The 72,089-nt window shown below is 38.7% G+C and overlaps 5 protein-coding genes, 1 long non-coding RNA gene and 1 pseudogene across 10 annotated transcripts in view; 5 read left to right on the top strand and 2 right to left on the bottom strand.

The window, feature by feature from the left end:
- Nucleotides 1-1,328, top strand: part of LOC116208298 (protein unc-45 homolog A) — a 3,995-nt gene extending 2,667 nt beyond the window's left edge. For all 3 annotated transcript variants that reach the window (XM_031541658.1, XM_031541659.1, XM_031541661.1), the window contains exon 4: nucleotides 336-1,328. In XM_031541658.1, coding sequence (XP_031397518.1) covers nucleotides 336-836 — 501 coding nt within the window. In that variant the 3' untranslated portion in view covers nucleotides 837-1,328. The remainder of the gene's footprint in view (nucleotides 1-335) is intronic.
- Nucleotides 1,329-1,752: 424 nt separating this feature from the next.
- Nucleotides 1,753-3,597, bottom strand: LOC116208294 (ankyrin repeat-containing protein BDA1-like). Its single transcript, XM_031541654.1, has 2 exons — nucleotides 2,759-3,597; nucleotides 1,753-2,630 (listed from the first exon to the last, which is right to left on the bottom strand). The coding sequence occupies exons 1-2, from the start codon at nucleotides 3,329-3,331 to the stop codon at nucleotides 1,848-1,850; spliced, it is 1,356 nt and encodes a 451-aa protein (XP_031397514.1). The 5' UTR covers nucleotides 3,332-3,597; the 3' UTR covers nucleotides 1,753-1,847.
- A 24,669-nt stretch (nucleotides 3,598-28,266) lies between these two features.
- Nucleotides 28,267-28,410, top strand: LOC116209731 (annotated as a pseudogene).
- Nucleotides 28,411-37,976: 9,566 nt separating this feature from the next.
- LOC116208295 (ankyrin repeat-containing protein BDA1-like) lies at nucleotides 37,977-39,684 on the top strand. Its single transcript, XM_031541655.1, has 2 exons — nucleotides 37,977-38,630; nucleotides 38,766-39,684. Exons 1-2 carry the CDS (start codon nucleotides 38,058-38,060, stop codon nucleotides 39,546-39,548), a joined length of 1,356 nt encoding a protein of 451 aa, XP_031397515.1. The 5' UTR covers nucleotides 37,977-38,057; the 3' UTR covers nucleotides 39,549-39,684.
- An 8,429-nt stretch (nucleotides 39,685-48,113) lies between these two features.
- On the top strand, nucleotides 48,114-50,231 carry LOC116208299. Its single transcript, XR_004157032.1, has 3 exons — nucleotides 48,114-49,005; nucleotides 49,283-49,452; nucleotides 49,573-50,231. It is a non-coding gene; the product is annotated as an uncharacterized LOC116208299 (long non-coding RNA).
- Nucleotides 50,232-56,745: 6,514 nt separating this feature from the next.
- Nucleotides 56,746-59,182, top strand: LOC116208297 (trihelix transcription factor ASIL1-like). 3 transcript variants are annotated; one of them, XR_004157031.1, is made up of 4 exons: nucleotides 56,746-58,076; nucleotides 58,386-58,480; nucleotides 58,641-58,718; nucleotides 59,135-59,182. XR_004157031.1 is itself a non-coding variant. In XM_031541657.1 (2 exons), exon 1 carries the CDS (start codon nucleotides 57,038-57,040, stop codon nucleotides 58,073-58,075), a length of 1,038 nt encoding a protein of 345 aa, XP_031397517.1. In that variant the 5' UTR covers nucleotides 56,747-57,037; the 3' UTR covers nucleotide 58,076; nucleotides 58,386-58,855. The 3 variants fall into 3 exon arrangements, 1 of the variants encoding a protein (XP_031397517.1); XR_004157030.1 differs by having other exon boundaries at nucleotides 56,747-58,076; nucleotides 58,386-58,718; XM_031541657.1 differs by lacking the exon at nucleotides 59,135-59,182 and having other exon boundaries at nucleotides 56,747-58,076; nucleotides 58,386-58,855.
- On the bottom strand, nucleotides 58,946-60,667 carry LOC116208296 (ankyrin repeat-containing protein BDA1-like). The gene is made up of 2 exons (XM_031541656.1): nucleotides 59,989-60,667; nucleotides 58,946-59,896 (listed from the first exon to the last, which is right to left on the bottom strand). Exons 1-2 carry the CDS (start codon nucleotides 60,559-60,561, stop codon nucleotides 59,117-59,119), a joined length of 1,353 nt encoding a protein of 450 aa, XP_031397516.1. The 5' UTR covers nucleotides 60,562-60,667; the 3' UTR covers nucleotides 58,946-59,116.
- Between the last annotated feature and the right edge of the window lie 11,422 nt (nucleotides 60,668-72,089).

The following is a 72,089-nucleotide window of genomic DNA, read 5'->3' as shown; positions in this document are numbered from 1 at the left end:
GGTCTTCAGCAATACATGAGTCAAAAAGAAAAGGGAAAACGAAAATGTATCAGTCACAGATGGAAAAACCAAATTCTAGTGTCTCGGTGTTTGCAGTGTCCTTAGCTTCTATTAGCTAGGTTATGCAATATCAGGGCCAGTCAGAGTATTTCTCTTCTCCCTTCTTCTACTTCCTGGAAGATGCAGCTAAAATATTCTTTTGATAAGTTGATGCATCTAAAATATGTTATGAGAAGTATCATGGATGGATTCTTAATCGGCACTGTCATTAATTTGTTTTTATACCTTCTCTTTCATGTTAGTGAAGGATTTGATTTCTTTTTGCTCAAGGAAAGTCATTGGCTCCAATACCTGAATCTGAAGCAGAGGCAGAAGAAGAGGAGGAAGATATAAATGCAAAAGATTGCAGGAGAAATGATGCCAATGTCTTACCCAAGCATGAGACCGGAGGAATTGCAGCAGCTACATTTCCAAATTTAGAAAATATCGAGAGAAATGATATTAGCAGCAGTACATCATCTGGTGCTGAAGGTATTGCACTTGAAGCAGAGAGTGACCATAAATCATCTGAACAAGGGCTTGATAAAGAAGTGTGGCCTGCAAGCATTCCACCCACTCCTGAAGTCACCGTTCCACTGGCACAGGGCAAGAAGGTAAGCTCTAATGGGTGGCAAGCAATTCCAAAGCCAAAGGGACATTCGGCGCTAGACTATGCACGATGGGATAGTGTCGAAGACAATTCCAGTGAAGATGAAAGCAACGACGAAGATGAAGAGGAGTCTGTACCTCAGTATCGGTTCCGTGTAAGAACTGTCGGGGTACGGCCAGTGAAATGAAATGAGCATGTGTCTGCTGTCTTACAGATGGCTGCCTTGAGCTGATGCCTTTCCAATTTGATGACCCAGAAGTGTCACATGTACAGGGAAATTTGATGTCATTGGGTCGAATAGCATTGATGGCCGAGGGGGTTCAGATCAAATGTGTGCTCATGGAAAATAGAAACGGGGGGGTTCAGATCAAATGTGTGCTCATGGAAAATAGAAACGGTAGAGACGAGAGAGTATCTTGCACAGAGGATATGAGACTTGGGCTTGATGGACTTCTGCAGCTCCCTTTGGCTAGCTGTGGAGTCTGCAAGCAAATCAAATAAGTAACAGCGAGTCTTCCTCAAAGGACATCCATGGTGCTAGCAATGCCAGTGCTCGGTGGTGAGATTACCGGGCTCTGTATGTGACAGTTTGTGATTCGGAACTTTAGATGAGCCGTTATATTGCGGATATTTACTGGAAATACAAGAGTGAGGTTACAATAGTTGCAATTGGTCAAAACTTTTGCCTTTTGTTTATTTAATCCAGTCAAATGCCAAATCCAAACCCTATCAAGTCTTCAAACACAAGATACGGATTTTCAAAATCTCATCACACCTCTTATCTCAACCACCAAACATGGCCTGGGACACTCGTACTTCTAGTTATATTTTTCACGAATGTACATATACTATAGGAGAGATTTTTTGTCACCTACAATGTACGAAGTAACAGAAAGTAAAAGACACGTACAAAACACACACAGAAAGAAAGAAAAATGACCGTGCAGGCACCTTCTTTGTAGTGAGTTACGGAAAGGCGGGACTAACTGTGGCTCTTTCTCAGGAAGGCAAAGCTTTCTTGACTTGCTGGCTGCCATATTTTAGACTTATCTCCATGGACATGTAAAAAAGCATACATAATCAAAAGCTTCTTTAAACAAGTATAGACAAAAATATAATCAGATTCATATATATCATATATGGGTCTTCGTACAAGTAGGTATCGAACATAAATATATGGCGAAGAACTGCTCCCTGATCATTTTCTTAACCATTCCGACAGAACGGCCATCAGGATGGGTAGAATAATAGAAAGGCCAACAAAGAAGAAGTTGAAGAAAGTGTTGGGAGTGAGGGCTCCCATTGCGGTATCGTATGTCGCGATTAGAGCATACAACGCAATCCTCAGCTCTAACTGCAGAGGAAACCGGGTGGTCAGATACATGATCATCTGAATTGCAGCAAAGAATCCAAGCGAGTTGAAGACCAGGAAGAGGATGTAAGAAACGGGATTGAGGTTGCCCAGAATAGCCTGTCCAGCCTTATGTGGTTTGGTGAAAATCTCATCTGATGTGGTGTTATTTGTAGTGCTGCTAACAGGGCCCCCCAAATTGTCCTGCCACAGCCCGCCTGGGGGCTGAAGCACAGCTTGGTAGGTGGCGGTCGTGATGAGGGCAGCCACCACCAGAAGGGCGGTCCTCACGTCATCTGGGGAGTCCCGGTCCTTCTTGAATTTGAAATATTCGAACCACTTGTTACTGTCGCATTTGAGGTAGTATATCACTCGTTGCCACCACATACCGGTTCTAGTTCTTGGGCAATTGTTCGATGGTGTGTCAGAGGTACGATCCTCTGGTGATTCTGTGGCTATTCGCATGCTCGTAGCACCAGCGAGAATGAGGATGTCACCGATTTCCTTGTCTCCTGCTTCACTTGTGAAAACCGATAGGGCATCGAGAGCAGTTAGGCCCATTTGGTTCACTGCATTCACTTCCACCAATTCCTTGTTGACTGTTTTCCCGTTGAGGATGAAGTCTACTACCTGCTCATAAATTGCCTCAGTTAATTAGAGTAGCGCCCGTAAAAACAGAAGGCAAAACAGGATAAGAAGGCGTAATTGTTTCTCAGAATAAGAAGATTAGCTGGAAACTAATATGAACATATATTTACCTCGTATTGCCTTGCTGAAACTGCGATGTGCAAAACAGTATTGCCTTGCACATCCTTCCGATTCAGAATGCTCACTCTGTTAGTACACTTTAGCTCCTCCACCAGCAAAGTGAAAATCTCAAACTGTCTGCTCTTCACCGCAAGGTGGAGTGTAGTCTCGCCTCGGGCCGTGACTTCCTCGATCGATTCCGGACAAGCCGAGAGCAGCTCTTTCAAGACCTCGGCTCTCCCTTTGAGAGCTGCATAGTGCAGAGGAATCCTTCTCTCCTTGCCCTTTGAAAGGCACAGCTGAGGACTTAGTTTCAGCAGCTCCCTTACCATCTCGAGGTTCCCCTTGGCTGATGCTATGTGTAACGGTGTGAGACCATCTGGGTTCATCTCTTCCGCTAACTCGGGCCTCAACTTTAAGATCTCGTGTGCAAATCCGACTTGACCTGCTAGAGCAGCAACATGTAATGGAGTCTGTCCGACTTCTAGAGCTGCGGTCTCGAGTATCAGAGGATCATTTTGAACAAGGTAGTGCAAGTACTCGATGTTCCCTGTACGAGCTGCTTCGGATAATCTCGTACCCATTTCTCGTAGATAGATACCTTCTAATCTGTCAAACTGAGAACATTAGATTGGTAACTCATCTCCCAGAAGGGCTATATATGTTAGACATCCGCTGCTATTTATTATGGGCGCATTAGAAACTTTGATGGTTGTGAATGTTAAATGAATTTAGTTCCAATATTTGTCTGCAGGTTATGCAGTCAACGAGTTGCGAATGAACGAACGTAGATTCGTTTTCTTCAAAGTCAACGTTGTGGGTTTTGGGAAGGTTCATCGCATTTCAACTGATAACGACATTTTGAAAAATTAATGTTAAAAAAGGCTTATCCTTGACTTTGTTAATTGAAGAATATTGTTACCTCTTTTGACTTGATGTGCCAAGACAATTTGTTCTCGATTTCTTTCTTTTAATCGGTCGCAAATTACTTGGTAATTTAGTCATACGAAACATAAGTATTTAATTAAGGTTCTGCTCTCCGATGTAGCGTACAATAACAAATCACTATACTTATCAAAAAAAAAAAAATCACTATAGCTAATAGTCTAAGGACATCTTGTATTTTTTTAGTGGAAAAAATGAAGAAAAAATCCTACCCTCCATGTCGGTGGCTATGGCGGTCAACAAGTCACTATGTATCGACCCTTTATATTTTCATAAGTCCTCCTAAGCGAGTTGGCAAGTACTTTGAATTTTTCGATGACTAAGCGTAAGAATATCACTAACCCACCAATTTTGATGTTTTGAAATAGTGACATATAAGGGTGATTGAAAGGATTTATAATCCCTCCAAAATCTTTATAAAATACAAAATTTTTAAGGAATTTGTAACATCTTCAAACTTTTGAAAACTCTCAAATAGCTCAATTCAAACATGTCATTTTAATTTTGATGTTTTGAAATAGTGACATTTAAGTGTGTTTGAAACGATTTATAATCCCTCCAAAATCTTTATAAAATTCTCTAAGATAAAATTTTTAAAGGAATTTGTAACAATTTGAAACTTTTGAAACTCTCAAACACCTCCATTCAAACATATCATTTTAATTTGAATAGTATGAGAGTTCAGGTTAAAAGAACACCTCAAGAAGGGGTCCCGTCCTCATGTTATACCTGAGGTGGAAAATCCAATTTGTTCGATTAGTTTAAACACATGATTTTCATACTCAATTTTGAGGTTGTCTAATTTATTTTTCAAAATTGTATCGGTACTTCTAAAATCAATTTTCGAACCAAAATTAATTTGACTAGGATTTTAACGATCTAGATCGATTTTTTTTAACATTTATTCTTGAAATGGCTATGAATTTTACCTAAGAATCGACACTATATTCTAGGACTAAGATTTTCTTTTCATTCAATTTGTATTAGTAATATGCCAAATAAAACGCCTGATTTCATATTTTTCTCAGATTTATCAAATTGATGACATTGCAAGCGGGCGTGAGACATCATCATTTAACGGTGGAATGGTAACAGCGATAAATGGCACGACAAATTTGAAATAAAAATGAAAAAGTGATAGAGTCGAGAAAAAGTGAAACCAATTGTTTTTTTTTTTTTGCAATTTACTCTGACTGATAATATATTTGAATAAATGTCATTGCATTTTATAAAAAAATGATATATACTTCATTTATAGCTTTTCTAGTATATGTTATATTTTATGTAATTAGAAAAGAATATAGTTGACGACGAATAATATCATACTTGAGATTTTAGAGATTTAGATTTGATTTCATATTAAGAATCGTATTAATTGGAAGTGCATGCTACTATTTTTTATTTCATTAATTCTCACGCTGCTTTGAGTTTGCTTGGAAGTGCAGTACAACATGATACATGCTTTTTCAGTAGGTTTTTCAAGCAGTGATTGGTGAAATATTTTTGAACGTGGTTTTTGTTAATTTTTTTTAACATGAGTTATTGGATAACTTCGTATCCAATTTCATGTAGACTGGTAACTCATCCCAGCGAGCCACTAAACGTCCAATGATGAAATCCAAAAATTCGAAAACGGGAACAAGATTGACCGGAACGAAGAAGTGAGCTGGAAGCAGACCAATGCCACCGCAAAGAGCAGCATTGCCGCAACAGAGCACAATTCGGGCAACGGACAGCAGTGAGATGGCAATAAAGGTCGGTTCAAGCAGATCTTGGGCAATTCTTGTTTTGTTTCCACTTATTTCGATTTCGTGTAATTTTAGACAGTATTCAAAGGGGAAATATATTTTTTTAGCGATATTTTTTGATATTTTGGTCGTGTCAGGAATTTTTTAATAGAAAAATTATGAGAGACATTACTCTCGCAATTTCGGAAAATCGATTGAGCATGAAAGGATATTTTCTCTCCCAACAAGTGCGTTTTCTGGGACTCGAACTTGGTTATCTTCTTTATGGGGTCGGAGTTACTTACCACTCGATCAATATTTTATTGGTCGTGTTGGGATGTTTTGGTTATTTAAACGAGAGGGTTAAGGCTTGTAAGAACATGGTTGTCAGAAATCGAAATCATGAGTGGGTATTCTCAATATTTATGCTCCAGGAGTCATTAGATTTTGTGGAATAAGAGTGGTGTGAATTGAGAAGATTGTAAAACTTGTAGGGGATTAGGAAATATAAGTATAATCTCAAGTGTGTAAAATCTACCTTATCGATTTAGTGAAATCTATCTGCTTTATTCTAAAACATTACCTTTACCATGTAATGAAGAAAAAGAAAAAAGATGCCACATATCACGATATTCGGATTGGGGCGGGGAGTAACTGTAAGAATGTCGTTTGCAGGTTCATGCTTAGCTTAGAAAGCTTCTTCTCGTCTTCCATACTGAAACGAAGCAATAGTTTTGCTGCCTCGTTATTGGTCTGCACTGCACCTCTTCTTTCGATATGTAGGATGTATGACCGATGAACCAATGGGGGGTTAATGTAAAGTAACCGCTGGACCAAGGCAGCAGTCATTTGAAGTTCAACGACAAAAATTCGAAATTAATGCCATGTCTATGTTTATTCATGTGTTCCTTTGTAGTTTCATTGGCAGAATCCCCGCCAATGAAATTTATGGTTTTGAAAAGTCCTGTTTTTACACGTTTTACTTAATCTTGACTTGATAGGTAGAATTAAGATGAGGTTGTTTCTTAATTAATTACTACATAGAAGTGGTTAAGATGTATTTGCTACCTCAATTTTAAGAGATGTTGATTCTACCATGGTAGGTAGGCTATAGCAGCCCAGCCAGGCAGGCTATTAGACAGAAAAGAGGGAGGAAAGCAAATGCCCAGTTAGTGAGATTCAAATCAACAATTCATATGGCCCCACGCCCACATTTGCTTGTTGGAGAAGTTAGAGATTGGATCAAGTCACTGATCCAACTCATGTCTAGTTGTCTGTTTGTTTCACGCTCATCTAGTTAATTCAGGCATTTATGTTTATCTGTTTGATCTAAGACAATTTATGTGGTTTGAATTTCAAATTCTAGCCGTAGGTTGCAATTACTTGACAGTTATTTGTATTCCTATATATGTGTAAGAAGGGTCTCTGATATGTGTAAGGCAGTTAATAAAGTATTATTCACTCTCACAATTTCTCTGGCATCCTTCTCCTCTTTTCTCTTTGTTCAATTCTGCCGATTTTCACTGCATAATGTTTGTGAATATTAGATCAGTTGAGTGAGTATGAGGAATAACAATGGTATCAGAGCATCAAAGATCTTGAGGGATCTGTGAAGAAGTGGTCGGTCTGGTGTTTGTAACTGCTCGACAGTAAGCAGGTTGAAGATGGAAGTCTCTCCATTAGCAACTAGTTTCTCCACCATTATAACACTTGTGTTTGATGGAGATAACTATCAAGCTTGGGCTGTGAAGGTCTAGGCATTCATGGAAGGTGCAGATATATGGGAAGCAGTGGAAGATGACTATGAGGTTGCTGATCTGCCTACCAACCCCACCATCAACAAGATCAGGTACTACAAGGAGAGAGTGACCGGGAAGGCTAAGGCAAAATTGTGCCTGTGTCTTGCTGTGTCACCAACCATTTTCACAAGAATTATGAGGCTCAAGTCTGCAAAGGACATTTGGGATTATTTGAAGGAAGAGTATGAAGGTGATGAGAAGATCAGAGGTATAAAAGTTTTAAATTTGTTGCGAGAGTTTGAAATGCTATATATGGGGGAGAGAGAAACTGTGAAAGAGTTTGTAGATAGCCTTGTGGAAATTGAAAACAAGAACAGGGTGCTAGGAACAAACATTAAAGACAACAAAATAGTGTAGAAGATTCTGGTTTCTGTGCCAGAAAGATTTGAGGCAACCATAGCCTCATTGGAGAACACTAAGGAGGTTTCAGACATCAAGCTTGTTGAGGTCCTTAGTGCACTGCAAGCTCAAGAACAGAGAAGCATGATGAGAAGAAATGCACCGGTTGAGGGAGCATTGTAGGCCAAAATGAAATTTAATCCTGAAGAAAAAGGAAAGAAGTGGCAGCAGCAGAAGAAACTAAGCTTTGGACAATCAAGGTAGGATGGTACCGGCACTAGAAATCAAGAAAGAAAATGAAATACAGTCCTTGTTAGCATTGTGGATGCAAAAACCATCCACATTTCAAGTGTTAGAGGAGACCAAATGTCAAGTGCAGGAAATGTGGCAAGCATGGCCATGCTAATGTTATATGAAGGGAGAAGAATAATCAACAAGTTAGTGAGGTACATAGTGCATCAAACCAAGAGGTAGAATGGTTGTTTGTTACTTCTTGTTTTACTTCAAATGCAATAAAAGATGGTTGGTTAGTTGATAGTGGCTATGACAAGTCATGAAGGGTTGTTCTGTGAGCTTGATAAATCTGTGAAGTCAAAAGTGAGAATTGGAAATGGTGAATATATTGCTGTTGAAGGAAGAGGAATTGTGATGTTAGCAAGGCTAGATGGTACTAGGCTAATCACAAAGGTGTTGTTTGTGCCTGAGATCGTCCAAAACTTGCTAAGTGTTGGTCAATTAGTTGAAAAAGTTCCAAAGTAGTGTTTGAGAAGAAGAAATGCATTATAGCAGCAGATGAGCAGATGCTGTTCAGAATTCCTATGAAAGAAAATTGCTTCTCATTCAATCCAATGGACAAGGAGAATATTGCAATGCAAAGTCAAGCGGAGGAAGAAGAGATTTGGTATAAAAGGCTAGGACATTATCAAAGTAAAGGAGTGGAGTTCCTGCAGAAGATTGAGAATTTGAGATGGTGCTGGAGCTCCCAATGCTACAAAAACAGATAAGTGACTATATGACTTGTCTATTAGGGAATCAAACAAGGCTGCCTTTTAAGAGATCAAATTGGAGAGCTGTTGGCAAACTCTAGTTGATACATACTTACATTTGTTGTCCTATGCTTGAGGAGTCTTTAAATGGAAGCATGTATTTTTACAAGGACGTGCCGGATCTATACCTCATGAAGGCTAAGTCCGAGGTTGATGAAATTTTTCTGAAGTTTAAGAGGTTGGTTGAAAATGAAAGCGGCTGCAGAATTCAAGCCATAAGGTTAGACAATGAAGGAGAATACACTTCCACCAAGTTAAAAGCAATATGTGAGGAGGCAGGCATCCAACACCAATTCACAATTCCATACTTACCACAAAAAAATGGAGTGAGTGAAAGGAAGAAAAGAAGCACCATGGATATGGCTAGGTGTCTGCTACAAGAAAAAGAGCTTCCAAAGAAGTTTTGGGCTGAGGATGCAAACACAACAGTTTTTTTTTGGCGGAATAGATTGCCTACTAAAGCATTGGAGAAGATAACACTAGTGGAGGCTTGGCATGGAGTGAAACCATCATTGAGGAACTTGGAAGTTTTTGGCTGCTTATGTTACTCACATGTTTCTCGAGTGAAGAGAGACAAGCTATATTAAAAGGCAGAGGCTGGGATCTTCATTAGATACAATTTGTAGTCAAAGGCATATAGAATCTATCAGCCATTAAATGGAAAAGTGATAATTAGTAGAGATGTTAAATTTTTGGAAAATGAGAAATGGAATTGGAATAAAGGAGATCAACAGAAGAATGTAGCTGCAAAGCCTCAAGTGAATACGCCACAAATCACTCACACCGAGACACAAACTGAGGTAGTGAATCTCGAGGAAGTTATTGACGATCCTCCTGAAAGAGGAACAAGATCCTTGGCAAATGTATACCAAAGATGCAATGTGACTGTGTTTGAGCCATCTTGCTTTGAGGAAGCACAAGCGGACAAGAAATGGATAGCTGTGGTGCTAAAGGAGCTGAACATGATTGCAAAAACCAGACTTGTGATCTGGTAGAGAGACTTCGAGGCAGAAAGGTCATGGGGGTCAAATTGGTTTATAGAGCCAAGTTGAATCCAAATGGTACTGTGAATAAGCACGAGGCAAGGTTAGTAGTTAATGATTATGCATAGATATGGGGTGTTAATTATTCTGAAATCTTTACCTTAGTGGCATGGTTGGACACCATTAGGCTACTTTTGTTATTACTGCTGAGAATGATTAGAAGATATATCAATGTGAGACATGAAATTTTTTTTAATTTCACATAGTTTATATATATATATATATATATACACTTACGTCTACTTACATGCTTATATACAAATATATACATATATATATATATAGATTATGTATATAAGCTGGAGCATTAGGGGAGAAAAAAAGAAGAAGAGGAGAGAGTGAAGGCATGTTTGAAACTTGGGATTTTCGAAACATGCATACTTATACATACATGTGCTAATATAAATATATATATATATATATTATATAGGTGACTGACAAAAAAAAAAAAGATTAGGGGTGAAAGAACCCCACGTGTCCCCCAAAATTTTTCCCCTGGAGTCTTCCACCGCCATTCTTTTCATTCATTTGTCTTGTCTCATTTCTCTCTTTTACTCTGTTATGCTTTTGGGTTGGAAAACGTAAAGAAGAAACAGAGCAAGAGATAGAAAGGAAAACAGAGACAGCTAGGGGGAAGAAGAAGAACGAAAACGTGAGCAGCCATCCACTTCTTCCTTTTTTTTTCTTCTTGTTCTGTTTTGCTGCTTTCTTTTTCTTCCATTCTTCAATTTTGCTGCGGGAAGTCAAGGGAGAAAACTGAGAAACAGAGGATGAGAGCAGAGAGAGATAGAACAGAGTGAGCTGAAGAAGAAACTTAAGAGGAGAGCAAGGCTAGGCTCGGGTTCTTGAAGTAAGTTGATTCTTCTCACCTTAGACATTCTTATTCACTATGATTAGGTGTTGATTAAGTTATTCTTCTTTCATCTTAGTTCAGCCTAGGGTTCGATTAATTCGGTAGTGAAGGGGAATAATTAGTTGTGATTGCTTGAGTTTTATGGGGATTAACAGAGAATTGAGTTTATGTGGTTGTCTAGCTGTAAATTTGATGTGTGGTGGCTGAGTTGAATTGGCATTTGTATGAATTGATCTATGAAATTCGGGTGATTTTGATCAATATTAGGAAAAAAAAATTGCAAGATTGAATTCATGATCTCATTTTATGTATGATGATTCCAATTGACGTAATCGGTTGGATAAAAGATAGAAATATCTATGGATTTAGCTTTGCTTAATTATCGTGAGTTGAAGTAACTAGATTAAATGAGATTGATTTCATAAGTTTTGTACTGTAAGATTCTTTCTCTTGCTCATAGATGCATTTCATTTGATGAGCTATAATCATGATTACGTGGATTGTTAGATTGACAAGTTAGGGGCAGTTAAATGATAATATAAGCTGAGGTTTACTTCTTCCATCTCTCTTGTTAATAGTGCTCTATTTGAGAATTGAAATATTTTAGGTTAGTGGAATTACTTAAAATAGAACAGAGCATGGAAAGAAGGGAATGGACAATTATTGAAGAGATTAAGTTTATAATCAGTGATATGCTTGAGTGTGAGATGCGGAATTTAAATCGATTGAGCTTCTTTTACTTGTAACCTTGCTTTTCTTGGTTGAATTGAGAAGCTATTTGTTTTCGCGAATTCCACCATTGAAATCAATTTTTTTTTTATTAATATAAGTATCTTGTTGATAATCGAAATGCATATTTTTCTTCATTTAATTGCTTAAGCAGAGTGTGGAGGTTAAACATCATTTAGGAGGTGATTCTAGAAAGATCTAAAGATAGGCAGTGATTCAAATTATTGGTATTACGTTATTAAGTTATAGCAATTAAGTAACATGTTGATAGGGGCTAATGGGTAATATGGGAGGTAAAATAGAGATGTGATTGATTATGAAAGTATCAATGTGTTTTCTTTTTCTTTTTCTCTATCAGGAGGATACTTGCCAGCACTGATAAGTATGGTTGCATTAGTATGTTGTTCATAATATAGTTTTATGCTTCAAATGATAGGCAACATAGGAGATCAAAATCATGCACCCGGGAGGTTTGACTCATTAAAATAGTTTTGGCGAGTTTTTGGTGAGTACTTCATTCCATTGTAAAATTGTATATATATATATATATATATATATATATTATGTGAGTACACTATTCCCTTGTAAAACGATGTATTATAGTTATATAAATTATCGAATATGAATATTGTGATAATTAGAGATTATGAAATTGGTCTTGCAATGTTGTGTGAATTGATTTGAGAGATGTCGCCTTTCATGTTTCATTTTAATTTGGGATATTCAGTGTGATTGTGAATGTTGATTGTGATGATAACTTGCTGCCATTGTACTGTGATTGAGATTGTGCTTGTGTATGATGATATATGAGGTGAGATGATATGGTTGAAATTGATTATGCTTGTACTGTTTAAATATAGCCATATGACCGCTGGACCCGGCGGATTATAAAATGGGCCAGATCGGCCGCTGAACCCGACGGAATATAAATAGGGGCCTGATCGGCCGCTGGATCCGGCGGAATAGAAAAAGGGGCCCGATCGGCCGCGAGACCTGACGGAATATAAATTGTGGTCAACTCTTACCGCCAGAGGATAATAGGCGGCTCCCGCTTATGAGATATAGATATTAGGAGTTGAGGATGATATGAGTGAGATATGCGGGGTCACGGTACCGTCATAACTCTGTTGCGAGGAAATGCAACCCTATGGCTATATTGATTGATTGTGTTGTATATTGTTTGTTTAGTATGATTGTTGGAGATGTAATGATTCTTGAGATTGTCTGAAGTTATTCTGTGAAGTTGTTGCTAAAGTTGATATGTCAAATCATTGTGTTGTGAGTTGCTGTGGATTGCTAATGAATTGATATTTGATGTTTATGTGATATTGGATATTAGAGAAATGGTTGGAAGAGTTGTGTGAATTTGTTAGTTAATTACTATATTGGATGTAATTATTAATATAATTTATATATATATACCGTATATGTGTGCGATGAGTTGATAGTTGAATTGGATGTGATTGTATTAATTATTTGAATATTAGGTTATTTGCAACTAAATATTTCTTTAATAATAATTCATTTTGCTTTGAAATTTAGTATTCACTGAGATGCAGCTCACACCCTGCATACATTTTTCCAAATAAGCTTCCGATTGCGCGGAGGAACCACTTTTTGATATCGGGGATTGGCTTGGAGGACTAGGTAGGAACCTTAGTTATTTAATAGATATCCATTTTGTATAGAATGGACTTGAGAATGTTACGACCTGAAGATTTTGTTTAGTTGTATCACTGATGTGAGAGCGAAAAAGAAATCTTCGGAAAAGTGTGTGTACATATTAGAGTTAATGGATTGGTGATATACTTTGGAAATTTATTGGAAATCAGGTTTTTATGTGAATAGTTTTTATATGATAATGGATTCGAGGAAATATAGCAAAAATTTTACTGTAATTTCGAGTCGTGACAATTTTGGTATCAGAGCCTAGGTTAAGAGATCCTGTAGACTTAAATTGAAGCTTGATCCCTGAGTAATTTTTGGATAATTGTGGAGATTTTGCTAGGATTTCTTTGAATTATATGCTTGTTAATTGAGTTGTTTATGCTTTGGATCTGTTAGTGAATAAGCATGGGCTTATGTCTGCTTGTTGAAATTTACATTTGCACTGCACAGTAGGGAAAATGATACTAAGCAGTTGAGGATTGAAAATATCATTAAACAATTAGGTTTTGCATATAAGTTTTTGCAATTCTTTGAGCATATATATTTGATTTAGTTTGTCGGAATATTATTTGGATCTCCGATTGAATTAAATATTTGCTGCCATGTTTAGAATCTCCTTCTTTCTTTTGGTAAACAATGAAAATATAGACTTTTGCACGTGTATACAGATATTCTTGTATAATTATAAGTTGACTTGGCTTATGTTTGAGAGGGTTGTTCTGCTTAAAAGAAACACAGTGATAGAGAGCTTGATTAGGAGCTCAGAAAACGAAGAAAGTCAAACTAGGATGATTGGAGGTCAAGTCTAGTAGAAAGAGTGTGATTGATTGAATTCTTGGTGATAAAAAATAAATAAAGAAGACTTGATCTTGCTTTTGACTAAATTATTTTCATATTGTATGCGCTGAGTTCTTATTAATCAGGTTCTCTTTTCTTTCCTTAAATCATGTTCCTTCTCTATAAATTGGTTAACGATCCGGTTTAGAGCGAAATAAGGACGGATGAGATACATAAACAGAAAGCGTAGGTTATGTGGTTTATTTTGATTGTTTAGGAGACTTATTGGAGTCAAAAATTTGAAGAATGACCCTAAGCGGTAATTTGGGCTTGAAATTAGTTTGTTATGGAAGTGTTTTGTATGTGATAACGATTTGATTTCTTCTAGTGCCTGAATATGTATTCCGCGTGAGTTCGATGGTAATGAGCAAATTGAAGAACTAAATTGGAAAGTAGATGGTTAATTCGTTGGAATTTTATTTTTCTTTGAACTAAGTAAGTGGGGGACTTATTCATAGACTGATTTAGTGGATTACCAAATTGGAGAAGTAAAAGGCAAGATCTAAGTTGGGGCTTCAAAACAGAGGTGAATTGAATTCAAAGTAGATGTGGCTGAGTTTTGATTGTGATTTCCTTGTTTAATTGTTACGTTAGTTATTGGATTAGTCTGAATTCAATTGCCCCATTTACTTATGAGAAACTTTTAATACTTTACTGACATATTAGTAAGATTTTTAGAGGTTGATGTTTATTAATTTCTTTGCGCTTGATTAAAGAATAAGCTTGGGACTTAAGCATACTTTTTGAAATTTATATATAATTATTATAATACTATTAAGTAAAGGGAGGCACCTCAGGTTTCCCATTGTTTAAGTTTATCACAAAATCAGCGTTATGATCAGTTATTCTTCGAGCTTCAATTGAGTATTGAATTCAGTTAAGTATCAGAGTCAAGGGACATCTCCACTATACATACATTATTTCACAAGAATTCTTTACAGATCAAGTTCAGAGGTATTTTTTCAAGAAATTCCCACGACCTTTGAGCATATATGTCAGATTTCCTTCATTGAGATATTTCTTGGAGTATCAATTATTCAATGTTACCTGTCATCTTGCGTTCTCCAATTCTAGTAAATGGTGATTTCAAATTATTTTCTCTTTTATATTCACAATCAATCAGAGTTGATATTGTCGTGAGAATGATCTGACAGGATCGAGAGAATTGTTACTCTGCTTATTCGAGGGGATCTTACTTGGCTTTTATCATGGATCTTGGGATTCTATTATTACTTAGATTAATATTTTTAGTGGCCTCATCGTATGATTCAACAGGGTTTCTGGTATTCTAAATTATTGCTATCAGCAACCTACTTTGGCATGGATAATTATTCCACTAGAAAAATTATCAGATTTTAGACTAGCCAGTTCTACCATCAAGAGGGCTATATATATATATATATATAAATCTTTTGACCACCCAAGGCAGATTTGGAGTTTATTTCAGTTTGTATATCCCAACGCTATGGCAGGAATTTTATTGATATGATTTTGGATAGAGTTTTCGGCATTCGAACTCAAGAATCTTAGAGTTGCTTTTGAGATGGAGATTTGGATATTCTACAAGACTTGGGCTCATATCATCTGATTTATTATAGTGGCTCAGTGGAAACTTGGTGACATACGAACATGCTCGGAAAAGTCAGTTCAGATGAGATATGGGGACCTGAGGATGCTATAATCCTTAATGCTCTAATTTTTCTGGTATCACATAAACAAATTTCGAGGACGAAATTTTCATTAGTGGGGGAGATTGTGAGACTTGATTTTTTTTTTAATTTCACATAGTTTATATATATATATATACACGTACATTTACTTACATGCTTATATACATACATATATATATATATATATAGATTACGTACATAAGCTGGAGCATTAGGAGAAAAAAGAAGAAGAAGAAGAAGAAGAAGAAGAGAGAGTGAAGGCATGTTTGAAACTGGGATTTTCGAAACATGCATACTTATACATACATGTGCTATTATATATATATATATATTATATAGGTGACTGACAAAAAAAAAGAAAAAGATTAGGGGTGAAAGGGCCCCACGTGTCCCCCAAAATTTTTCCCCTTGAGTCTTCCACTGCCATTCTTTTCATTCATTTGTCTTGTCTCCTTTCTCTCTTTTACTCTGTTATGCTTTTGGGCTGGAAAACGTAAAGAAGAAACAGAGCAAGAGATAGGGAGGAAAACAGAGACAGCTAGGGGGAAGAAGAAGAACGAAAACGTGAGCAGCCATCCACTTCTTCCTTTTTTTTTTCTTCTTGTTTTGTTCTGCTACTTTCTTTTTCTTCCATTCTTCTATTTTGTTGCGGGAAGTCAAGGGAGAAAACTGAGAAACAGAGGATGAGAGCAGAGAGAGATAGAACAGAGTGAGCTGAAGAAGAAACTTAAGAGGAGAGCAAGGCTAAGCTCGGGTTCTTGAAGTAAGTTGATTCTTCTCACCTTAGACATTCTTATTCACTATGATTAGGTGCTGATTAAGTTATTCTTCTTTCATCTTAGTTCAGCCTAGGGTTCGATTAATTCGGTAGTGAAGGGGAATAATTAGTTGTGATTGCTTGAGTTTTATGGGGATTAACAGAGAATTGAGTTTATGTGGTTGTCTAGCTGTAAATTTGATGTGTGGTGGCTGAGTTGAATTGGCATTTGTATGAATTGATCTATGAAATTCGGGTGATTTTGATCAATATTAGGAAAAAAAAATTGCAAGATTGAATTCATGATCTCATTTTATGTATGATGATTCCAATTGACGTAATCGGTTGGATAAAAGATATAAATATCTATGGATTTAGCTTTGCTTAATTATCGTGAGTTGAAGTAACTAGATTAAATGAGATTGATTTCATAAGTTTTGTACTGTAAGATTGTTCTCTTGCTCATAGATGCATTTCATTTGATGAGCTATAATCATGATTACGTGGATTGTTAGATTGACAAGTTAGGGGCAGTTAAATGATAATATAAGCTGAGGTTTACTTCTTCCATCTCTCTTGTTAATAGTGCTCTATTTGAGAATTGAAATATTTTAGGTTAGTGGAATTACTTAAAATAGAACAGAGCATGGAAAGAAGGGAATGGACAATTATTGAAGAGATTAAGTTTATAATCAGTGATATGCTTGAGTGTGAGATTCGGAATTCAAATCGATTGAGCTTCTTTTACTTGTAACCTTGCTTTTCTTGGTTGAATTGAGAAGCTATTTGTTTTCGCGAATTCCACCATTGAAATCAAATTTTTTTTATTAATATAAGTATCTTGTTGATAATCGAAATGCATATTTTTCTTCATTTAATTGCTTAAGCAGAGTGTGGAGATTAAACATCATTTAGGGGGTGATTCTAGAAAGATCTAAAGATAGGCAGTGATTCAAATTAATGGTATTATGTGATTAAGTTATAGCAATTAAGTAACATGTTGATAGGGGCTAATGGGTAATATGGGGTAAAATAGAGATGTGATTTATTATGAAAGTATAAATGTGTTTTTTTTTTCTTTTTCTCTATCAGGAGGATACTTGCCAGCACCGATAAGTCTGGTCGCATTAGTATTTTGTTCATAATATAGTTTTATGCTTCAAATGATAAGCAACAGAGGTGATCAAAATCATGCACCCGGGAGGTTTGACTCATTAAAATAGTTTTGCCGAGTTTCCGGTGAGTACTTCATTCCATTGTAAAATGGTATATATAAATATATATATATATATATATATATTATGTGAGTACACTATTCCCTTGTAAAACGATGGATTATAGTTATATAAATTATCGAATAAGAATATTGTGATAATTAGAGATTAATGTTGCGTTTGGTTTTATAGTAGGATTTTAAAATCAGATTTTGATTTTGAAAAATAGTGGTATAAATGGGACCCACCGTTTGACTTTGTATGAGTTAGGTTGTTTTATTGTGAAAAAGTGTGGTATAAATGGGGCCAACTCTTTGACTTTGTATGAGTTATTTTGTTTTGTAGTGGGTAGAGTTAAGTTAGAATTGTGATTTTAAAATTGTATCCACAAACAAAACAAGGCCTAAGAAATTGGTCTTGCAATGTTGTGTGAATTGATTTGAGAGATGTTGCCTTTCATGTTTCATTTTAATTTGGGATATTCAGTGTGATTGTGGATGTTGATTGTGATGATAACTTGCTGCCATTGTACTGTGATTGAGATTGTGCTTGCGTATGATGATATATGAGGTGAGATGATATGGTTGAAATTGATTATGCTTGTGCTGTTTAAATATAGCCATAGGACCGCTGGACTCGGCGGATTATAAAATGGGCTTGATCGGCCGCTGGACCCTGCGAAATATAAATATGGGCCAGATCGGCCGTTGAACCTGACAGAATATAAATAGGGGCCTGATCGGCCGCTGGACCCGGCCGAATAGAAAAAGGGGCCCGATCGGCCGCGAGACCCGGCGGAATATAAATTGTGGTCAACTCTTACCGCCAGAGGTTAATAGGCGGCTCTCGCTTATGAGATATAGATATTGGGAGTTGAGGATGATATGAGTGAGATATGCGGGGTCACGGTACCGTCATAACTCTGTTGCGAGGAAATGCAACCCTATGGCTATATTGATTGATTATGTTGTATATTGTTTGTTTAGTATGATTGTTGGAGATGTGATGATTCTTGAGATTGTCTGAAGTTATTCTGTGAAAGCCGTGTTGTTGCTAAAGTTGATCTGTCAAGTCATTGTGTTGTGAGTTGCTGTGGATTGCTAATGAATTGATATTTGATGTTTATGTGATATTGGATATTAGAGAAATGGTTGGAAGAGTTGTGTGAATTTGTTAGTTAATTACTATATTTGATGTAATTATTAATATAATTTATATATATATACTGTATATGTGTGCGATGAGTTGATAGTTGAATTGGATGTGATTGTATTAATTATTTGAATATTAGGTTATTTGCAACTAAATATTTCTTTAATAATAATTTATTTTGCTTTGGAATTTAGTATTCACTGAGATGCAGCTCACACCCAGCATACATTTTTCCAGATAAGCTTCCGATTGCGCGGAGGAACCACTTTTTGATATCGGGGATCAGCTTGGAGGACTAGGTAGGAACCTTAGTTATTTGATAGATATCCTTTTTGTATAGAATGGACTTGAGAATGTTACGACCTGAATATTTTGTTTATTTGTATCACTGATGTGAGAGCGAAAAAGAAATCTCTGGAAAAGTGTGTGTACATATTAGAGTTAATAGATTGGTTATATACTTTGGAAATTTATTGGAAATAAGGTTTTATGTGAACAGTTCTTATATGGTAATGGATTCGAGGAAATATAGCAAAAATTTTACTGTAATTTCGGGTCGTGACAATATTAGATGTGAAATCAACCTTTTTGAATGGTGTGCTCGAGGAAGAAATTTATGTAGAGCAAACAAAAGGTTCTAAAGTTAAGGGAGCTGAGGATATAGTCTACATGCTGAAGAAGACCTTAAATGGATTGAAGCAAGCACCAAGAGCACAGTACAACAATATAGATGCACATTTGCAGAATTTGAAGTTTGAAAAAAACTTAATGAGTCTACACTATGTGAAGAAGGAAAAAGGCAGTGTAATGGTAGTTTCATTGTACGTTGATGATCTCTTGGTGACAGGCAACTATTAGACTCGAGTAGAAAGGTTGAAGGGTGGTCTGAAGAAAGTGTTTGAAATGATAGATCTTGGGGAGATAGCTTTCTTCGTGGGAATGGAAATTCAACAAAAGACACATGAGATATTTGCTAGAAGAGATATCTAAAGGAGATTCTTAAAAGGTTTCAAACGGAAGAATGTAGGAGTGTGAGTACTCCTATGAACTTGAAGGAGAAATTACAAAAGAGTGATGGAACAGATGCTGGCATGTAACAAGTCTAATATGGTGCTTGATGTACTCGATTATTACAAGACCTGATATTTTGTATGTAGTCCATGTACTCTCGAGGTTCTTGAATTGTGCCAATGAAACTCATATGGTGACTGCAAAAAGGATTGTAAGATACTTGAAGGGAACTCTATCACTTGGGGTAAAGTTATGCAAAAGTCAAGTGTTCAAATTACATCGAATTTCAAATAGTGACTGGGTTGGATATTTGGATGATATGAGGAGTACAATAGGCTATTGCTTTTCATTTGGGTTAGCATGTTTCTCATGGAGCTCAAAGAAATAAGAAGCGATTGCTTACAACATAGGCAGAATTTATTGCAACCACAATTGTTGCAAACCAGGCAATCTGGTTGAGGTAATTGATGGAGGACTTGGATATGGGTTCAAAGGAAGCAACTGAAGTATATGTGGATAATTAGGCCACTATAACAATCTCTCATAATCCAGTATTCCATGGAAAGACAAAGAATTTTAATGTGAAGTATTTCTATGTCAGAGAGGTGCAGCAGGCAGGAGAGATCTAGTTGATTCGCTGCAGCACTAAAGATCAATTAGCAAATTTGTTTACTAAGCCATTTAATGTGGGAAGGTTTGAGTGGCTTAGGCAGAAGGTTGGAGTGTGCATCGGCTCCTGATCCAAGGAGGAGTGTTAGAGATTGGATCAAGTCACTAATCCAACTCATGTCTAGTTGTCTGTCTATTTCATGCTTATCTAGTTAATTAAGGCAATTATGCTGGTCTGTCTGACCTAAGACAATTTATGTTGTTTGAATTTCAAATTTTAGCAGTTACTTGATAGTTATTTGTGCTCCTATATATGTGTAACAAGGTTCTTTGATGTTGATGTATGTAAGGTAGCTAATGAAGTATTATTCACACTTTCAATTTCTCTGGCATTTTTCTTCACTTTTCTCTCTGCTCTGCAGATTTTCACTGCATAATGTTTGTGAATATTAGATCAGTTGAGTGAGCGTGAGGAGTAACTAGAGAATCAATCCCATCTCTTCAGATAGAGCTTTCCAAAGGTCTAGGATTTATTAGGGGTGGTTATAATAATGGCATTGTTATTGAACAAGATTGAGAGAGCTCACCATATGTATAGAGATGGACTCATCAAGAAGCTCTGGGGTTCTACACGAAGCCCTCTCCATGGCAAAAACTAATCCCCGAGGATCACCCTTCACAGCAATCGAGCTTCCTGTTATTTGAAATCGTACAATTTCAGAAAGGTCGGTCCCATTCGATCCCATCCCTTTCTTTGCATTCTGCTTTGTTGCTAGTGGTTGCTTCCTTCCTTGAGACTTGTTACTTGGATTGCTCTGCATTATTAGTTAGCTGATGATGAGCGTGTCTATTGTGAGGTGAGGTAAGTTGAGCAGCCCTACTTCACTCAATTTGAAAAATAATCCTATCTACTGTCCTTTACGGGAAATTCACTCATTCATTCCATATGAAAATAGGAAGCCATTAGTCGAGCTCATAGTTACATCGAGATGGTTGACCATTCCATATAGAATGTTGCATCAATTCAAAGTGTGCCATTTATATTTCGCCATTTGAATTGGTCAAAATACCAAATTTATTTCTTTTTGTCTTCTTCTTTGGTTAGAAGGAAAATAATTCGTTTCAACATGGGAGATTAAACAAGCTTTTCTATCATCCTAGGTTGAAAGTCCAACTGTAGAGACTTAAAATCCTAATTATTGATCGATTGGTCAGCACTGAATACAGGCTGTAGCTTGGGTAATGCTAATGTAGAGGCTACAAGTTTGCCTTTCATGCTTATATGGACTTGCAGTGCGTGCTCTTAAAGGAATTTTTACTTCAAGCCTCTCTCACTATCTCACACCATCCTTTTTGCTCACATAAATGGTAGAAGAATGTACCTCAATACTTGACCTTGATCGCGGTCACACGATCGTGCATATTGCACGGCTTGAAAATATCCACCTTCCAGGGGAACACGAATGACGCGCGCGTGAGAAGGAGTTGCTACTATCTATTTATGACCCAAGGTCGAGGGCTTGAGAGTTACTCGGGTCTAAGGTTATAAGATACATTTAGTTTGCTAAAGCATATGGTCTTGCGGAACTAGGAGTTTCGAGTTTGGGGATTCTATTACATTTGGGCCTACATCTTGCACGCCCAATCGGTACTCTAATTTGTCTAGGGTTTGCTGTTTTGAGGTCGTTTACCATGTTGATTAGGTTTTGCTTGTCTTATTTGGTTTGACACCGTAAATTCGTTGAGAAGCAATTGATTCGGACTAAGAGCCTGCAAGGGGTAAACCCTTCCGTCGAGGGTTCGGTCTGCTGTCCTCACGATATGGTTCATCGGGCCATGATGTTCGGTTCCCCATGTGGACTGAAACCATGAAATGTAAAGCTTACTCATCCTTGGGGACATGGACCAACTGATCGGTTCAACATTCGGCCATTCGCTCAATATATTACGAACACTTCAATTGGATCCCCGTCGGTTTGCATTCGGCTAATAGTTCGCTCATACTTACTAGTAGTTTGAAAGACCGACACTGAAATTAATGCAACATGGGCTCATGAGAGCCGGGGTAGAATCCAATCAGATTGGTCGGTCCTAGGAGAATCGAATGGTCCTCGAGATGGCCACGGGATCGGTCGAGCTCTCGGGTGATTGTCTAACTCCGTTTCACGCACCCCAATCTGAGTCATCCTCTACTTGGATCGTACTCGCATAGAGATGGATGACTCAGGTTGGATCCCATGTGGCACCTGGTATGTGTAGGCGTTAGACCTCGTGATCAATGGTTGGGCATTAGACCCTGTGTTGCACATGTTCTGTGGGTTCAGGCTCGACCGAAAATAAACAAAGTAAAACAGGCAAGTGGTGGATCATTTGTCAAGATTGCTTGTCACACAAGTTTCTATCCTAGACATGCAAGCCATGTTTGTGCACATACAATTAAGAATTGGTCATGAGCCATCCCAGAAGAGGTGTTGTATTCGGTCTTTATATAATGACAACTCGAGGGACAAGAAGTCTCATCCTCGAGTGTGATGGTGTGTGAATTCATTTTAAGTTTATTTGATAAGTGACAGTGAGAGATTAACCGATTATAATTGTAGTCACTAGCTTGAGAAGACGCGTTCCGGATGGCGATCTATTGGGTTGTTCATCATTTTGTGGTCATGACGTTTTTTTGAAGCCCGATATTGTCTATCCTTTGGAAGCCTTATGAGTCAGTGACCCGGAAACCCTCCTGAGCAACACGTTGGGCCGCTTGAGCCGGTGCTCATGTTGCGAACCTTCTTGAAGACTTCTAGGGACCTTTAAGCGAAATCTCAAGACTTCTTGTATCATCTCTCTCGGGGCCGTTCAATTAACTCGGTTGACCCGACCGTAAATAGTACTCCGGGACCTGTTGAGACATTTTCTGATAAAGCAGTGGGAGATCCTGGCTGAGACCTGCTTGAGAGCTCTAGAGCGCTGGTGGACCAAAATGAGATGCTAACACACAGGAACAATGATGCTGTGAGCACAGACCCGAGTCACCCTCAAGGAGTATTACTCAGCATTGTTTGATGTAAATAGGCTTATGGAACGAAATCCTTCTTCTAAGGTCTATAAAAACCTTGATGTCCGCTTGAGGACACAATTGGTATGACATCTCCCGATTCTCTATGATATTTATTCACAATTTTCATATTGTCTTTTGTGAGTAGTCGAACTTTAGGAAAATAATTAATTTGTGAATGATATCACTGTCACACTAACACAGGGCTAGCTTTTTCTATGAATGCACCTGCCTTATTGATTTGTGAGCTTGCAATATCTTTGCTTTTTTCTACGTCGTCTGTTGAAGGATGCCAAGTGATAAGCATAATGTCTACTTGTCTTAGCTTTAAGAAGTACTCGAGTTGGAAATGCATTTCAAACATCCAATGTTTAGCGGATATGGTTGAACAACTTGCCCTTAATTGTGAACTAAGAAAGGTCGCTGAGTCGATCCTTACTTGATATGGGGCCCTTGGAGGCCACCACACTTTGCAAATGATACATGAATGGACCTTGTCCCATTGGCAAGGGGTGTTCATGGGTCTTTAGTAGTACTTGAGTAAAAAAAAAAGGGAAAACAAAAATGTATCGGAGTCACAGATGGAAAAATCGAATTCTAGCGTCTCGGTGTTTGCAGTGTCCTTAGGTTCTATTAGCTAGGTTATGCAATATCAGGGTCATTTTAGATTTGTTCGAATGATCCGAGCAAAGTTAAATGCTTTGGTCAATTCCCCGTGCGTCCTGGCCTTGTTCCGGTTGTTTTTATATCTTATGCTGTCGGGGTCAACTGGTTGACTTTTGTTGACCTGGACTTGACCAGGGCTTGACCGAGGTCGATTATAGATTTTGTGGCATGAGGCCTTGCTGAAGGTTCCTAGGTGGTTTACGAAGCTTGTTAGGAATATCCCACGTCGAAATTGGCTTCAGGGGCCAAGTTGGGAATCGTGATCGCTTCGAGAGTCCATTGACTCGAGAAGATGAATTATGGAATGCACTCGGAGGGGCTCCTCATCCATTTGACATCATGTAGAATCCATAGGACCCCATATTGGGTACCGTCAGGTGGCCCAATGATTGGGCGACCTTGGAAGTCTGTTGGAAGCCGCCTGAGATCACTCGGGAGCTACTTGGGGAGGTGTAATTGATTTTCAGAGAGTGATGAGAAGAGTGTTCCTTGGTCCAAGAACCCTTGGGGTTGGCTGAGCCTGATTTCGGACACTCACGATTGGCTTGATGAGCCAGCGGCTCGAAAGCCTCGCTGAAAAGGCCTCTTTTTCTACTTTGGAGTCATTGGCTCGAGTAGATGACTTCCAGAGAGCGACCGAATGGGCTCCTCATTGGCTAGGACATTTTGGGAGCTGTTATAGCCCTACATTGGCCACCTTCTGGAAGTCCGGTGAGCTGTCTGCTCAGGGGCCCTGCTAGACAATCCCCTTTTTGAGTTGTGAGTCCATTGGCTTGAGAAGATGTGTTGCGGAGGGCGATCTATCTAGCCGTTCATCATTTTGTAGTCATGACGTATTTTTGAAATCCAATATTGACTATCTTCTAAAAGCCCAATGAGTCAGGGACTTGGAAACCCTCCTAGGCCTCGTGTTGGGCCTCTTGAGCCTATGCGTGTGTTGCCGACCTTCTTGAAGGCTTCTAGGGACCTCTAAGTGGAATCTCAAGACTTCTTGTAACATCACTCTTGGGGCCGTCTAGTTAACTCTGTTGACCTGATCGTGAATAGTACTTCGAGACTTGCAAGGACATTTTCTGATAAAGCGGTGGGGGATCCTAGGGACCTGCTTGAGAGCTCTAGAGTGACCATGGACCAAAATAAGATGCTGACACAAGAGAGCACTGATGCCGTGAGCACTGATGCCATGAGCACAGGCTCTGGTCACCCTCAGGAAGTATTACTCAGCATTGTTTGATGTAAATAGGCTCATGGAACTAAATCCTTCTTATGAGGTCTATAGAACCTTGAAGCCCTCCTGAGGACACAATTGGCATGACATCTCCTGATTCTCTATGATATTTATTCACAATTTTCATAGTCTTTTGGGAGTAATCCAACTTTAGGAAAATAATTAATTTGTGAATGATATCACAGTCACACTATCACAGGGGTAGCTTTTTCTATGAATGCACCTGCATTAATTATGAGTTTGCAATATCTTTGCTTTTTTCCGAGTTGTCTGTTGAAAGATGCCGAGTGACAAGCATAGTGTTTACTTGTCTTAGCCTTAAGAAGTATTGGAGTTGGAAAATGCATTTCAAACCTCCAATGTTTTGCGGATACGGTTGAACAACTTGCCCTTAATTGTAAACTAAGAAAGGTCGCTGGGTCGATCCTCTCTTGATATGGGGGCCTTAGAGGCCACCCACACTTTTGCAAATGATGCATGATGTACCTTCTCCCATTGGCAAGGGGTTTTCATGGGTCTTCAGCAATACCTGAGTAAAAAAAAAAAGGGGAAAAAAACGAAAATGTATGAGAGCCACAAATGGAAAAACCAAATTCTAGTGTCTCAGTGTTTGCAGTGTCCTCAGGTTCTATTAGCTAGGTTATGCAATATCAGAGCCAATCAGAGTATTTCTCTTCTAGCTCCCTTCTTCTAATTCCTGATAGATGCCGCTAAAATATTCTTTTGATAAGTTGATGCAGCTAAAATATGTTATGAGAAGTATCATAGATGGATTCTTCATTGACACTTTCATTAATTTGTTTGTATACCTTCTCTTTCATGTTAGTGAGGGATTTGATTTCTTTTTGCTTAAGGAAAGTCATTGGCTCCAATATCTGAATCTGAAGCAGAGCTAGAAGAAGAGGAGGAAGATATAAATGCAGAAGATTGCAGAAGAGAGGATGCCAACTTCTTAGAAAATGTCGAGAGAAATGAGGAACTGAAGCAGTTACCATTTCAATCTTAGAAAATGTCGAGAGAAATGATATTACTAGCAGGACAACATCTGGGGCTGAAGGCATTGCACTTGAAGTAGAGAGTGACCACAAATCATCTGAATAAAGGCTTGATAAAGAAGCGTGACCTGCAAGCATTCCACCCACTCCTGAAGTCACCGTTCCACTGGCACAGGGCAAGAAGGTAAGCTCTAATGGGTGGCAAGCAATTCCAAAGCCAGAGGGACATTCGGCGCCAGACTATGTACGATGGGATAATGTTGAAGACAATTCCAGTGAAGATGAAAGCGGCGACGAAGATGAGGAGTCTGTACCTCAATATCGGTTCCATGAAAGAAATGTCGGGGTACGACCCATGAAATGAAATGAGCATGTCTCTGATGTCTTACAGATAGCTGCCTTGACATAACGCCTTTCCAATTTGATGACCGGGGAAATTTGATGTCATTGGATCGAATAGCATTGAAGACCGAGGGGTTCAGATCAGTTGTGTGCTCATAGAAGATATAGATGGTAGAGAGAGTATCTTGCCCAGAGGATCTGAGACTTGGGGGCTTGATGGACTTCTGCAACTCCCTTTGGCTAGCTGTGGAGTCGGCAGGCAATTCAGATAAGTAACAGGGAGTCTTCCCCAAAGGACATCCATGGTGCTAGCAATGACAGTTCTCGGTGGTGAGATTACTGGGCTCTGTATGTAAAAGTTTGGTTGCGATTTCAGAACTTTAGATGAGCCGTTATATTACTAATACTTACTGGAAATACAAGAGTGAGGGTGCAATAGTTGCAGTTTGCCAAAGCTTCCTTTTGCCTCTTGTTTTCAGTCGTGGCATTATCATAAATACGCTCATTAGAAGAGTGCACATTAGAAAAGTGCAATGTTAACCTGTTAAATTAGTGGTCTTGAATGTAACCCCTCTAGAGATATCAAGTTGTTTGGTGATGTATTGTTAAAATGATAGTGACATCGACTCCTTGTAAAATAAGAATAATGACTTTCCCTATTTAAGGAGACTGATATGCCCTTTAAGTTTTGGAAATGGACCTTGAGAGTGCGATATCATGAGAGTTCGTTCTCCATTGCATAGCCAAAATAAAATAATATTTTTTGTAATATCATGTCTCAAACACTGAATGATGAACTACATTCTCAGAAATCACTCTTTTGATATTAATAAATAAATATAACAAAAGTTCTTTTACAAAATATATTGTACAATATGGACCGGACATAAAGACTAATTTACAATAATGAAAGTGAGTAATGTCAATGAACTAGCGAAGATGATGCAGTTCTTACCAAACAATTCCCAGCTAGGAAAAAAAGCATACCGCACAACGCTAGCAAGAGGTGAGATCCGAACTACCTCCACCTGTGGAAACAGAGCTCATTGAGAAACAACTCCATCCATCCGAACCATGGACCACTTTGCCTCAACACCAGACGAACAGAGCCCATCGAGACCATATTCCTGTCTGGTTAAAGAGTCCACCTGAATGATGAACTGCTTCACCTGGACACTGCACCGACTCTTGCTTGGTCTTGACCTGCTACATGTCTGTATGCAGCAAAGATATGGCAGGCTCCAGATGATATGGAATACTGACCCAGCAACAGGGCTCACCTATCTCAGATATGGTTGGGACATAACCTGCCTGCTCAGGTTCTATCCGTTTTAATGGCTGGGGAGGAACGTTAACGGCAACTCTAGTTTAATCATAAGTTTGGGGGCACTGCAGTATTACAAAGGAAAGTAGAGAAGAAAGGTCTCCCCTCCCACTACTAGAAAACAGTCAATTCGAGATGGGCATATCCATCTAAGATCCGTCTCTAACCCCATACTAGAGACGAATTTCAGATGGATAGCACACCGTCCCAAAAACAGTCATTCTAAATATTTGAGACAGGCCTCCCCCTTCTGTAAATTTAGAGACGGATTAGACTGGTCTATACCACGACTGTATGTAATCTGTCCATTAATATTATAAACGACTTACAAACGGCCTTTTCCATCTGTAACCCGTCTATAACAGTTACAGACGGTAGGAGACTATCTTCGTTTCCACCGCCACTGGTGAGCGTTTTATTTTGGGCGGGGATTCATCATCCATTCCCCACCGAGCAACTGAGGAAGGACGGGAGCAGGTATGCAGCATAAATTGAGGGCTCGTACCATGGAGCAACACACTTACCTGAACGGGCTCAATGGGCAATCAAGAAGGTTCATGGGCTAGGCTAGTTATTTTCACTGCACTCGGAAGGGGTGCCAACCTAAGGTCGGTCCAAGTGGTCGAGCCTACGTCATAATTTGTGGCAAAGCGGCCCCTACTCAATTCATAATTTCAATAATTTTTATTTTATTGAAGTCATTTATTTAGTGCTTTAATATTAATAGGAAAATTGCACATATCTTACCAAACCTATTGCTAATGTAACACGTTGCTACGAAATAACATGAAAAAATTATAACACTGTGACAGAATTAATTTATTTTGTAACTATCATATGCAAATTGTTAATTTTAGGCTAACACTGTAAAGTTATGATGACGTGATTCTTATGTGGTGTTGATGTGTCTAAGTAGTATTTTTTTTAAATCGGATTAATCACACCAAAATTCATGAACTTTACTATTTTCCAAAATCTAGCATAAACTCTCAAATCTTGTAGCATTTCACCTACATTAGGCCAAATATATTATCCATCTTCAATTTCTTCATGATTCTTGACATGGCAACTAACGACTACCAACATGACCTGGTGATTTTTAAGTTCCAATAAAACAACGACGAGTGATCCTCTTAACCCGATCGATTTTTCAAAAAGATCCATAATTTTTTTAAAAAAAAAATTGGCCCAAACTATTTTGAAAAACCTGGGGAAAGAGGGGGTGTGGACAAGGGCCCGACCTAGCTAAGGGCTCCCAGCCGGCCCTCGACCCCGAAGGCAAGGTGGCATGAGTTCGGCCACCTTGCGGGAGGGGTCGAGGTTCCGGCGGCCCCTCCCCTTTCCCCTTGTTTTGAGATTGAAAAGCATGGGAAGAGGGGAGGAGACCCGAGTCAACTGAGGGCTCCCCCCTCTGGCCCTCGAGCGAGGTGGCTGGACTCGAACCACCTCGCTTTAGTGGTTGAGGGACGAGGGGAGGGGACATCGACCTGTCTGGGGCTCCCCCGCTAGCCTCGACCCCTCGGGCGAAGTGGCCCAAGTGTAGCCACCTTGCCTAAGGGGTCTAGGGTCGGCAGGGGAGCCCTTAGACGGGTTGGGCCCCCTCCCCTCTTTCCCGATTTTTCTATCATAAAACAGGGAAAGAGGATTGGGCCCTCGACCCGGCTAGGGGCTCCATTGCCGTCCCTCAAGCCCTAAAGCAAGGTGGCTTGAGTCCAGCCGCCTCGCCCGAGGGGTCAAGGGCCGAAAGGGTAGCCTCCAGTTGGCTCGACTCTCCTCCCCTCTTCCCATGCTATTCAATCTCGAAACAGGTTGTGGGCTCCCCCGCTAGCCCTCGACTCCTCCTGCGAGGTGGGCGGGCTCAAGCCACCTTGCCTTGGGGGTCGAGGGTCGGCGGGGAGCTCTCAGTCGGGTCGAGCCCTTGTCCACTCTACTAAAACTACTAAAATACAAATGAGTTATTGAAATTTGAAACAGTATTATATCTTCCTATGATCTTAAAAACAAATAAATCCATTGACCTTCTTGCTGCCGTCTCTATAGGCCTTAGAGATAAGTTTGAAACAAATTTTTATGCTTCTAATTAGTACAACTAGAAACAAATCAATTAGGTCTAAAAGTAAGCCAAATCGTGGCAGTAATTTCTCTATATACTTTGTAGGTGATTTTTCTTTCTATTTCTACTCCTCTTCTCTTACGAAAGAGTAGAAATAAATATAGTTGCTTCAAGATGTTTTTTATTCCTACGGGTAAAACACTACCAGAAAGCGAAATTTTCCAACGAAACCAAGTGGGTGAAATCAAGTCAACGAACCAAAATCAACCCATTAACACAATTAATGTTACAACAAAGACATTCGAACTCTTAGCCTCCGTTTTAGGATAACATTACCTTATCAAATGCACCCATACTCCTTATGGGTCTAAATTTCCAACTTTTATTATTTATTATAACTTATAATAATTTTTATTTTCTAAGTAGATCATTATCATTTTATATTTATATTTTAGAATAACCTAAAAAAAAAGTTGTACATCTGTTTCAAACTCAATTTAGCAACTCTATGTTAATGTCTATACATTAGTACACTTTAAAGTTGTATAAGTTAATCTCTACTATTCAAATATTAACCATATTTTTTTTACTTTTTAATTTAATAAAAAACTTTTTTTAAATTAATTATACTACAATATATCATATGGAGAAACATTTATATTTTTCCTAAAAGTAAAGATTTAGAGACAAATAACATTGTATATAGAGTCATATATTTCATTTATTTCTAAAAGTCAAAGATCAAATTTTTTTTTTCGGGTTATATGGGAGGCATGAGGCCTAGTACAATAAAATGAAAATTTTAATAAGGGGTTTTTACCCCAAATGGCCCATGGTTTACCCATTTTGTCAAATCTATCCCATACTTTTTTTTGTCAGATATATCCCATGGTTTACTTTTGCATCAAATCTATCCCGACTTTATCTTTTCCGTCAACATCTAACGATCGTGCTGACGTGGCACGTGGAGGGATAGTGGGCCACACTTGCCACGGGGGCGCCACGTCAGCACGACGTTAGATGTCGACAGAAAAGATAACGCCGTGATAGATTTGATGCAAAAAGTAAACCATGTGATAGATTTGATAAAAAAAAACATAGGATAAATTTGACAAAACGGGTAAACCATGGACCATTTTAGGTAAATTTCCCTTTTAATAATAAAGAGGCACGAATAGTTACGCTGAGTATCGAACCAGGAACCTTTTAGTTATCTATCGAGAGCTGTGACCGCTCTATACCCTCTTTTAATTAAAAGATTAATTTAGAAAAAGACATTTAATATCTCTAAAATCTGTTTCTATACCTCATATGTGTAGTGGCAACTAGAATTCATTTATTTAGGTTTGAAAGTTCATGTATATATATTTACTTTTAAGATAGGAAACGATCAATCTAAAATACTGCATATTTAGAAATTTCAATACCTGAAATTTTAATGATGTACTGGAATCATATTTGTTTAATACTTTTTTTTTCAGTAGAAATATTGTTTAATACTTTTAGTTATGAATATTAATAGGAAAAATTGCACATATAGTATCAAACCTATGGCTAATGTAAAACTTTGATAAAATAATATAAAAAAATGTAACAATGTGACATAAAACTAATTTATTCTGTAACAATAATATATAAACTATTAATTTTTGGCTAAGTCTATGAAGTTTTGATGACGTAACTCCTGCATGGCCGCTTAGTGCATGCAATTTTTAAATTATTATTATTTATTTAAAATTAAACTAAATAAAAACAAAATGAAACTAAAAACTGCAACAAAGTTAATCCAATGAAACTTTGTGGCCCTTGGAGGGGAGGATTGGCCACCGGCGGGGCCCACCACCCTTAAAATTGAGGGATCCAAATCCTTCCCCTGGAATCGGTGACTGGGATCTCTTGATTACATTTTTTCTTTTTTTATCTATTTATTTTGTATTTTCAAAATTAATTTGTATTAAAATAATACATTCAAAAATATTTGGATGGAAAATAGTTTTTTTGATGAAAAAATTAATGGTAGGAGAAAAACGAACAAATATATGTAGTGTTTAGGATAGAATTGAAAAAAAAAAGATCTGAACGAAAATGCAAAAAATAAGTAAAGGTTGAGGATAAGAAATGGTTTTTTTTTCTTATTTTTATTATAAACAGAAAAGAGACTGATTGCCAATTGGAAGAGAGAGGGGCGGCCGCAAGCACCGCCCCACCCCCTTCACATTAGTGAACATCTGATATTTCAGACGCGGATAGGTGGGCGGTGGCCACTGGCCACAACCAATAGCTTACCGTTAGGTGGTGTTTTGTTAGGCAGAATCAGCTGTTGGGCGGAATCAGAATTCCGATTCACATGAGGGGGAATAGGCCTCAATAGTGAAAGTCCAAACAACCCTCGTACACAGCCACCCCTCGACGCCATCGCCGTTGCCATTACCATCGCTGCTGCAACCATTGTTGCTGCCCGACCTCCTCTTGTGAACCTCTGACTGACCTCTCTAGCCTTGCCGTGGCGAAATCTCATTGGCAAGCGTGAGACTCGACCAGTAAGAGGGTCAGCCGAAACCTTAACTCAACAAGCCTCACGAGGGAGAGGCTTGTCAAAGGTCCCCCTGGCAAGCCCAGGGCGACCACGTGGCGATGTCGCCAACCCCATGGCGAGGCTCATCGAGGGCAGTCGACCTCCCAAAGACCTCTAAAACTACAGAGGCATTTGTGAGGTCGCTAGCCTGCGACAAGCCTCGCTGTGGGGTCAGCAACCTCCCGAGGCCAGGGTGAACTTGGGGGGCTCTCGACGAGTCTCTCCCTAGAGAGGTTTGTTGAGTTAGGGTTTCGGCCGAATCTCCCTCCGATCGAATCTCACCCTTGTCGATGAGATTTTGCCACTGCGAGGCCAGAGCCGTGCCAAGACTGGCTGGCAGAGGTCGTCGGAGGTTCTGGGGAGGAGGTTGGGCAATGGCCATGTGGGTGGCTTTTATTTAAAAATTCTAATTTCAATGTTATTTCATATTTTATTTTGATAGAGGAGGGCATTTTAGTTTTTTTAAAATTTTTATGATTCCATTCCATACAAATTTCGAGACTCAACCAAACAATTATTTGGAATAAGAATCTCAATTTTAATCCCCTCAAATTCCATTGTCTATCAATTCTAAACTCCTGAATCCCATTTCAGCAAATCGAACGCAATAGAATTTCAAATGCTTCATTCCTTTTTTTATTTTTATTTTTATTTTTCTTTATATATATATACGGCTTCCAACATTGCATACTTGAAGTCAAATTCGTATTTCATAAAACTCTTACAAGACTCAACTGGAAAACGGTCTCACAATTTTTAATCCTCGCCATTCTCTTGCTACACGAAATCTAAAGACTCCTAAAGGTGAATCAAGAATACCAACAAGTGATTCCGATTATCATAACGTGTTCTTACAAGCATCACCCCTCTCGTATATATATCCAAAATATCCTAAAAATATCCTAAGACGTTCTATCCTCAAGCTATGTTCCGTTTGAATACATTCAGAAATTACATGAAATCACACTGAGCAATAAAATAGTGCTGTCCGTTACCTCGACAATCTATCTTGTGCCGCATCATTGGGCCACTTCCAGCTCCCTTCTTCGTTTCAGCCGATCTCATTCTCGTTGTCGGATTTTCACGGTCTTTCGAATTTCCAACTAAAAACGAGACACCCCAACAATTTCATTCTGTAAAGAAAAGGATTGACCTGTTGCACCTACTACTGTCGCTTGGAAGATGTCAAAAGGAGTGGTGGTGACCACGAGTCATTTTTTGAAAACACGGTTGAAGAAATGGAGTTCCTCTATCATGACCGCCGGTCATGGTGGGAGCTGTATCCAACATGGGGTCTGAGTATAGCACCGCATCCATCGGCTCCCACACGGATGTCAGCATGACATGTGATCATGCTAGAATTATCTTGAAGAAATGTGCTTAACCTTCTGAAAAAACTAGAACATTGATGTTGAACAAACTGAAAATTCCTTCATGGCCCAAAGAGTTGCATCAATAGCTTTCAAATGTTGATAAATTAATCATTCGCCCTTTAATATCTATACCTCTCTCATATAAACGGCAATCTCATTTTTTCCCCCTTCATTTTGGTATAAATTTTATGATTTTTCATACAATATATCTAATTAACTTTCATAAAGGAAATTGATTGAGCCAAAACTATCTCGAGCAGGTATAATAAAACTTTATCGTAATTCTAGTTACTTGCGATTTATTGATTATTGATTCAGATACAAGTAAATAATAACGCAACAATATATATATATATATAGTAAATCAAGTTACCCCACCAAATCCTTCCATGTATGTGTTTTTTGTAATCCACCAGCGCATTATAAAACATCCCTTCACAATTCTGCATTAATATATATATATATATATAGACACGAATCTCAAGTCAAATAATATTTTTCATTTTTATCACATCTTTTTTTTCACCTTATTTTAATGAACTTAAATTTTATCAATTTTTTTCACTGGGATCGCACGAGCGGACAAAAACGACTAGTATATTTTAAATTGAATAACCATTAGAGTTTAAAAAAGGCCCTCCTAGCATATAGGACTTCTGGTGGCCCGCTATGATGAGTTTACAAGTCTACATGAATTGGGTACGAGGTCCCCCAACAGCTCATGTTAGTTTGAGAGATAATAATTTTGGAAATAATGAAATTAGAATTAATATATGAAATATATATAGAGACTAAAAAATATGTAATTTTCACAAATAGCTATATGCTAGATCAAATCATTGTAAAATTTCCATTGGATCTATAGGTGATTGGATCCATCTATAACTCAAAAGATTGATATGATAGTTATAATACCAAATCTCTTATAAACCCATTAAATTATTTTTAACTTTTTCATGCGGAATCTAAACCCTTAACAATCATGTTTGCAACTGCTAAAATTGCGTAAAATCATGTGTAGGAGTATTTAACCAAATGTTGATTCTGCTTAAAAAACTCATTAAAAAGCATTTTTCATTTTCCATTGCACTCTTAAGCGAACTCTAAGAAGTGAGAGAAATAACAAAATAAAAATCTAATAGAGACTTCTAATTAATACGATTCCATATATGAAATTAAACCTAAATCTCCAAAATCTAAAGTATTATAATTACTCACCATCAAATATATTCTTTTTTAATTACATATTAAATATAATCTATGATAGAAAAATTATAAATGAAGTATATATTTATTTTATAAAACACAATGATTTTATCTAAGTATATTATTGATTATGTAAATTGCAGTAAAAACCAATTGGTTTCACTTTCTTGTCGAATTTATCACATGATTTCAAATTTTTCTGTAAAATTGCATAGTTTTAATTTTGTTTTCAAATTTGTCATGCCATTTAGCTCTGTCACCTTTCCACCGTTAAATGATGACTTGTCACACCCACTGGCGCCACTTCATTGATGTGCTAAATCTAAGAAAAATATGAAATCACGCGTTTTATTTGGACCGGTTGAGTCCACCAACTGTAACGGAGTGACCTGCTGGTCTGGATTTCCTATGCAATTCTTGAGCATCAACACATGGAACACAGGGTGGATTCGGGCTGCCTCTGGTAAGGCCAACTTATAAGCCACTTCACCTACTCGTTTCAACACTTGGAAGGGTCCAAAGTAGCGTCTTCCAATCTGGTGAGGCCTGATCATATTACATATGTTTAGTTTTGTAGATGGATTGATGAGACATATTACTTTTTGTTGTAGATGTATTGTGGATTTAATTTAAATCTATGTCGACATTATATTATGCGTAATTATTAATTATAGATGAGACATTTTCGATTTTATTTAGCGAGACAAAAAAATTTACAGGTTCCAACAAGGTATCCGGAACCTGTGAGATAATATAGGTTCTAGATAGATTCCGGTTCCATGATTCAATAGAATGGGGTCTGGTTTCAAAATCTTGGAACATGTTCTTCACAAGGTAGAGTTTGGTACCATGAAAAAAACAGGGTACTCAAAACTGAATACCCCTAACCATCATAGCCACCAGCATGGGGGCTAGGATTTTTTCATCTTTTTTTTTTAGTACTATACATGATGTCCATTGCCTATTAGTTGTCTTATAATGATTTGTTATTCTAAGCTACATCAGATAGAACACTGATTAAAAACTCATCTTCCGTTTGGTTAATTACCAAGCAATTTCTTACTGATTAAAAGAAATAAATTGTCAACAAATTGTAATGTCATATTAAAAGTCAAAAGTTGTAAAATTTCACAAATAGCTATATGCTAGATCAAATCATTGTAAAATTTCCATTGGACCTATAGGTGATTGGATCCATCTATAACTCAAAAGATTGATATGATAGGTTATGATACCACATCTCTTATAAACCCATTAGATTATTCTTAACTTTTTCATGCGGAATCTAAACCCTTAACAATCATGTTTGCAACTGCTAAAATTGCATAAAATCATGTGTAGGAGTATTTAACCAAATGTTGATTATGCTTAAAAAACTCATTAAAAAGCATTTTTCATTTTCCATTGCACTCTTAAGCGAACTCTAAGAAGTGAGAGAAATAACAAAATAAAAATCTAATAGAGACTTCTAATTAATACGATTCCATATATGAAATTAAACCTAAATCTCCAAAATCTAAAGTATTATAATTACTCACCATCAAATATATTCTTTTTTAATTACATATTAAATATAATCTATGATAGAAAAATTATAAATGAAGTATATATTTATTTTATAAAACACAATGATTTTATCTAAGTATATTATTGATTATGTAAATTGCAGTAAAAACCAATTGGTTTCACTTTCTTGTCGAATTTATCACATGATTTCAAATTTTTCTGTAAAATCGCATAGTTTTAATTTTGTTTTCAAATTTGTCATGCCATTTAGCTCCGTCACCTTTCCACCGTTAAATGATGACTTGTCACACCCACTGGCGCCACTTCATTGATGTGCTAAATCTAAGAAAATATGAAATCACGCGTTTTATTTGGAAAATTATTTATAAAAATTGAATGAAAAGAAAATCTTAGGTCTAGAATATGTATTGATTTTTATAACATTCATAGCCGGTTCAAGAACAAATGTTGAAAGGAAAAAACAAGTCGACCTAGATCGTTATAATCCATTCCAACTCAGCTTTTGTGGGAAAATTGTTTTGAGGAAATATTGATGTAATTTTGACAAAGAAATTTAATAATTTCTAAATTGAGTACGAAATACATGGATTTAAACTAGTCGAACAAATTGGATTTTCCTCCTCATGTGTAACAAAAAGACACTCCTTCCGAGATAGTTTTTTAACCTAAACTCTTATATACCAAAATTATACATATGTTTGAATTGGGGGTTTGAGAGTTTTCAAAAGTTTGAAAGTGTTGCAAATCCCCTTAAAACACTTGGTTGGCAGAATTTTATAAAGATTTTTGGAGGGATTAGAACCCTTCAAACACCTCCAGCTGTCACAATTTCAAAACATCAAAATTGATAGGTTACCGAGATTTTCTTGCATTATACTCTTATGTTTATTCATCAGAAAAAATTCGGAATATTTGCCAACTCACTTGACGAGGACTTGAGAAAATAAAGTATCACACAAGGCGGTTTGGCAACCATCATAGCCACCAGCATGGGGCCAGAATGTTTTCATCGTTTTTTTTTAGTAATATACATGATGTCCATAGCCTTTTAGTTGTCTTATAATGATTTGTTATTCTAAGCTACATCAGATAGAACACTGATTAAAAACTCATCTTCCGTTTGGTTAATTACCAAGCAATTTCTTACTGATTAAAAGAAATAAATTGTCAACAAATTGTAATGTCATATTAAAAGTCAAAAGTTGTAACAGTAATTTTAAATTTAAAAAGACAAGGATAAGCTCTTATATATATATATATATATATAAAGACAAGGATAAGCCTATTTAACATTAATTTTTTCAAAATGTCGCTATTAGTTGATGAAATGTGATGAACATTCTAAAAACCACAACGTTGACTTCGAAGAAAATGAAACTACCATAATTTATTCGCAACTAACAGACTAAGCTGTAGACAAATATTAGGACTAAATTTATTTTATTTTCATAACCATCAAAGTTTCTAATGCGCCCATAATATATAGCAGTAGATGTCTAATAGCTCTCCTCGGAGATGACTTACCAATCTATTCGCAGTTGGACACATCATAGAAGGTATCTATCTATAAGAAATGGATATGAGGTTATCTGAAGCTGCTTGTACGGGGAACATCGAGTACTTGCACTCCCTTGTTCAAAATGATCCTCTGATACTCGATACCGCAATTCTAGAGGGTGGACAGACTCCATTACATGTCGCTGCTCTAGCTGGTCAAGTCGGATTCACATGCGAGATCTTAAAGTTGAGGCCCGAGTTACCGGAAGAGATTAACCCAGATGGTCTCACGCCGTTACACATAGCATCGGCCAAGGGGAACCTCGAGATGGTAAGGGAGCTGCTGAAAATAAGTCCTCAGTTGTGCCTTTCAAAGGGCAAGGAGAGAAGGATTCCTCTGCACTATGCAGCTCTCAAAGGGAGAGCCGAGGTCTTGAAAGAGCTGCTCTCGGCTTGTCCGGAATCGATCGAGGAAGTCACGGCCCGAGAAGAGACTACACTCCACCTTGCGGTGAAGAGCAGACAGTTTGAGATTTTCACTTTGCTGGTAGAAGAGCTGAAGTGTACTAACAGAGTGAGCTTTCTGAATCGGAAGGATGCACAAGGCAATACCGTTTTGCACCTCGCAGTCTCAGCAAGGCAGTACGAGGTACGTACATGATTTGAAAATATAAAGTTCAGGAGAAAGTCTTCATAAGCAGCTGAGAAACAATCGCACCTTCTTCTTCTGTTTCGCCGTCTGTTTTACTCGCGCTGGTCTAATTAACCGGCAATTTATGAGCAGGTAATAGATTTCATTCTAAATGGGAAGACAATGAACAAGGAGCTGGTGGAAGTTAACGCAGTGAACCAAATGGGCCTAACTGCTCTCGATGCTCTATCGGTTTTCCCAAGCGAAGCAGGAGACAAGGAAATCGGTGACATCCTTTTTCTCGCTGGAGCTACGGGTGTGAGGATAGCCACTGAATCACCAGACTATAGGGCGGCCTCTAACCTTCCATCAAACAATGGCCGACAAACTAGCACCTTTCTGTGGTGGCTCCAAGTGATACTCAACCTCAGGAACGATAAGAACAAGTGGTTCGAATATTTCAAATTCAAGAAGGACCGGGACTCCCCAGATGATGTGAGGACCGCCCTTCTAGTGGTGGCTGCCCTTATCACGACCGCCACCTACCAAGCAGTGCTTCAGCCCCCAGGAGGCCTGTGGCAGGACAACTCGGGGCCTCTTAACAGCACCACGAATAACACCTCATCAAACGAGATTTTCCCCCAATCACATAAGGCTGGACAGGCAATTCTGCAGAACCTCAATCCTGTTTCATACATCCTCTTCCTATTCTTCAACTCGCTCGGGTTCTTTGCTGCTATTCAGATGATCACGTACCTGACAACCGGGTTTCCTCTGCTGTTGGAGCTAAGGATTGCATTATTTGCGCTAATGGCGACGTATAATACCTCAATGGTTGCCCTCACTGCCACCACTTTCTCCAATTTATTCTTTATTGCCCTTTCCATTATTCTACCCATCCTAATGGCTGCTCTATCAGACTGGATTAGAAAATGATCAGTGAGCAATTCCTCGCTATATATATGTGTGTGTGTGTATGTATTTGTTTTTTTTTTTGCTCAAGTATATATATCTGTATGTTAAGTGCGTACATGTGCAAGATCTATATGAATATAATTATATTCGGTGGGTCCATTACAGAACAACCAGTTTAATTTTAGAGAAAGATTTAAACTTGGATTGCATGTATATATGATTTGATTGAACCTTTGAAATTTCTCAGTTATCAATTGCTTTATCAGAACATTCAATATCTTAAAAGAGAATAGCAAGCAAATGCTTTGGCCTAATCGGTACTTTTCCCGTAATAAAGAGCTTCGAGGGTCAATTTTAGTTAATTTGAGATAAGAGAAATGTAGTTTGCCCTCGAGTCAAGAGGTGCTTTTAGATTTCCCTCCAACCTTCAAAATTTTGTACGATAAACACTGACCTGACCAAAAAATAAGCATGGTGCAGTCACTCACTTGAATCGAAGACTTTTCTTCTTTTTATTGAAGGGCCGACTTCGGAAACATCTTTCTCTTGGGTTAAACCTCTAACTGGAGTGTTCTTGTTGTCTTTGAAAAATTTGTACATAATATTACAATTTAGATTCAATCAAAATTCAAAAAAATAACTCAATAGGATTGGCTTGGTGGTTAAGATGTGTGTGACTTCCTTGGGAAAGTTCTAAGTTCAAGTCACTTTAAAAAGCATACAGGAGAATACTCCCTACTGGACCACCTACGTGGCCTATGTGGCTGGATTGATCTGTTTCGTGAGCTTGCAGGGTGTTCAAGCAGTACGGTGCTTAAGTAAACAGTGGGGATTAAGAGCGAAACTTGGAACCCCTCGTTATAAAAAAAATTCAAAAAAACCAAGAATGACAAAGAAAAACAAGGTCAAAATTCTTCCGGAAAATTTTACCATGTAATTATTACGATTCTCGAATTATCTTAAATATTCTGAGCATCTTGTGTCATTATGTACATAGCTATATTTTGGGCTAGTTAATTATAGTTTCCTAGTTGATAGCAGATTTTGTGAGGTTCTTCTTGTGTTTGTCCTATATGTATACGTTCTTATCAGTAATGAAGATTGAGAGACAATTATCCATTCAATTTTCTTTTGCAAAGTTATTGTGGTATCAGAGCTCTTGGCCTAAGGGGGAGCTCATCACGTTCATTTTTTTTTTCAACATTAGACAATATGTCTGCTGATCAAACTCTTGCAACCACTGCAGCCTATGGAGGGAATCAAGCACAGTAGACTGCACTCCTTTCTCCTTACACTGTCACTTCATCTGATGGCACTGGGATTTAGCTGATCATTGCAGGTTGAACGGGGATAATTATCTCACATGGTCCCGATTGATGCGGATAGCTCTTCACGCGAAAAACAAAATAGGATTCATTGATGGAACCCTCCTTGAACCAGCAGAGGGAGACCCAAATAGGGCTCTATCGGTAATGGCGAATTCTACGGTCGTTACATGGATCGCAAACACGTTGGAGAAAGACCTTCAACCTAGCATTGCCTACATCGAGAATGCAAGAGTTCTCTGGCATGACCTGAAACAAACGGTTTTCCCAAGGTAACGAAACTCATATTTATCAATTGAAGTGTGAAATATGTCTCTTGAGGCATGAAGGCAGACTTCCTTCGGAATATTACTCATTGCTCAAAGGGCTTTGGGATGAGCTGGATTAACTACTTGAAGACTCTAGCTGTACCTGTGCATGTGTTTGCGTGATTGGAGCAACCCGAGTTGCACAAAGAGAGAAGGAGAAAGCTCACCAATTCTTGATGGGTTTAAACTTCGAATTTTCAACAGTCGGGTCGAACATACTTAATCTTGAGCCTTTTCCTTCACTTAATCGAGTCTTTCATATGGTAGTTCATGATGAACGGTAAAGGATGGTAGCTCGTGCTCAGGAGACGAGACCAGAACCTGCTACATAGATGGCAAAAGGGGGAAGGAAATCCAGCAAAAGAACGATCGCCATCACTGTGAGTATTGCAACAGACTCGAACATATTAGAAATACCTGCTGGAAACTCCACGGGGGACCGATTTTTGGAGATAATCAAGCTTGAAAACAACCAGTGCTGGAATACGCTAATTGTTGGGAGCAGCAGAAAGGGGGCTGGGAACACCAGCATAACAGAAGCTGGGAGGACCGAATGAACAGGGCCAATACAGGAAAGAAGCTCGGGAGATTTGTTGGGTCGGGCTGTGTGAATTAGGCCCATGTTGTCCAAATGGCAACCAACAGCAGTAGCCCAGGAGGTTTGCAACCCCAGAGTAATTTTGCATTTTCGGAGGCGCAAGTTCAGCAGGTTCATCGACTTCTAGCGATGAACGGATGTGATGATGAAGCCGAAATATAGATTGGTAACTTTTTTAGTAATTTTGTTGCTTGTAACAATGACTAGATTGTAGATACTGACGCCTTTAGACATATAACAGGCTGCCCGAGTTACTTAATTGATGCATCTTCAATTATTGGAAGTTCACCCGTTTTCATCCCAAATGAAAAGACAACTCAAGCTGCTCGAGTTGGCAAAGTGCATCTTGGTGGAGTTCTTAATTTATCTAGAGTATTATGGATTTCGGATTTCACTTGCAATCAAATCTTTTTGTCACAATTATCGGATGAGATGGGATGTCAAGTAATATTCACTTATGACTTGTGTCTTATACAGGCCGTGCGAGGAGAATGATTGGAATCGTGAGTGCTGAGGGGGGTCTATTATATGAAATGTGCGGCATCCAAGATCAATGAAATCTAGTTGCAGTTGTCAAGACAAATGAAGTGTGACATAGGAGGCTTAGATTTCAATATCATCATGTTTCGTTTCGAGGTCTTCCAGTTGATGAACTTGTAATAAAAAATGCGAGGTCTGTCACAAGGCTAAACAAACTCGGTCTTATTTTCCATATAGTATGAATAAAGAAAGTTTTTTATTTCAACTAGTGCATGTGGATATATGGGGACTATATAGAGCGTGGTCTTACTCAGGGGCCTATTATTTTCTAACAATCGTTGATGACTTCAGCCAAGGTTTACCTATTACGAGAGAAATCGAAAGCTAAGTGCTATTTAATTAATTCATGCAATCTCATTAAAAATCAATTTAATCGGGTCATGAAGATTATTCGTAGTGACAATGGAGCGGAGTTTCTATCCCGAGAATTGCAAGATTTTTTCTAGCAACATGGTATTATACATCAGACCTCTTGCATGGATACGCCTCAGCAAAACAGGCGTTTAGAAAGGAAGCACCACCATATACTCAATTTGGCATGGGCCTTATTGATCCAAGCACCACTTCCAGCTCACTTCTAGGGAGAATGCATTCTGACGGCTACCTACCTTATTAACATTACCCCGACACTACTCCTCGAAGGCAAGAACCCTTATGAAGTGACTTTTGGAAAGGTTCCGTCTTACTCACATTTACGAATTTTCAAGTCCCTATGTTATGCGCAAATTAGACCAATGTCAAAGGAGAAATTCAAAGCACGAGCAAGGAAGTGCGTTTTTGTTGGATATCCTTATGGAAAGAAGGGATGGCAAGTCTTTGACCTAGAGTCACGAAGAATTTTTATATCAAGAGACGTCAAATTCTACTAGGACACATTCCCTTTTGCAGATCAGTACAACAATAATCGAGACATACCATTTTTCTTTGATCCATCTTTATTAGATTTCCAGTCGGTTACTGGACAGGGGAGTCAACCGGCCCAGTTATTTTGAATCAGTCGCCCATTGGGTTGGGACATGGCCTAAATAAGGCCCAGCATCAGGAGTCCAATCATATGAAGCGTGACTCAACCTTCCAGACTTCAACCAGCGAATTCACACGCGACCTGATTTCAACAGGCCTGACACGCTACCCGATTCCTTTTCTACATGGGCCTCAATATCCGAACTCCTCCAAGCTTGGGTCCGGTCTAATTTCAGAAAGTTCCAGCGACCCAGCTACGGATAATCCTAAAGAAAATTGCATTATTTTCGGCCCATATGATTCTTCACACATACGACAATTAGATTGTATTCGGCGACCACCGACTCATATTAAAGATTTTATTTGCCATACTGTCACACATCACCCCCTCCACTCTTGGTCGAACATGTTCCGTCATACTCCTTAAGAACGTCTTATCCAATACAACAATATTTGTCCTATTCAAATGCTACTGATAAATATGTTTCCTTTCTGGCTGTTGTAGACTCTGATACAGAGTCCTAGACATATCAAGATGCAATTCGAGATCCTAGCTAGCAGGTAGCAATGAATGAGGAACTTCGAGCACTCGAGTTAAATGGGACCTGGACTCTTAATTCATTACCTCCTGGCAAGAAACCCATTAGTTGCAAATGGGTTTACAAAATTAAGCGACAAGCTGAGGGATCTGTTGAGCGATACAAGGCCTGTCTTGTGGCAAAAGGGTTCACGCAAGTTGAAGGAATTGACTTCCACGAAACTTTTGCTCCTGCAAAGCTCGTGACTGTCCGCTGTTTCCTTATTGTTGCAGTTGTCAAGCAATGGAAAATTCATCAACTGGATGTACATAACGCTTTTCTTCACGGTGATCTACATGAAGAAGTGTATATGTCTCTTCCGCCCGGTCTCTGCTTTGTCCAACCAGGACAAGTTTGTCCGCTTCATAAGTCTCTATATGGGCTCCGCCAGGCATCTCGGAACTGGTTTTCTAAACTGGCTGACGCCTTATATGCCTTTGGCTTCAAGCAATCTGGAGTGGATCACTCGCTTTTCATTTTTTCTAGAGGTACGGTGTTCCTTGCAGTACTTGTTTATGTGGACGATCTTATCATTGTTGCGAACTCGTCTAGACATTGTTTCTCATTCAAGGAATATCTCAATTCATGTTTTCACATCAAAGACTTAGGGCTTTTACATACTTCCTCAGCATTGAGGTATCTCACATGGTATCTTGTCGGATGGCCTCTTTATCTCATAATAATAAGGTCGGAGCTTAGTTATTTTGTTCAAATTTTAACTCAGTTCATGCAAAACCCTCGACCGGATCATTGGGATGCAGCTATTAGAATATTGCGCTACATCAAATAGTCGCCTGGACAAGACATTTTTCTCCGGTGAGCTTTCTGCATTTTGTGATTCTGATTGGGCTAGTTGCCTAATAACACGGCGGTCTGTAACTGGCTATTTCATCACTCTTGGAGGTAATCCTATATCCTGGAAAACGAAGAAATAAATCATTGTTTCTCATTCTTCTGCTGAAGCCGAATACAGGGCAATGGCTGCTACGGTCAGTGAAGTAATATGGTTGCACAGTCTGTTGTCTTCTCTTGGTGTCCTATTCTCTCGACCTACTAAGCTCTTTTGTAACAACCAAGCAACTTTACATATTGCTGCAAATCCGGTATTTCACAAACGGACCAAGCACATTGTAATTGATTGTCACTTCATTCGAGATCATATTTGCTCCATCACCATCACTACTGCTCATATCTCCCTGAAGTATCAATTAGTGGACATTTTCACTAAGGCATTAGGCCGAGAGAGATTCCATTTTCTCCTCAGCAAATTAGGCGTTCGGAATCCTCACAGTCCAACTTGAGGGGGAGTACTACGATTCTCGAATTATCTAGAATATTTTTAGTATCTTGTGTCATCATGTACGTAGCTATATTTTAGGCTAGTTACTTATTGTTTCCTAATTGATAGCAAATTTTGTGAGATTCTTCTTATGCTTGGCCTATATGTATACTTTCTTATCAGTAATGAAGATTGGCAGACAATTGTCCATTCAATTCTCTCTTGCAAAGTAAATTTTAATAACTCTTAACCAGTCAATGAAATTGAGTGATGTAAGGACGTATAGTTTTATTACGACCTCTAAAGTCTAACATTATAAAAATATAAGGCTGAAAATAACATATTGATCGTCATTTACCTAGATGGAGAAAGCTCAAAGTTGGGCACAATGATGATTTTCGGATGTGTTACTTTAGGTCTTAAATTTCTATATGATTAGAATCCAAAGGTCATAGGAAAGATTTTTTCTTTACGACACTCAATTTTGTTGGGCAATTTAATAGTTATTGCATAGTGAAATTTTCAGTTTTGTGACAAAATCAACTCGTTTTGTGATATCATTTCTTATTATTTAAAACTTCCATTTGATTGTAAACTGTAGTACTCCGCACAAGATTTTCAAATATTCAGGGGGCACTGTTCTTATTTTTACTTAGAAGGGGAAGGGGGGGTGTTTGGGGTGGTTTGGACACCGTGCAAAATTTTGGAAGTATGGGGTAAATCTAAACACCCCGTTAGTTCGGTCGGCTAATTGCATTTATCTTGAGATAATTTCAGCAATGGACTTTAGGGACTAAAATGATGACATATAGCCTGTATGGGGTGAACTGGAAAGAAAGGAAAGTTCGGGGGCACTCTACTGTCTGGACGGATCGGGATTCGTGACTGGAAGTGGACAGTGAAGGTGTTCAGGCAAGGGTTCCAGAGGATGGAGAAGATGATGATAGAGATGGTGAAGGAGATCGGGCCGATACAAAGGGAGATGGAGATGAAGCGGGCTGCCATGATCTAGGAGTCGCAGCAGTTCATCGTGCAGAACTTGGCAAAAGCCATCTCCGAGGAGGAAAAGAAGCAGAACAAGGACAACATCGAGAATGAGAGTTAATGAGGAGGCGGTTGAAAGAATCCTGACCCCTGAAGCCGAGGCTTAAAGTAAGTCATGCTGGGATTACGAATCACCTCCAACAGCCATCACGTCATCCACGTGATAAATTTGGGAACCATGTTTATCTGGCTGAAAATTCTATGATGCATGCACCTAAAATGCATGTATGGCACATACGAGTATTTACTTGAAAAACTTCAAGTAAGTTACTTGTAATTCAAGTAAATCATGTAAAAAAAAAAGTAAATTACTTTACATCATAGATGCATTTTCAACCATGTGTATTATAGACCAACCCTTATTTGGCAATTGTTATTAACAAAAATTTTAATGGAAAACAAATCTTATGCTAAAAATTCAGAACTAGTTCAAAAATGAATTTTGAAAAAAAAAATTCAGGTATCGCTGAAATCTACTTCAACTCAATTTTAGTCGGAGATTGATTTAAGGAAATACTTAGTCAATTTTGAAAAATAATTTTTAAATTGAGTATGAAAGCCATAGATTTTTTTCGGTTATAGAAAACCATAGAATTTAACTGGTTGAACAAATTGGATTTGCCACCTTTTAGTATAACAAGAGGATCACCCCTTCTGATGTACTTTTTAAAACTCTCAAATGCCCAAATTATAACGATATATGCTTGAATTGAGGGGTTTTGAGAGTTTTCAAAGGTTTTAAATTGCTAGAAATTCCTCCAAAAATTCCTCCAAAAACCTTTTTGGCAGACGTTTTGGAGAAGTTAGATCAGAAACTCCACTAAATACCTCCAAGGTCAATGTTCCGAAACCTCAACATTAGTAGGTTTTTATATGAGATTTTCGTTCATCCTATTCTTATGCTTGATCTTCCAAAAATTCAGAGCATTTGCCAACTCGCTTGCAGTGGACTGAAGGAAAACTAGTTGATTTCCCTTTTTATTTTTCTTTTATATAAAAAAGATAATAAACACATATAACTTATAAATGAATTTAGGTAAAAAAAAAAGCAGTCAAATAAGTAAAATCATGATGACAATAATCAAATACGTACTCAAGACATATATAACAAACAATATACTTATAGAGAGTCCGTAATTTTATGATATGTATAAATATTTATGAAAAGTGCAGATATCATGTAGAGATGAAGAAAAAAAACATAGTGAATAAAAGGACGATGGATAAAATGAATTTTGTCAAGTATTATAGAGAATTCAGTACACTGAATTTGAAGAATATCACATAGTTCAAACAATTATTTTCGATTATTCTGGAAATTTTTAATTTTTTTTAGTTATATATTAGTACATGGGAATTATCTGGACATATTTCTAACATTCGTTGAATATAATACCAATATATGCCAAATCTAAGAACCTGGATCAAGATACATCGAATTTCTGTCAAATAAAGCAACTTAAGAGACGCCTTAATCAGGAGCTGAGGGTTAACAAATTGGCTGATTCGAGCCACCAACGACCTTTAACGAAGATCTGGGGCTTGACGCGGAGCTTATCTGGATTAATTTCTTGACTAAACTTGATCAAAAGAAGCCCAAATTATATTGGCCGAAGCCCAAGAAAATTAAACCATAGATCATGGTCTGAGTTCCATCTGAATGCCAACCCAAGCCCGTGAAGCCACCTGACTCGAGAGACGTTTGATTGGGAAGGGAAGCATTAAAGAGGTTGGGTGGACAGCTCTATTAGCAGAACAATGAATAAATGGTCCTTGACTCAATTAAGACTTAGTACTTTCCAAGAAGCAATTAAGCATTTAGTAGTCGTCCTTATTTACTATTTTGCAGTTCAATGGTAGTTGGGACTAGTAGGTAGTATTTATGGGGGATTTGACTTGTAAATTGTCTTGTTTGCAAGTTCTTATGCTCTTCTTTATAAGGGCCGTAAGGGATTTGAATTTTACACAATAAACATCTTGTATTCTCGACTTATTTTATGATCTCTTTTTCGAGAGTTTATCCTTTCCGAGCCTAAATGTGTTTTAGGCAGGCAAATCATCCTAATTCGCTGTGTCCATTGGTATCAGGGTAGGAATTCGACTAAATCTGAACCGGCGCACAAGGTGAGTCACAACCATCTTTTTGTCGAAGAACGGAGGGCGTTTTGCACTTATGGAGCAGAGAGTCAAGGGACTTGATGCATTCACGAAGGGCAGCAACTGGGATTAGGAAGACGGAGGCTCGACACTGCGAGTTGTTGCTCGTAAGTTAGCTTTTGTTCGGAGCATTCCCTATGGGTTCTATTTCGATGATGACGACGAAGATAGCAGATATATTCGGATCAACAGTTTCCGTGGAATAGGAGGCTATCTATACGAGCTAAAGAATTATTGTCTGAAAAGTATCCCAATTTTCAATCGAAGCACGAGTGTCGAGGGAATTCCTGATGTTATTATTTTATTATACTGGTAGATTAAAAAATAAAAAAAGAAGCCAAAGTAGAAGGGAGTGACGAATGAAAATGCAACAAAGGATGATCGGGAGTTATGGACATCATCAATAGACAATGCCCTTGTCGATGCATTCTTGAATCAACATAATATAGGAAACAAAGTGAATGGAACTTTTTACGCTCTTTGCTTATGAAAATATAGTTAATGAGTTGAATGAGAATATAGGTAGGACTTTTAACAAGGATCAGGTACAAAATCATTGGAAGACCATTAAGGTGAATTTTGCTAAATGTTATGACTTGTTGAAAAATCACTCGAGTGGATTTGCATGGGACTCCACAACGAAATTATGGAGTGCCGAACCGGAAGTTTGGGCGGCGATGATTGAGGTACTTTTTCTCATATTTCCTCTACCTTCGAATTTTATCCTACTTCTATGAGTGTTTTGGAAGCTTCATTGTTTGGATTTCGTTGGATCACATATGCATAATCCGAGTTTGTACTTGGGTTCGTTGCTTTCTCGATACTTTATGGTCATCTTAATTTTGATTTCAATTATTTGTGTTTGTGGGCTTTGATGCTAGAATATTTAAGAATTTTATTTTCTTCTGTTTTTATTTATAAGACTTTAGCCTTATAAATTTCTTTGTTTGATTTGGATTGCAGTCTCTGAATGATTGGCTTTATTTGCCTCTATGTAATGGAAATTCCGCTGGCTTGTTGCGATTCCAACGATAGTAGAAGACAATATGAACGAAAAAGCAAAAGGGACATACGGAATTGATTACTCAGTTCGTCAGTAATTTTGACTATGTCTGGGGGCGCTGCCAAGCCAGGTATATCACTATTTTTTGAGTTAGAATTACAATAGATATAAATTACTGTTTATAAAGGGAATAAACCCTAATTACATCGTCTTCTCTACCCTAATTCGATCCGGATTCACACTATTTCAGGTTCCATAACTCAACATGGCTTTGTGAGTGTGACCCAATGGTGAGGGTATTTTGGTTACTGGGTATTCGATAGTAGAAGATGTTCACGAGATCACAGCTTCTTTATTGTGTGAGCAATGACTTACAGCATATTTCTATAGGCACATCTCGAGGCTGTTGAGTGGAGGAACAAACCTATTGCTAATTATGACAAGTGTCATAATTTATGGAATAGATAGAGTAACGGGAGAGCATTCTGAGACAGTAAAGGATATAGAGAAACGAATGTCTTTTTGTATAAGGGAAGAGTTTACTGCTGACGCAAGTTTGGAAAACTCCAGCTTTCAAAGTAGCGATAATGCAGAATATTTTTAGTCTTCAGAAATTCACTGGCAAGTTCCAGAAGTTGCTACAAGTTCGAAAGGTAAAAAAGCGAAAGTGAATGAAGAAGGAAACTGTAAGTTGTTCATAAAAGAAGTCATAGATAATGTAGCTCAAGCGATAACGGAAGGAAACTATTATGGAAAGATTTTCTTCATAATGTATTTATGCACATATCATTGTATACTATACTAGGATAGTCTATTTTTAGTTGTAGACATTGTTTTCTTTTTATAGACTAAGACTGATCTGTATACATACCAATGTCGATGAATGAGAAAGCAAGCTTTTCTGTCCAATCTTGATTCTTGACATGGTATAAAAGCATCGATCTTGAGGGAAATCGTCAAATTTTAATCGCCGGCCTACTCGTTGGTCGAGCTTCTTCCTTGCCAGTCTCAGAACTGAGCATCACATTGTCCTTTCATCTTGCCAGTTTTTCTTCTAAACTGAGCGTCACCCTTGAGTCGTAGAGATGTCGAAGAATGCAGACAGCGGAACTTCTAGTGCAAGCCTGCCACTGGCATATGTTCTTTCTCCCTCAGATGGCCCCGAGACCCAGCTTATCTCCTACAAGCTCAACGGCAGAAATTACAACACCTGGTCACAGGCGATGCAAACCGCATTACGGGCAAAGAACAAACTCGGGTCTATCGAAGGCAGAGTAAAGCAACCAGCAGAGGGAGAATCTTACCACGATCTATGGGTAACCTGCAACTCAATGCTTGTTTCCTGAATTTTCAACCACTTAGATGAAGACTTACAGAGTTCTGTAGCTGGGGCAAAAAACCCCAAAATTCTCTGGGATGATCTCAAGGAACGATTTTCACAAGGTAACGAAACGAAAATTCACCAACTCAAATATGACATTAGCTTGCTCAAACAGGACAGGAAATCCGTTTTAGAATATTACTCAAAATTGAATAGTCTCTCAGATGAATTAGATTTGTACCTTGATTTACCGGCATGTACTTGTGACGCCAGCGTTCGAATTGCTGCCCAGAAGGAGAAGGAGAAGGTTCATCAATTTCTAATCGGGCTCAATCCCGAGTTCTCAACCATTCGGTCACAAATTCTAAGTACGGAACCCTTGCCGAATGTCAATCGGGCTCATTCGATGGGCACGCATGATGAAGCTCAGCGCTTGATGGCTCAAGGAAGGGATTCCAACTCTGAAGTAGTGGGCTTTGTAGCCAAAATCGCAATCGACTCCGGGGATAGTAACCCTAATTTTGGTTCCAACCGAGGCGATTTCAAGCCTCTCAGTCGACCGTTCTGTGACTTTTGTGGGCGAAATGGACATCATCGAGCAACTTGCTACTAGCTTCACGGATATCCACACTCCGATCAGTCCAATCAACGAAGTTCAAAAGGGAATTTGTCGGGCCAGTTGCGATATGGAGGAAAAACAGGGGTTCGTTCATCCTCTGTTCCTGCGCAGAAGGGAAATGGTGGCTTCGGTTTCGAATCCTTCAATTCAGGGCAATCGGGTAATTTCTACATGGGCAGGTCATCTCAGGCATGTCCGGCCAAAAATGCCTCGTGGGCCATGGCGGCCCAATTCCACGACCCAACATTTTAATTCATCCAGTCCAACAAGCCATGTAGTAGCCCCGGCCCAGGCCCAAGCCCATGGCGATCAGTCCACAGATCTTAGCAGATTGGCCCATCTCTCTGAGGCTCAGTTAGAGCAACTCATATCGATGGTCTCACGTGATGATGGTGAGGCTAATCGATTAAGTGGTGAGAATTTTGTCCCTATTATTTCAAAAATTTATTGGATCATTGATTCGGGAGCTTAACGGCACATGACTGGAAGTTTGGATACTCTTTTTGATATTACTCCCATCAATGATGGTTTGATTATTCATGTTCCGAATGGAACAACGAAAGCCACCTTTATTGGGAAAGTCTCATTTGGAGCTAATTTGGTCCTTCATAATGTTCTTTACGTGCTGGATTTTAATTGCAATTTATTGTCTGTGGCTCAATTATTTCGGGAACTTAATTGTAGTGTACACTACATCTCTAGACTATGTTTAATTCAGGACCACACCTCGAGGAGTACGATTGGAGTAGGTGAACTTCACAGGGGGGTCTGGCTTTTATGACGAGTGTCTTCATCGTTCCAGAGAGCACGGGCAATGAAAGCAGATACTTAAGACATTTGGCACAAGCGACTGGGACACCCTTCATATCGGGTTCAGTTTGAAAACAATTTCATTTCCATGCATCGTTCAGATAATAATGCGCCTTGTGACGTATGTTGTCGTGCTAAACAGACACGCTCCATTTTTCAAATAAGTTCAAATAAAGCTTCTTTTCCATTCCAATTGATTCATTTTGTAGGGACCTTACAAGATTTCGTCCATTACTGGTGCTCGTTATTTCCTGTCTATTGTGGATGATTTTAGCCGTGGTGTGTGGGTTTACCTTCTACGAGACAAGTCGGAGGCACATGGTTTCTTGATCAATTTATGCAAGTTGGTTAAGAATCAATTTGATCGAACGGTGAAAACAGTGCGAAGTGACAATGGATCAGAATTTATGAGCCGAGTTGTTCAAGATTATTTTTTCGACAATGGGATCATCCATCAAACTTCATGCATAGACACGCTCCAACAGAACGGGCTGGTTGAACGTAAGCATCGTTACATTCTTAATGTAGCTCGAGCTTTAATGTTTCAGGCCTCTCTTCCTATTAATTTCTAGGGGGAGTGTATTTCTGCTGCGGCATATCTCATTAATCTCACACCTTCGAGCATCTTATCAAGCAAGACACCATTTGGGCTACTTTTTCGTAAGAAACCGGATTATCAGCATATTCGTATTTTTGGTTGTCTCTGCTATGCACATAATAGCCCGCGTTTCAAGGATAAGTTTGGGCCATGATCAAGAAAGTGCATTTTTATTGGATATCCTTTTGGGAAGAAAGGTTGGCGGGTTTATGATTTGGAGAATCGTGAGGTTTTCATTTCTCGGGATGTATGCTTCTATAAGATTGAATTTCCGTTCAGCAAAGACACACCCACAGACTCATTTAATATCGGTCTTCATTTCTTGGATACTTCGGGCGCAGCAATTCAGGGGGAGCAATTTGGCCCGTTCGACTCGAATCTGGTCTAATTACCTTTAGCTGAGCCCAGCCGGCCTCATTCACTCGCTCCGCCCGATTCTTTGGTTACTCTACCCGGCCCGGCATTAACTGGACTTGTTCCGGCCCAGCCTGCTTCCTCTTCTGATGAACCCGCTCTACATCCTTCTTCAGATCCAGCTAAATCTCTGCCCAACCCGACACCTGCTACGGAACCGAATATTTCTTCTGAGCAACCAGCGAACATCATCGCATGTTCTAAGCCTTTACGGAATATTCGTACACTGAATTGGCTCAATGATTTTGTCTCTCACACTGCTCGTTGTTTGGACTACCCCCCCTCTCAATCACCCACTCCATCACACTCTCCAGGTATGTCTCATCCTCTTGAGCACTATCTTACCTATTCGGATATCGATGCGACCCCAGTGTCGTTTCTTGCCGCCATTGATTCCGACACAGAGCCGAGGACTTACTCTGAAGCCAATAAAGATCCACGATGGCGTCTTGCTATGGCAGAAGAAATTCGTGCTCTTGAGGATAACGACACTTGGGCTATATAGTCTCTCCCACCTGGGAAGAAACTCATTGGCTATAAATAGGTTTTCAAGATTAAAAGAAGAGTGGATGGTACTGTAGAGCGTTATAAAGCTCGACTCGTAGCGAAAGGATTTACCCATATTAAAGGGGTTGATTTTCATGAGACTTTTGCTCCAGTAGCCAAACTAGTCACGGTACGTTGTTTATTGACCGTTGTTGTTGCTAAGGGATGGGAAATGCATCAACTTGATGTCAACAATGCCTTTCTCCATGGAGACTTGGATGAAGAAGTTTATATGTCCCTTCCTCCCGGTTTTCGCTCGGGAACCACTGGTCAGGTTTGCCGGTTGCGAAAATCTTTATATGGCCTTCGTCGAGCCTCCCGCAAGTGGTACTCTAAGTTTGCCATGACTCTCATTCACTATGGCTTTCAGCAATCCGAGCGGATCATTCTCTATTCACCTTTTCTCATGGTGGTATCTTTCTTGCTATGCTTGTTTATGTGGATGATATGATTATCACGACTAATGACTCCGTTTCATGTGCTCATTTTAAGAGTTATCTTCATCAGTGCTTCCGTATTAAAGATCTTGGCCCATTATCATATTTCCTTGGGATAGGGGTTCTTCGAAGTAATTCAGGCCTTTTTCTAAATCAACGGAAGTATACTCTGGATATTCTTACAGAGGCTGGTATGTTGGGGTCTCGACCTGTTTATTTTCCTATGGAGCAACAACATCGATTATCTCAGGACAGTGGCGACCCAATTCCTGATCCAAGACAATACCGCCGTCTCGTGGGTCGTCTCCTGTATCTTACCATCACCAGGTCGGAACTCAATTACCCTGTCCATATCTTATCACAGTTTCTATAGGATCCTCGTCAGGGCCACTGGGACGCTGTCATACGAGTGCTTCAATATCTCAAGTAATCTCCAGGACAAGGGATATTCCTCCGCCCAACTTCTCTGTCTTTAACGGCGTATTGTGATGCAAATTGGGATAATTGTCCTATGACTAGACGGTCATTGACTGGATATTTCATTACTTTAGGTGGTAGTCCAATCTCTTGGAAAACCAAGAAGGAAACGACAGTTTCCAAATCTTCCGCTGAAGCTGAATACCGGGCCATGGCAACAACCATTAGTGAACTCTTATGGCTCCGTTCTCTCCTTCGATCTCTCGATATTTATCATGCGGGTCCCATGCGCTTGTTCTGTGATAATCAAGCGGCTCTTCACATTGTCTCCAATCCGGTTTTCCATGAGCGCACCGAACATATTGAAATAGATTGCCATTTCGTTAGGCAACATCTACGCTCTGGAGCCGTCGAAACTTCCCATGTGTCTACGCGTTTTCAGTTGACAGACATATTTACTAAGGCACTTGGACGTGACAAATCCCATTTTCTCTTCAGCAAGTTGGGAATTCGGGATCCTCATTCTCCAACTTGAGGAGAGTATTATGGAAAGATTTTCTTCATAATGTATTTATGCACATATCATTGTATACTATACTAGGATAGTCTATTTTTAGTTGTAGACATTGTTTTCTTTTTATAGACTAAGACCGGTCTGTATACATACCAATGTCGATGAATGAGAAAGCAAGCTTTTCTGTCCAATCTTGATTCTTGACAGAAACACCATATATGAGAAGGCCACGAATCGACTTCCTATCAAAGAAAAAGAAGTTTGGGAGCTTCTGGTGGGGTTAGAGCTGGATTTTCATAGTCTGAAAAGTTCATATCTTTATCTTACCAAACATCTTGATGATTTGAGAGCTATTCTTGGTTGTCCCTAAGGAGATGGTGATGCAAATGGTATTTGGATGTTGAGTTCAATTATGGGTTCGTATTTCCTTGGATTGTAGTCTTTGTGATGGAGCTAGCTACTCGAAAGTAGTAAAAACTTTTTACAGTGAAGTATTTGGTCATTGAGGTTGATTGTGGTTTTATTTTATACTTGAGAGGTAATTTTGTGTGATGGAGACAACTATTCGGAAGAAGTACGAACTTTCTATAGTTGGTATTTTCACTTTGAATATTATTGAACTGTTCGGAAGAGGAATAAACTTTTGAGTTACAGAGCCATGAGAAATTATCCATATCATTGTTTCGTTTAAGTATTATATATATTATATATTTTTTGTATTTGTAATGGTAAATATAGATATACTCAAGTGGGCAATTTGGAAGACGTAAGGTATAATTTTTTTATTATCATACAAAAGATAAGTTTTCTAAATCAATTAATATATCCATTCATAATAAAAAATAATAATTTATGTGTTTATTATAATCAAATTGATATCTCCTCTTAAAAAAGGAAAATATTATTTTTATTGTAATGATATAAATAAGATTTTCCCTTTTTTTGCTGGAGAGGAAATATCAATTTTGCTTTTAAAAGAATTAGAAAAAAAAAACATCGGATTGTCATTGTTTATGTAAACTAACAATGAATAATAATATAACTTGAAATATTAATAAAGGGTAAAATTGACCAATAATTTCGTTCCCTCTCCTTTCCCCTGCAACAAACTCCCAAACAAGAGAGACACTTTCCCTCTTATTCCTCTCTCTCCTCTCTCTCCTCTCTCTTCGTATCCTTTCCTCCCCTCTCCTCTCCTGTCCCTCCGCTATAAACTCCCAAACACAGTGTTAGCCAATCAATTAATATAATTATATATCTCACTAAATTATGTTTCACTTTTAATACTATAAATGATCTATATCATATCATTATTAATTATAACTTATAACATATGCATATAAATATTGCATTATTCAATATTTATTTATGCAAGAACCCGCACAATGCGTAAATACCATCGTATGCATAAGTATCATCGTATAGTTAAATATTGCAATGCAGCAGAAAAAGAAAAATATTGCAAATTTTTTTGCCGAAACTGGATCTGTAAATTTGATACGGCAGCTGGCCGGGGCCAGATTATCACCAGGGGCAAGTGGGGTTGCTGCCAGCTAAATTCTAATGAGACCTCGGAGGGTCAATTTGATTTAATTGAGATAATTCCGGCAGTTGACTTTAGGGACTAAAATCATCACATAGAACCTATATGGGGTGAAACTGGAAAGTAAGTAAAGTTTAGGGGCACTCTGTTCTATTTCCAGTGATGTGGACCCCACCCCGCTTGTTGTAATGGGGTAGTCGACAGTGCGCACGCCGTCGGACTCGGCGCACGTTAGACCCCACCAAGCTCCCCTCCCCGGTCCACCCTGCCCGGCCGCTTGGCCTGACCTTCCCCAAGTTTAGATCTCAAAATTCGCCGCTCGCTCCTCCTTTCCTTCTCCTCCGCCTCCCACCACCTCCGATCTCCGCTTCTACTTCTCTCTCCTCAACTGCCCGTCCCCTCGCCTGCCCGAAATTTTCCCACCCGTCACGTATCCTTCTCTTCTGATTTCTTACGCCGTAGTAATCCTCCGCTCGCCGCTCTGACACGGCCCTCGATGGCCACGGCCGCCTCGTCTCCTCCCAGATCAACCACGGCCCCCCCGCCCGACATAGATTGTGATCCGTCCCCGCCTTCAGCCGCGCCCGAGATCCAGTCCCTCCCACAACCGCCGGCCTCCACTCCCGCCTCCGAAAACCCTCGCCGGCCGCCGCCGCCCTGCTGGTCCCCCGATGAGACGGTGGCGCTAATAGACATCTACCGCCAGAAATGGCACTCCCTCGGCCGCGCCTCCCTCAAGCCCGACCACTGGCAGGAGGTCGCCGACGCCGTGGCTTCCCGCTGCCCCGTGTCTTCCCCTCCCAAGACGGCCACCCAGTGCCGCCACAAGATGGAGAAGCTCCGCAAGCGGTACAGGGCCGAGATCCGCCGAGCCGAGGCGATGCCCGTAGGCCGCTTCACCTCCAACTGGGTCCACTTCAAGCTTATGGAAGCAATGGACAGGAGCCGTTCCGGAAGCGATGACGAAGACAACGACGAGGACGACGAAGGCGAGGACATGGATTTCTACGAGCCTCGTAAGCGAAAGAAGGTTCGAGCTGACACTCGGAGCAGTGGCCGCCATGGTTATTACCCGAATGGGATTGGAGCCGAAACTGCTAGCCGAAGCAAGAACATTGGTGGGTTCAGGATTAAGATCCCAACGATAGGGCAGCAGAAGCTCAAATCATGCTCCGCCGGGAATTCCTTAAAACCAAACTACGATGAAGGTGAGACGGGGATGAAGAGCCGACTGAGGAAGCAGCCGAGGCAAAGCTCGGACCCGCTGGAAGAGGTTGTGAGTGCGGTGAAGGTGTTCAGGCAAGGGTTTGAGAGGATGGAGAAGATGAAGATAGAGATGGCGAAGGAGATCGGGGCGATGCAGAGGGAGATGGAGATGAAGCGGACTGCCATGATCTTGGAGTCGCAGCAGTTCATCGTGCAGACCTTGGCAAAAGCAATATCCGAGAAGAAGGTGGAGAAGCAGAGCAAGAACAACGAGAAGGAGAATGAGGAGGCGGTCGAAAGAATCCCGACTCCCGAAGCCGAGGCTTAAAGTAAGTCGTCATGGGATTGCAAATATCATTCGATTTAGTTCGAAACTCGATGCTTGACCTTGTTTTGTGCAGTTGAGATTAAGATGCTTGGGTTAAATGTAGTTTACTGTGATTATTAGTATGATAGATGAATGAATCTGTAGCTTCTTGGTGTCTATAGTCGAAACTCGGTCGAAGATGATAAATAATATGCTATGTGAATTCTATGTATTGAAGGACTGAGAGAAATGAAGCAACAGAATCATCTAACGTGTGTGTACAATTCGAAATCGTTTTACAATGTCAAACATGGCTATGATCATGTTTCAGGTTATAAACACCTCAGTTCGTCGGGCACAAAAACCGTTCTGCGATTCTTTCTCCTCCTGCATCATGCTGGAGGCCTGTAGCCCGAAACGACAGTGGTAAGAACTTGCGGTTGTCTAGCTGGGATTGTAAAGCCGGGCGAATGCCATTCTCTAGTTTGGATGGGTTTTTTGGCACGTTTTGCAATTTCTATTCCATCCTGATTCCGCCCAAGGCTCGGCAAATTTAGCCCTCCGAACGACTCCAATTTTCATGCAGCAACCACTGGAATCCTAAAGCCCACCGTGCCACCACCGCCATCCAGGGGACCGCTCTCCCTGAGCTGCGTAAGGCCCGGTGAGCTCCTTCTAAATCGCCCAAAGACTCGAGAAGAAAATTTCGCTTGCCTTGCGTATCATTTGAAAGAAAATGTTACAATTGCCTTTCTGAAAAACATATATGATTCTTAACTTAACTAGTACACGTTTGTATTTTGTACGTAGCACTAGAATACTTAACAAATGAGCGCAGTGTGCAAAATATTATATCGAGAATATCGAACGAGTTTGTTCGTAGCACTAGAATACTTAACAAATGTGCGCAGTATGCACAATTAAATATCGAGAATATCGAACGAGTGGATGAAATTAAGGATTACAACAAAACGAACATTCGATGTAGATTTAATTAGATAATTCAGGATAAAGTTATCTGCCTGAGTTTCTACTCAAACCAATGGTGAAATAGCAACTCACTCATCTCCTGGCACGCAGAGTAATGATCCCCATTAGAACAGGCAAAGCGGCAGAGAGCGCGACGAAGAAACAATTGAAGAAAGAGTTGGGAGTCATGGCGCCCATTGAAGTGTCATAAGTGATTACCAAGGCCCAGAGTGCAGTCATCAGCTCCGTGTGCAGCGGAAACCCCATGGTGAGACATATGATCATCTGGATCGACGCGAAGAACCCGAGCGAGTTGAAGAGCAGGAAGGTGATGTACGAGCCCGGATTAAGGTTTCCCAGGACTGCCTTCCCGGCCTTGTGTGTTTTTGGAGCAATCCCGTTCAATGTGGAGCTATTGTCAGCTGTCCCGCTTAGAGAATCCGAGTCGTCCTGCCAGAGGCCGCCGGGAGGCTGAAGCACTGCCTGGTAGGTGGCTGTCGTGATGAGGGTGGCGACCACCAAAAGGGTGCTCCGGGCATCGTTAGCGGAATCCCGGCCTTTCTTGAACCGGAGGTAATCAAGCCACTGGTTCTTTTCATAATTGACTCTGAAGATCCGTCCCCACCTACTGCATCTAGCCTGCTGGCGGTTGTCCAATCCATCCGCAGCGGCGCAGTGGTCATCCTGTGATTCACTGACCACTCGAATGCTTGGGGCATCTGCCCCAGTAAGAATATGCCGGATTTCTCTGTCACCGGATTCGCTAGGAACAATGGATAGAATGTCGAGAGGTGTAAGACCTCTTTGATTCACTGCGTTCACGTCCACCCGATCCTTATGTACAATCTTCCCATTAAGCAGGAGATCGACCACCTGTTCGAAGATCCCTTATGAAAATTACGACATATTCCAAAAAGATCTCAAGCAATCATTTGGCATCGTATATCATTCTACCTCGTACTGACCTCGTATTGTTTTGTACCGACAGCAAGGTGCAGAATGGTATCCCCTTGGGAGTCCTTGCAATTGAGAAGACTCTCTTTGTTCGTTTTCTTCAGCTGATCCACCAACACCGTCAAAGCTTCAAACTGACTGTTTTTCACGGCGAGGTGGAGCGCGGTCTCCCCTCGAGCTGTGACTTCCTCGATCGAGCTCCCACATGCCGAGAGCAGTTCTTTCATGACTTGGACTCTCCCTTTGATAGCCGAATAATGCAAGGGAATCCTTCTCTCCCTCCCCTTCAGGAGGCACAGTTGAGGGCCCAACTTCAGCAGCTCCCTCACAATCTCAAGGCTCCCTTTTGCGGAGGCTATGTGCAATGGGGCGAGGCCGTCCGGGTTCATCTCTTCGGCGAAAGCGGGCCTAAGTTTCAAGAGTTCGCAGGCAAAATCGAGGTGACCCGCCACCACAGAAACATGTAACGGGGTCTCTCCGCCTTGTAGAGCCGCAGCTTCGAGAATGAGGGGGACGTCGCGGCACAAGGAGTGCAAGTAGTTGACATCTCCTGTGCGAGCAGCTTCAAACAATCGTGCATCCATCGGTGTCTTTGCAATGCGAATGATCTTGCTCGGGTGTCACCACTTGCCTGGGATAAGAAGCGAAGTGGCATGGCATATATCTTATCTTAATAAAACTTTTTGGACAACTGTCAAGCGCATTTTTTTTTTCTGTTGGCCATTTTTTTTTTTGCTTTGTTCTTTTTTTTTTGGGTAGAATTTTTTTTTTGGTTGTAAATTTTTGCTTTGTGCTTTTACGTGTGCCTATATATATAATTTTTGCCTTTTCTTGTATGTGTGCCTAATACATACATTTATCTGAATTGCATGTCTTTCTTTTTTCTTTTGTTTATTTAAATAAGATTGCATATTTTTTCATTATTGCAACCTCTTTAATAGTCCTTTTACTTTGAAAATTTCCTATGGATTTTCAGTATTTCATTTGTGTCACTTTAATCTTTATTTTATAAATGTTTATTTATGAAATCCTCTAATCAAATTGTGATTTTGGTTCCCAAAATTAAAGTAAAAAAGATTCCTTTTGTATGAAACTAAAAGTTTTAGCTTTAAATGGAGGAATTTATTGAAAATATAATTTGTTATTGAGTTCTTCTCTCTAGATGTATCAAAATCCATCCATCCAAATAGTGAGCAGACCAACGAAATAAAGATATATTAATATAAAAACACTAATATAATTCTATCAATTTGGAAAAATCAATGTGATAAAGAAATATGATACAATTGAAAAACTAAATACATATTTTTTTTTTCAGTGAACAAGGAATCGAAACCTAAAATTGAATATATATTATTTCAGCTATTTATTTTTCGGTTCTTTATTGAAGTGATAATGATTATATTGTAACAATAGATTTAAAGGTGAAATTAATATCTTGATACATTTCCTATCGATTAAAAATGACTTGATTTTAAACTTACTTCTTATTTTTAGATATAAAAAATTTAATACTATTGTTTTACTTCTAATAATAACAGTTATTTTAAAGAAAACTAATTTTTTTACTTTTGCATCTTTCGAGAGAAAATTTTAGTACTATTTCTTAAGTTTGGAGCAAGGCGAGAGGGTACCATATCATCATATATGAATATCATACTATAATAAATAAAATAAAAATTTATGAATTCTAAGAATAAAATTATAATTACGAAGTATTTTCTTTATGATCTAATGTTAATTTTGTTATTTTTTTAATTATTAATTTTAACTTTTGTCATTCATAATGACTTTTAATTTATGATTTGACGTATTATTAGGCTAATGTGCAATGGGATAAATTATATTGTGTTTTTATTTTAAAATTTTTTCAGTCACTTTAATATCTAAATTGCACCAATTAACTCATATTTATTACATATAATTAAATAACATAAACATAAATAATTGCATCGAGAAAATCACTTTTTCGTTCTCGCACGAAAACGCAAGCCATGACTTAGTCTATATGACATGTCTATACACGCGCAGACACGAGCAAACAGGAGACAAATCAAACATAAAAATTGTCTACTGGATAGATTGGATTCTACCCGAGCTCCAGTTGCATTTAGTTGCAGCTGACAAACGGGAAGAGGGGTTTGACAGTTCTACAGCTTTGAAATATCAAGAAACTTGTCAATTCTGACAGCTCGTTGTGCGGCCCATCTAAATTCTGAAAACACCGTAATAAATTGTATCGTATATAAATTTAAAAGGAGAAGGACCTTTGCAATAATTTATTAATGCAAAGATTGCAAGGAAGAAAATCACGAGTTAAGGGATTGCGTAAGAAGGCTACGTGAAAGTCTCCCGTTGAGCAAATCGGCCAATTTTCCTAACAAAAGCCTATATTATTAAGATGAGGACTTAATCAACTCGATGAGAACTTTGGTTTGGTCAAAACGCACGGCAAGCCACTCTTGGTGCACGTGTGCTGCAACATGGGCTCAGCATTTTGACGGGCTCAAAAACCATTAAGTGTTACACATCTTCGCATGTGAATGAAGAAATTTGCAGTTCCATTTTTGTCATAGGAAATTTCTTATAACTCTTTATTTACACTCTTTTTCCGTATTTTTTCAGAAGTATGAGTTTGAGGCCTAACTTGGATTGACATCAAGTGTGAGGCCCGAGGATAGAATATTGGGCCATGTATTTTTGTGAAGCCCATAAACCGGAAGAATACCGATATGGATATGCATGAGGACTTATGTAATTTGGCCAAGGAAGGAAAGCATACATGGCTCCATACATGAGGAGAATGACAGCTGCATGAGGGAAGGTTTGACTGGATTATATAGAATTCAAGATCAAGAGATTCAGTGGAATACTTGATACGGTTGTTTATTATGTTAGGCTTTCATATTTTGTGAGGATCCGAGGTTGGAACTCCCGGTCCTAACAGAACCCTCGAACTCGAAACTCCTGATTCCGCGACACCATGTGCCTTAATAAACTAGGTGTATCCTTACCCCTAGATCTGGATAACTCACCGGCCCTCGACTTCCGGGTCGTAAATAGGTAGTGATAATTCTTTCTCATGCATGTCCATCACGTGTCCCCCAAGAAGGTAGACGCTTTCAAACCATGCCATCAATGCGCACGCATGCGGGCCTCAAGGAGACAAAATATGAATTCACACACATGCACTATTAAGTCTTTTTGGTTCATTAAAACACACCAATCAGTAAATAAAGAAAAACGTTTCACAACCATTTAATTGGCCAATTCAGTAGGCATTGAATAGGTACCATTTACCAATTTTCATGTGTCTTCATTGCAATGCAATAAAATTCAATTTAATAGGACACATATATTAATTATATATAAGAGTTTTAGATTATTTGGCTGCTAACATTATGTAGTTTACTACCTTACTCATTAAAATGTCAATGTGTCAAGAGTTTAATTTGTAATTCATTTGTAAATTTTAAAAATTATATATTATTTTTTTAATTTATTTGTAAATTTTTAAGAAATTATATATTATTTTTAAATAAAGCAGCTATTTTTTTATACTTACACATTAAAATGTCAATGTGTCAAGAGTTTAATTTGTAATTCATTTGTAAATTTTTAATGTATTAATACATCCATGTGTCAAAAGAATAGTTTTCCACAATTATACATAATCTTTTTAAAATAATATTTTAGTAATTTATTTGTAATTTATTGATATGCCTTTGTAATTTATTAATGTATCAATCGTTTAATGTGTAATTTATTAATATACCAATGTGTCGAAAATATGAGAAGTCACGGATGCCATGCAGCTAATACATGGCAGAACCTGGTGGAGTGATGTGTTAAGCATATGAGAGCATCGAGTGCCAGGTGTCAAACATAAGAGAAGGCTTGAATGCCATATGGCAGAATTTTACGAAGTGTTCCGGCCATTATATATTATATATTGATTTGATTCTTAAAAAAATAAATGCATCGGAATATGTCTCTTCAATTTGAGATTTTTATACTTTATTTTAAACCACCATCATTTAGATCATATTTATATTTTAGTCGAGACATGTATTTAATTTATATTCAGATTGAAAGTCAGGTGGTACGCCGAACGTATTTAGTTAGTACCAATTATACATCCATTTGATTTAGATTAATATTCGAAAATTTTTGCTCAATATATATCTCATAAATCGATTACAAGTGAAGGTAGACATTTATAAAATTAAGTCGGGGTTGAAATGGAATCTAACCCTTTATTATCCTCAGAGAATAGGGGTAAATTAAGGAGAATCATTAATTTAGAAATACATGTGCATGATTGTACTATTTATAAAAATGATTATATAATATTAAGATTCATATTCACTGATCTTATATCGTTTTAGTTTTCAAAAATTATTTTATGAAATTATATCAATGCAGTTACTTAACTTTACCCCATTGCTTCATATTTTCACACTTTCTTTTTTCAAAGTTTGCTCATATAAATCTTAAAAATTATAATTGATTTTTGAGTTAAAAAGTTAAGTTTCTAATTTGGAATATATATTTGCATAAGCGAGCAGAGAAATTGTTCAAATTTAATTCAACTTATTTTATTAATATTGAGTCAATATCAACTCATATCATTAAAATTTAATTTGACTATCTAAATTCGTACTCTTGCCAAGCCCAAGTAGTGAAGAAACTAAAGAGGGAAAAAAAAAAGAAAAAGAAAAAAAGAGTGAGAGTTAAAGGGGGCTCAAACCTGGGTTCTTTGGGCAAAGCAATTTTCATACCGACTCAACCAATTTGTTTCTTGTGTTTACTTCTTTCATGCTTTTTTTTAAAATGATAATAATAATAGGAGTGGACACGAGGCGACAAATGCGACGCAAGACCCCGTTTTATATGTTCACTAGCGCTCCAAGCCCGCGCTACGGCGTGTTGGGAAAAATTTTCATTATTGTTTGTCTATCATAATAGCATGCGTAATAATAATTTAATATTAATATTATTAAAGTAATGATAAAAAATTATTTGTTGTTTGAAAATTATACACTTTTGATGATAGTAAATACTCATGATTTTCAATAAATATAGTGATAATTAATATTTCATACGGTGTAAAATCTAACATTACTTCCCGCTAATGGTAATTTAAATTATCAATAGTTCTAATTAGAAAATGATGACCAAAATAAAAAAGGTCTTAGGTGGTTCATTACTTTTGATTGGACGAACGTGGGGATTTTATATTCATAGAAAGTATTTCGTTATCACAGCTATTGTCAATAGTCATGCGAGAATTTATCTTAATTAACAGCATGGTATAATCATGCGATCATTGAAAAACTGAGGACCTTTTTTACCAATATGGTTCGATTTTAGTTTGATTTTATGCAATATGACTCTTTTTCTTTAGACACGGTCTTGAGTGCAAGTTTTGTAATTAGCGAAAATTCACGATTGGAAGATCTTCATCCTTTAGTGAGTTGACCTTGATTGAACTTAAATAAGTCTGACCAATTGAATTTGCTAGATAGTAGGTGGCGTACATAAAAAAAAAAGTATATCTGTCAGCACCCCATTTTGGCTCACCAGTTCAGGCGATGCCTATCAATAACAATCCAGACTATGACTTAAGCATCGATACAGAAGAAAGCTCGACAGAGCATGCAAATTGCTATTCACTCTCAAGTCAATAGATAGGCAGATGATTCAAGCACATGACAGAAGAACATACAGAATCATCCAGCAATATACAGAGCAAACAGGGAGTCCATATAGCATCCAAACCGATGTTTTTAGATTACAACACGTACAATGCTATTTTCCACTAGCTCGCTCAACCATCGGAAGATAGTCAATATTGGACTCCAAAAATCCCTCGCGGTACCAAACATATGAAAAGAGTCTTCAAACACATTTCGCAGATTATCTGCTCTATACAGAGTAATTTTCTGTATACAGACAACTTTTCAATGGGAGTCCAAAAACACCGGTTCACCAGAGAAAAGTTAATGCCCGATGTTAGATGCAGTCACATCCAACAATTATACAGAGCATGAACATTGCTTTAGATTGTTCTTCGGAAGTCACGCAGACACCTTGAACGACTTTCGAGCAGTAGAATAAGCATACCCCTCAACGGAAAACCATTTCCGGAGACAGAACATCGGTAATCTAAGTTAGCCATGCATTGCCCAAAAAACTACAGCGGACAGACCAATTGGGCAAATCAGACTGTAATATCCTTTTCAGTTTCCCAAGTGACCTCCGAATGGTAGAAAAGACTGTTTTCAAAGGAAATTCATAACCGAAGGTCCTTTTTACGGAAATTTGATACCAGATGATTGGTTAATCCAATGCTGTTTATCCCAAGGCTTGATGTGAAATCCTCAGACGGAATCTCACAACCCATCTAGGCCCTCAGAACAATGCTTTTAGGGTCTCATAAATACTTTTTCAATCCTTCGGAGTCTGTTCTCAATAAACAGAGATCGCAGCAATCTCTAGATCATTCAAGCAACTAAGAAGGCATTCTGAGAAATCCGGCTTAGGACTCCTAGGACGTCTCCGGGTTCATATTTGTAATACCGGCTTAAGGGTCAATTATTCAGTCTGATTGACAATGCACGTCAAAACGACCAATTCGAAATGCAGACACGAGATACACATTCAGAAACGGCTAACTTTGCTCTGATCGCCCGAAACGAGCAAAACCGGCTTCTGAGAACCAAAAATGACACGAACATTGTTTTGGGCAAAATGGATGATTTTGGGCTCTTTGAACCGTTTTCGCACACACAATGACAATTCGACATTCGTTTGAGCCACGAACCTCTAACGCGCGATCAATCGAGACCCGAACTTTGTCCTTAACTTCCTTCAATGACCGTGGAGCCCACGGCTCTTCCATGACCAGCCGTGAATTACCAATGCCGCCCCTCCTCCTTTGGCATTTTCTCCATGCCAACTTGCCTTATTATTCCATGGAAATATCAAGCCCACAATTCACTTCAACTCCACCTTCATCAATGCATTTGGCTCTTCTTCATCAATGCATTTGAAGAAGTCTTCATGCTAATCTTCATTAAGGCCACCGAATTTTTGTTAATCACGTCTCTAATTGCACTTGTCGTCACTTAATTGCACTTAAGCCTAGCCTATATATACTTTCAATGTCATTAACTTAATGGCAACTCACTTCATGCCATCTGTCCAGCTTTCCCACTCTTGAAATGCTCTCAAGAACCTAACCAAAAACGCAGCTCAGCTCAGCTCCAGCAAAACCAAGCAAGAACATCATAGACTTAAGTTGGAATCATGCTATTTACCATCCCGGCTTAAATTCAAATTTCACCAAACTTCATATCCCATATATTTTCGACTCCCTTTATTAATTTCCAAGCTTAGATTTTAAGTTTGAAACTTTCAACCCATCGGAACAAGCAACCACAGAACCGAACCAGAAAATTGCTATTCTCAGGTCAAAATATCTAACCCGGGTTTCAAGCCTTTCTGGACCAGTTTGAGTTGTCAAAACCCATCAAACACCTCCCCACACAACTCTAGAGTGTCAAGGAGTCGAAAAATCCAAGAAAAACCCGTCGGTTTTAACCCAGCACGAAGAAATAGCCCGACTGCCCAGTAGAGTCGAATTTCCTGACTGTTCTTGCTGTTGTAGATCGGGTCAATCTGAGACTCTTTTCGCAAAACGACCACTGCAACCACCTCCGAGGGTCAGTTAGGAGTCGGGAGCCATTGGCTTTGCCTCCAAATTCCATAAGGAGACACCGTGGTAACGTCCACCCGAAAACTGCCCAGTCGGGTCTGTTTTCCAAATGTACTATGTTTTCCGTGATCTTTGCAGGGTTATACGGGTCAACTCGATAGGTCTGGAACTAAACGATCACACTAGCCACCTATGGGGGTTAGTTAGGAGTTAGAAGCCACTGGCCTTGCCTCAAAATTCCATCATGAGACACCGTGGTGACGTCCGACCTGAAAACTGCCCAGTCCAGTCTGTTTTCCAAACATACTCTGTTTTCCGTGATTGTTGCAGGTATATAAGGGTCAACCCGACAGGTTTGGAACCAAACGACTACCACAGCCACCTCGGGGGGTCAACTATGAGTCAGAAGCCACTGGCTTTACCTCAAAATTCCATTGGGAGACACCGTGATGACGTTCGACCCGAAAACTGCCTAGTTGGGTCTATTTTCCAGACGTACTCTATTTTTCGTGATCTTTGCAGGGCTATACGGGTCAACCCGATAGGTCTAGAACCAATCGACCACCACAGCAACCTCCGGGGGTCTCTTAGGAGTCGGGAACCATTGACCTTGCATCAAAATTCCATCGAGAGCCACCGTGATGACCTCCGACCCGAAAACTGTCCAGTTGGGTCGAGACAACTTCCAGCCGGGTCTGTTATTGCCATTCGGATCTGTTCAAGCCAAAACAGCCCAAAACCAACCCACCAAACCCGAATGACCAAAGCGGCTCACGGGTTTCCTTAGAGGAAAGGTAACCATGACCCCTTGGTTGGTTTTTCGGGTCTTGACCGATTTCCTTGCCCCGATATAAATTGTTTTCGAATCTTTTTGTTTTCCCGCATCCATGGAGCCGGTATTGTTTTATCGATTCCATAAATAACGTGTTTGTGCATGTTTGTATGCTTAAATTTGTTTTCCAAACTCATGACGATACAGGCTTTGTTAAATACATGTCATTTATCGTGTTTAACATTTGAGCATACGAGAAATAGTCGAAATAGATATCCTCTGTTTCGCCCAAGAAAGATTGAATTATCAAAAATTTGGAGCGTGAAGTGCAATTAGATCTATTTTGAGGGGTATTAAAATGAATATTATCAATTAAAATAATTTATGGTTAGCTTTGTTGGACCAATAAAATGAAGTATCCAGGCTCCGTTTAGAAAAAACCCAATTGGTAATATATTTATGATTATTAATACTTATATCATAGATCATAAAAGATTTTTTTGTTATTGAATCGGGTTATAGAGAATGCTTGAAACCCGAAACGGGTCAAGGAAACCCATGGTTATTCCCAAGAGGAAAGAGCTGAGAGTTCTTTGACCTTATTCGGGTCAAGAACGATCTTTTTACCTCGATAAAATTCAGTTCTCAGATTTTATGCAAATTGCAATTTTAATATTATCAGAAATACCGCATGCTAACAACTTTAAAACATTGTTTTTTAAAATAAAAATGCATGGATTCATATATCGATGACTACTTCGGGGCCATTTGGGTTCCGAGGGTATTTTGGTCATTTTGACCAAATTATCCTTGACCTTCCTAGACCCGCCTTGATCGCGGTATCATTAATTGTTTTCATTAAATTAAGATTTTCGGGTGCTCAGACTTCATTTAGTGGATCAATTTATGATTTGTCTGATTGTTTGTATCCCGCACGTTTACTGCATTCAGCATTTAATTTTAAGCTGTAAATTCACAAACGGGTTAATCGAGACACTCACATAATTAAACCCACTTGGCACTAATAAGTTTGCATGAATTGGTAATTAATTGATAACTCGCGTCGATGAGTTGTCAAATGATGTTAATGCCATTTTCAAAACTTGTCTATTTCAAAACCCGAAATGGGCAGTTCGATGTAGCACGGACATCTAGAAAGGACTTTTGTGTCTCAACTTTAGTTTTTACCTGATTCTAAGTAACTCAAGTCAGGATACAAAAGATCTTTTTAGATCACTTCCAGTTAGATCGACCGGTTCTTTGGCTTTTTCGGGGTTCTCGCACAACTCTGGACGATTCAGGGAATTGGTCGACACCGGCTACAGGCCGAGGTGGTCCGCACTGTGATGTTTCCCTTTTTTGAAAACAATTTTCAAATAAAGCGCAAAATCGTCTTTTTACAATTCAGCGACACCCCTAGAGTTAGTTTGACAGAAACACTACAGTATTAGGTAAGAATATGCTATCTGTTCAGGTGCAGGTTCATCTGCAAAGCCTTTTCTTATCTATTGATGAGTTTTTGTCATATTATTGTAAACTCGGGTAACTAGAACGGTTATCTCTGTCACAAAACATGCAAAATGTTGATTAACCTCTCACTCGACCTAACAAAACACTAGATAATGGTTAGGGGAACTCTGGGTTCCAAATCTTGAGTCAAAACACGAGTTTGGCTAATTTAGTGATGATTCAGTGTCACAATACAAAATAATTTCTAAAAGCAATACACACACAAAGGACTTGACTACATATACCTTGTCTGTCAGGTCCTTGAAATAAAGTTGAATGCAAAATGCTTTGCACACGTTTGCTTGTTTAACATATGACATTTGCTTGCAAAAACACTTCTCGGTTAATAATTCGTTAATCCACGTAAACTCGGCAATAACAAACACATTGTCTGTAATCCGCATGTTGTTTGTTACTTTTCTGCTATTGGTTGTCCATGCGAGTCGAGCCCGACCCATAGGACGCATTACACTTAGGGTTCAACGTCTTAACCATCAGTCACGGGGTCCAACGCCCCATTCATTGAGAGCGCATATTGAATTTCAGTTTTCAGTTTTTCCCTGAACTCACGGTGAGTCGGAGCGGAATAATAACCGAACGCGAATCGATTGAGATTCAGTCATTTGCTATTTGTAATTTATTGTTTTTGAGAGCATTGTAAGGATTTTATTTTGTACATTCATTCTGTAAGAATCCCAATCGGTGAGCGAACGGTCCGAGAGTCGAATTAATCGAATCGGTCCAATGCTTGCCTAGACAAGAATAATCCCAAGATCTCAAGGTTTCGGTTCACGCAAGAATTCAAACATCATAGTTTGATGAACTGTAACGCAAGATAGTGAACCGATTCCCGACACACGGGGTCTACTTCTCTCTCGGCTTCTCAACCGGCATTGTTTAGTTCACCGAATTTTCGGTGTCAAAACGTGTACGCCGAGCGCAGCCTAATTCACGCGGTAAATAAAACTTGTAAGCCTAGCAAACTAGAGTACCGAAAGGGCGTACGGGATATAGGCCCGCACATAACGTGAACCCCCCCGAACTCGGACGTTCCGATTCCTCACAGATCAATGCCTTAGCAAAACTAGGTGTTTCATACCCTTAGACCCGGGTAACTTACCAGCCTCAACTTTTGGGTCATAAAATGGTAAGTGGCGACTCCTTCTCACGAGTGTCCGTCACGCGTCCGCGGCAATGTGGACACTCCAAAGTCGCGTGATCCAAAAGCGCGCATGTGAGCTCCGACGCGAGTCCACATTCGGGTCCATACAACATCAAAACAAAAAGGTTTTTATATTGAAATTAGATAAAAGATTTGGGAAATATCATAAAATAAAAATAATTAAGGTTAGATTAATAAGGCCTATTGAACTTCAGGATAATAGACGATGTACACCAATTAAAAGTTTTGTGTCTACAAAAAGAATACTCTTTATAGGGCCACATTCACGATATGTACGTGGCCAAACTCTTATACCATTATTATTTAAAAAAATGTGTAAAAACCTAAAAATTTAATTTTTTTTAAAAAGGGCATGTAATAGTATAAAAAAAAGTACGCTTCTCTCCCTACCATGCATATGGAGCCGTTTTAATCTTTTACTATAATATAATATAATAAATAAATAAATATAAATATAGATATTAATATTCATCAATTTAAGAAATTAAATAATAATTTATACTTATATAAACTTAAAATTAATTTGAAAAATAGCTAATCTTATAAAAGTTTAATTAAGTAAAAATATCATCCAAGTGATTGGGTCATTTTATGTAAAAGTGTTCAAATTTATAAAATTTATAAATGGAATATCGGTTATAATAAAGGTGCATAAGCAAGTTTGAATGTACTGCGTAACTTTTTATATACTAATATAAATTATTAATTCAAACCAATTATTGTTTTCATATTTAAACTTTTATAATAAAATTTGTTTTATAAAATCCGTGAACGCACGGTCCAACAAATTAATATATATAGTAAAATTGACTCAACTTTGCATTAAATAGAGTCATGGTTAGTAGGATTGAAATGGTTAATTTATAATTATATAAGAATGAAATATTTAATTGAATATTATTATATAACTTATATTGAAAAACAATTA

The sequence above is a fragment of the Punica granatum genome, chromosome 5, assembly GCF_007655135.1.
Source record: "Punica granatum isolate Tunisia-2019 chromosome 5, ASM765513v2, whole genome shotgun sequence".
Classification (NCBI taxonomy): Eukaryota; Viridiplantae; Streptophyta; class Magnoliopsida; order Myrtales; family Lythraceae; genus Punica; species Punica granatum.
The sequence above is the reverse complement of the archived record's forward strand: the minus strand, read 5'-3'. Positions and strand labels throughout refer to the sequence as shown.

Bases quoted from the DNA above. Each gene is read 5' to 3' on its own strand.
- LOC116208297 (XM_031541657.1), top strand. From the start codon at position 57,038: ATGGCCACGGCCGCCTCGTCTCCTCCCAGATCAACCACGGCCCCCCCG.
- LOC116208294 (XM_031541654.1), bottom strand. From the start codon at position 3,331: ATGGGTACGAGATTATCCGAAGCAGCTCGTACAGGGAACATCGAGTAC. The intron at 2,631-2,758 runs GTAAATATATGT...ATTTATGAGCAG, and splicing joins TTTCAGCAAGGCAATACGAG to GTAGTAGACTTCATCCTCAA.
- LOC116208296 (XM_031541656.1), bottom strand. From the start codon at position 60,561: ATGGATGCACGATTGTTTGAAGCTGCTCGCACAGGAGATGTCAACTAC. The intron at 59,897-59,988 runs GTCAGTACGAGG...ATCTTCGAACAG, and splicing joins TCGGTACAAAACAATACGAG to GTGGTCGATCTCCTGCTTAA.
- LOC116208295 (XM_031541655.1), top strand. From the start codon at position 38,058: ATGGATATGAGGTTATCTGAAGCTGCTTGTACGGGGAACATCGAGTAC. The intron at 38,631-38,765 runs GTACGTACATGA...ATTTATGAGCAG, and splicing joins TCTCAGCAAGGCAGTACGAG to GTAATAGATTTCATTCTAAA.